The 58500-nt window shown below is 32.5% G+C and overlaps 3 protein-coding genes across 3 annotated transcripts; 1 reads left to right on the top strand and 2 right to left on the bottom strand.

Annotated features, from left to right (window-relative positions):
* Positions 1 to 11925: 11925 nt before the first annotated feature.
* LOC132730070 (mannose-P-dolichol utilization defect 1 protein-like) lies at positions 11926 to 16226 on the bottom strand. Its single transcript, XM_060715920.1, has 5 exons — positions 15539 to 16226; positions 14891 to 14956; positions 14420 to 14552; positions 13091 to 13296; positions 11926 to 12730 (listed from the first exon to the last, which is right to left on the bottom strand). Exons 1-5 carry the CDS (start codon positions 15561 to 15563, stop codon positions 12714 to 12716), a joined length of 447 nt encoding a protein of 148 aa, XP_060571903.1. The 5' UTR covers positions 15564 to 16226; the 3' UTR covers positions 11926 to 12713.
* A 12423-nt stretch (positions 16227 to 28649) lies between these two features.
* Positions 28650 to 32075, bottom strand: LOC132730067 (GATA zinc finger domain-containing protein 14-like). Its single transcript, XM_060715918.1, has 3 exons — positions 30434 to 32075; positions 29548 to 29660; positions 28650 to 28733 (listed from the first exon to the last, which is right to left on the bottom strand). Exons 1-3 carry the CDS (start codon positions 32073 to 32075, stop codon positions 28650 to 28652), a joined length of 1839 nt encoding a protein of 612 aa, XP_060571901.1.
* A 3230-nt stretch (positions 32076 to 35305) lies between these two features.
* On the top strand, positions 35306 to 41069 carry LOC132730068 (uncharacterized). The gene is made up of 5 exons (XM_060715919.1): positions 35306 to 35466; positions 37547 to 37699; positions 38622 to 38790; positions 39296 to 39447; positions 40932 to 41069. Exons 1-5 carry the CDS (start codon positions 35424 to 35426, stop codon positions 41060 to 41062), a joined length of 648 nt encoding a protein of 215 aa, XP_060571902.1. The 5' UTR covers positions 35306 to 35423; the 3' UTR covers positions 41063 to 41069.
* Positions 41070 to 58500: the final 17431 nt, after the last annotated feature.

The raw sequence follows: 58500 nt of genomic DNA, 5'->3' as shown, positions 1-58500 counted from the left end.
AAAGGCCAAAAAATTTTTAAAAATTATTGGAATACATGTTTCAATCAATGGTAAAATACTTTATAAAAATTTCTTGTTTGTGTGGAGGGCTTACGACGACGAAAGAAAACTTGGTTGGTATAAGCATATAATCATTTCTGTGAAATTACGATTCCTTACACAAATTGAAATATAGTTTTAAATTATTTTTACTGCGTAATCTAATGCGATATCTTTCATGGCACCACCAAATCTAGATAGGTCCCTAATCTGGATCCTATGCTAAAAGTGCACAACTTGGTCGCATAAGCAACTCCTTCACTGTGAGATCCCAAATCTGCTTCAATTGCAAAGCTTTTCAATGGCTATGCTAAGATCATGGACCTTACTAAGACAACCTGTTGTGACTCGAGGGTCCCAAGATAAGAAAAATGATGCTGGTCTAACCGAGTAAGCAATGGGAGGAACAAAATAAAACAGATGTTTTAAAAAGGGGATATGAGGTTATGATATATGAAAAAATAAACGATCAAAAAGGACATGCATCATGGATTTCAAGCATCCCCAACACAACCCAGCAACACAGTACAACAGACAAGAAGCAAAGCAGGACATGAAACAAGAACAGGAAGGACACAAGGGTAAAGCAAAGAGGGGATTTACCCCTGCATTTTTCAGAAAGAATAAAAAACAAATTTTTAAAAAAAAATTTTTTTAAGGGGTTAATAAATTTTAAATAAAATAATAGTTTTCGTAAATTACTTGAACCATCCAATGGATAAAAAAAAAAGGACAAAAAAAAAATACGACAAATACAAAAATAAAAAAATCGGGGTAAGAGTCCCCGTGATGAAAAAGGTCTCAAGGATCGAAAAAAATAGCACTATGCACAGTTGGGTTTTTTTCTGATAATCCATACAGAAGTGGGTACCCAAAAAAAGGTCATGGAAAAAATTAACAGTTTGCCAAAATAGCTTTAAAAAAATGTCTAATTACCGTAAAGGCTTTTTTTTAGTTTAAAAAAGTGCCTCATCCTGAAAATATCATAAATAAATTTTTAAAAAAAGATTCTTTCATCTATCATAAATATATCGTAAATTGTTCTAGACATTTTAATTGTCTATAATAAAACGTATGAACACACGTGCAACTGTAAAATTTTGTACAATGCTGCAATGCCATTGCATATCTGTGATAATTATTGTTTTCCATTGAACTGTTTTTGTTTTAGATAGTTTGTATGTTTCAGATTGATATCAGTGGATAAAAAAGTTTCTTGGACTCTGCGGCTTACATATTTTAATTTGCGTACATAATTTTCACGCCCGTTTAACACACAACGAGTGAAAAATGTCCATCGGTAAAAATGTTGTGAGCAATATGTAATTCAGATGGTGAAAAAATAATTTTCAATCTACCATAGCAATTAAAACGTTTTTGCACAGCAGCATTTCTTTGCAAGTCGTTGTGCATAACCCAAAGGGGGGCATATTTTTTTGAACTGTCGTCGTCAGCCGTCAATCTGTCCAAAAAACTTTAACATTGGCCATAACTTCATTATTAGTAAACGGATTTGATTCTATTTGAAACCAAAACCCCCCCTTAGCACAAGCCCCTTTCCTAGGACCTGTTTTTTTTTTCCCAAAAAAATTTTTAAACTTTGGGCAAAAACCTCTTTATAAGTAAAGGGGAATTAATTCATATTTGGCACAATGCCCTTTTTTGGACAAGACCCTTTCCCAATGACCCATATTTATTTTACATTGACCTTGAATACCTTCACATTGAAGATCAATTTTTCCAAAAAATAATTATCTGGGCCATAAATCAAAGACAAAGCACCACTTAGGGGCATTGTCAACTTACCGTGATAGTTCTTGTTTTTTCATAACTTGGGCATCTTCAGCTCGGATAAACCATGAATGTTGGGGATCACACAGATTGTGAAATTGTTGAAATTTCATAAACACCCCCTGAGTTTATTCGTCCACACTAAAACATGTATACAAAATAAAATACCTGATTTTCCTCCACTGATTATTCTTCTGTTAATCTGATGATAGTGATATGAAGAATAATTTTCAAAAAAAGAAAAAGAAGAACTATTTCAAAAAAAAACTATTGTACAAAAACTTTTTTGTTTGGGCTTTTTTGTAGATTAAAAAATTGTTATTCTTCCCAAAATTTTGAATTACATTTTAAAAACCCAAAGACAAGCTTTTGCGCGGGTTTTCCTTGCTCACAACGAGGTTTTTGGTCCCTCACAACGGGGAAATTAAAGAAAAAAAAAGTATATTTTTGGGTTTCTATGACATTTTAAAGAAAAAAATTTTTACTTTAAAAGACTTGTGGGCATCTGTTTTAGGTTAGAATGCACAAAAACTCAACCAGAATGGGAACGTTTTCAATTTTAAAAATTAGGTCCAAGGAAAAAGTTTTTCCCCAAAGGTTTTTTCCTTTCTACCCCAAAGTGACTGCGTCGACGGTTTTTCTATCAAATTTGGTCCCCAAACCCAGGCAATATTTTACAATCCCAACTCAGAAAACCCACATCGCAAACTAACTGCATTCCAATATTTTTAAAAATAAATTTCTTTTATTCTTCAAAAATTATGAAAATCACCTTTTTTATCGTGTCAAAACGCCCCAAAAAGATGGGTCCCAAAACGGGGAAGGGGGGAAGTTCTCCCCAAACTTTTTTTAAGATGGACTTTTTCCCCCTCGTTGTGATTTAAAAACGGGCGTGTTTTTTGCAAAAGAAAAATATCGAACCCATGCCCTTCTTTTCAGTTTTGCTTTTCCCCTTTTAAACATGATTAAATGCAAAATAGTTTCGTAAAGGAAAAAAAAGCTTAAACGATAAACGTAAAAATAAATTATTAGAAAAAAACCCCCCTACACAAAGTTCCAAAAACGGAAACCCCCCCGAAAACAACCAGTCAAAACAAGCAGGGATTTGGGGGAACCCGCCAAATTAGTTTTATTAGATTTTATTAGTTTCATGAAACGTTTTTAAAAGGAACGGAATATATTCATTACAAACCCAACCTCTCAAACAGCACTCCGGGGGTTCCCGATATGAAAAATTTAAATACGGAAATAGTGCATTAAATTGTAAAAATAAAAAAATAAAAAAGGCCGAAAATAAAAACGCTACTTCACCATCAAATATTTTCCAAAAATAAAAATCGCCCAAAACTTTTTCCCCAACACTTTTTGGGTTCGACTCAGGATATTTTTTTATGTTGGGAAGAAAAACCCAAACTTTTTGGGGTCTACTAAATTTGCCCCACTGTTGACTGTTGAAAGGGAAAGGGAGGGTTGGGGGGGGGTCGAGGTCTTAAAAACCACCGTAAAGCTTGCCTTATGTCTAAAGGGTAAATTTGGGCAACGGGGAACCCCAAACCAAGAAAAAAAAAAAGGGAATTTTTGGCTTTAAATTCCCTTGTACTTTAAAATTTGCAATTGTTTTTTTTTTTTAAATTAAATTTACGGTTACAGTATATATTTCATTTTAATATATTTTTATCGTAACTACGCCTTTTTTTTTGCAATTAACCCCTTTAAACAAATATCAAAGTTAAGGAAATTGATTTTAAAATAAAATTTTTATAAGCCGTGATGCGAGTCAAGGGCCCTTTAGTAAAAACAATTTTTTTTTTCCCTCAATTAAACATTGGGTTTTCCAGTTAAAATTTTTTTTGATCACAAACAAGGATTTTCTCCTTATTGAAAAAATTGTTTATTTTTAATTGGAACAGATGTCAATAAGAACAAAATGCAATAGATGACAAGGATAGCAAATTAAGGGGAAAAATTCCCGGGTTTTATTGCAAACCCGATGGGCTACTAAAACGGGCCCAAAAAATTGGTTGAGAAAAAAAATATTCAAAAACCTTTTCTTTTAAATTAACAGGGCATAAAAATACAAAAAGATAAAAGGATTGTCTTTTCCCACCTTTCCGTCGCCCAGCGTCCTTTCCCGTCCCCCCTTTTTTTGGGGGAACAACTTCTTCTAAACAAAAGGGTTTTAAATAATATCAAAAAATTTCCCTGGGGAATTTGGCCCCTTATTTTGTTTTTTAAATTTTGAATTTGGGAAAAAAAATTCACTTCCATGCAGAACTCGGGTTTTCTCAAAAATAGGGCCTAGCCCAAGGGGGGTTTTAATGTTTTTTTTCTTATATGTACGAGTGTTTTTTTAAAAATTTTTAAAAAAAAATTTCCCCCCCTTTAGCCATAAGAGTTTTAGAAATTTGTTTTGAAAAATCATTTTAGGGGCCCCTTTCTTTGCTTTTTCAAAAAAAATGGGCATTTGGGTTTAAAAAATACCGCTGTCTCTGTGGGTCATGGGTTTTTTTTAAATAAATTTAGTATTATGTAAAATGTAATGTTTTAGTAAAAAAAAGTTGGGAAGCTCAGATTTTAAAAGCAGAAAAAATCTAGTAGGCCCCCTGTAAAGATTTTGAATAATAGCCTTTGGGTTTTCAAAATTGACCCTGCCCTTTGGGGTTTTTCCTAACATGTAAAATAGTTAATAAAACCCATCTTCCCCTAAAAACCCATAAAATGAGACAAGCCGAAAAATTTAGAAAATTGGGCATGCATGTTTTTTTAAAAATTATAGGGCCTGGTCCCTTCAAATGTGTTTAAAATCTTTAAAACTTGGAAGGGTAGAAATGTCCTGGTAACTTAATCTTGTTAAACTAGACTTTCCCCATGGTGACGTTTTAAGGGGCCCTTTATGACCTTTTTTTCAAAACTTTCGGGAAAATTTTATGGGAACTACTCGACACCCAAAAATAAAAATTATGAAATGTTTTGTTATAACCAAAAATATAAATCTAAAATACTGACCCTTATTTTATAATATAATTTATTAATATTTCCCCAACGTCATCAAAACATTACAACATAAACACCCCAAAAATAAAAATTTTAAAAAAAAAAATTTAAATTTTAAAAAAGGGGTTTAAAAAGGTTTGATTATAAGCGCTTAAAATAAAAAATTTTTCCTGTACGTAAAAGCATAAAATTTTTGGGATTACCCAAAAATTAAATGAAAATTTTCTAAAGGGTTAACCTTTTAAAACCATCTTTTTTAAAGCAATTTATTTTTAAAAAAATGTGTTAAAAATAGTGAAAATAAAAACCAATTTGTACTTTGGGCACTGTCTTTAGAATACTGATTTTTCAATATAACCATTTGGGTTCCTTTTAAAACCTGGGGCACAAAGCCATTTTGAAAGAAAATCTGCCCTTTTTAAAGTTTTGTATTTTTTTTTTTTAAAAATGTTTTTGGATTAGGCTGTGCGGAAATATTTTTGGTTTTAAAAAATTTAAATACCCTTTTTTTATTTTGAACGAAAAGGTTACACGAAATCCCTTTTCATTTTGGTTCCCTTTTGGTAAACGGTGTAAATTCTTTAATGTCTTTATACATTACTAAGTTTTTCCCTGGCGCCTTTGATAAAAGCGTCCCCGGGGTAAATAGGGGAAACGGGGACTTTTCCCTGCTAGTAGAAACGCCCATGGAATTTCGTGTTTTAACGTTTTGCCCTTTTAATTTTCCAAACAACCGTACAAATAAAACGATTTCCTGGGTAGTTTTTAATTTCACGGGTCAAAAGAGAAAAAAGGGAAAAGCAGTGTAAAAAAAATTTCCCTTTGCACGCCATTTTCACGTGCGAAAACCTTTTTTGAAATTTAATTAAAATTTTTACATAACCAAAAAAATTGGGAAATTTGATAAAAGAATGGGGTGGAAAAAAGGCTATATTTTTTTTAATCAAAAAAACCGGTAAATTAAAAGGGGGAAAACCTAGGGGGAAAAAAAAAAAAAATTACCAAAAAAACCAAAAATCTTCTTGCTTGTTCAGAGTTTTTTAGGGGGAAAAATTTATTTGGGGAATATAATTCGGGCCCATTTTTTTTTGGGAAAAATGTTTTTAAAAGAAAATTCGTCTCAAAAAAATTATTGTTCAAAAATAAAAAATTTTCTTTAAATCAAAATAAATTATACCCAAAAAACCCAATAGTAAACAAATTTTTGTTCTATTCGGGATCAAATTTTCTTTTTTGAACATAGCCCTTTCCCCGAAGAGTCAGATGGGTTTTTTTTCGGGAATAGTTTTAAATAAAATCTTAAAAAATATGTATTTTAAAAAGTCAATTTTCTGGCTAAAAACTTTTAAAATTTGGGCTTTTGTTAATGGGGGAAATTCAATATCGTTAAAAATTGGAAAAAAACCGTTTAGAAGGATTTTTTTTCTCATTTTTCCCCAGGAACTTTAAACAACGAAAAATTTTCTTTAATAAATAAAATTTAAATTTTCTCAAAAAAAAAAACTTTAAAAAAAATGAAAAAAACACTGGAAGAAGGACAAAAGATAAAATAAAAATGTAAAAATCAATAAACTAAAAAATTTTCCTAAAGGCCACGTGCCCCCCGATCCCAAAAAATTTTCCCAGATGGTGCAAAAAATTATTTTTTTTATTTTAATTAAAACCCCTTAAAACCCTTTTCAATTTTAAACAAAATCATTTTTCATCAATGTTCAAGGCACGAAAAAAAGTTTTAAACCTTTTTAAAAATAGGCATATTGCAAAACTTGTAGCCAAAAAAAGGGCTAAAAAGTATAAAGTGTAAAAACTTTTATTTAAAATTTTTTTTTTCCAAACATTCAGGAAAGATAAAGTTTGTCTAAAAATATTAAACCCACGCCCCCAAAATCAAACATAAACTCTTTTTCCAAAGATGCCCCGTATCTATATTATTTTCAAAGTAAAGGGGGAAATAACTCGGGAAAAAAATCATAAAACCCCAGACCAAAATTCCAACTTGACCTGCCCATTCCTTTGCCCAATACCCCAAAATGTAAAAAATTTAAGTTGAAATGTAACCTTTTGGGGTTTAGATAATATCAAAATGTTTTTCATATTTTTTTCAAATAAAAGGACCCAACTCGGGAAAAAATCTTTTAAACCCCCATGACCAAATTCAAACCCCTTGGCCTGGGCATCCAAAAAACATATCCATATTCAAATTGATTTTTAAAATGTTTTTGAAACCTTTTGGGAGATAAAAAACCCCCGGGGGAACTAAAAATTTTCCCAATATTATTTTCCCCAAAGTAAAAAAGGGGCATAACTCTCCCAAAAAAATAAACGAACCTGCCCAAAAATTTCCCGGATATCTCACCCTGTTTTTTTCCCATCAAAATCCATATGTCAAATTTTTTAAATGTTGGTGCAACCCGTTCAAAAGGATAATAACCCCCGGAAACTGATGGAAAACGGCATGAAAGAATGATGGATGACGGAAGGAGGGGGAAAGGAGGGGAAGGGGGAAAAATGAGGGAAAATCATTAAAACCATGATTTAATTTTAAAATTTGGGCCTCCCGCTTTTCCCTTTGCCCGCATCCAAAATTCCCAAATTTTGAGTTAATTTTGTTGTCCCCCTTTGGGAATAATGGGGGGAAAAACTGAAAATTTTCAATTTTTTCAAAGAAAAGGGGCAAAACCCCCGGGCAAAAATCAATCGAACCATGCCCAAAACAAACTTAAAATTGTATTTTTTAAATGAAAATTTTCCAATTTTAAGTTTTTTTGGGAATTTTTTGAAAAAATTTTAGATAATTAACGGAAACTGAAAATTTAATATTATTTCAAAGAAAAAAGGGGCATAATTCTGCCAAAAATCATCAAACCATAAAAAAAATTTCCCCGAAACTTGCCCTTTGTAATTTTTCGACAATACCCCAATCCCCAATTTTGAGTTGAATGTTTGTTTTTGGGGGAGTTTAATAAAGGGAAAAACCTAAAAATTTTTCTTTATTTTTTTTAAAAAGAAAAAAGGGCATAACTCCCCCCAAAAAATCATCGAACCATAAACCAAATAAAACTTGACCAAATATTTTTTAAATGACATATCCTTTTAGTTAAATTTGAGTTAATGTGGGGAAAAACCGTTTTTAAAAATGAAGGGAAATGATGATGACGGAAGGGAAGAATGATGGAAAAACGGAAGGAGGGGAGGAGGGAAGAGGGAAATTTACCGGAAACGGAAACCACTATTTTTGCCCCGGTCCATTCAATGGCGGGGGCTTTAAAAATTTGAACAAACGTGAAAGGGAAGGTTACCCCTTTTAAAAAACAAAAATTCTCCTGACAAAAATTACATAAGTTTTCCCTTTTTTGTGAGGTTTTTTCTTGTTAGTTCTTGGTCCCTTTGTCTTCCCTTGTTTATTCGACTATTCGAAAAATAAGGATAGCTATTGCACTTACCCCGGCGTCGGCGTCCCCGTTAACATTTCTTAGGTTTTGCGTGTAAGCATTTTCAAAACTACTAAAGGGAATTGGTTGAAACTTCACACAAACTTATTTAAGAGTATAATAGGAGGTCATTGTCCAACACCCAAATCCGACAAGGATTTCCTTTGAATTATGGCGCCCTTTTTAAAGCTTCGAAAATACGGTGGCACAGAGGGTGACATGTGGGTGTCCTTTTTTTTTATTTCGGTTTCCCCACAACATAAATACTACCCCTCGTTCCCCACGATTAATTAAATTCTCGTTCCCACGACATAATTTCTTCGTTCCCACGATTTATTATCTCGTTCCCACTAGTTAAATTATCTCGTTCCCAAACGAGAATAATAATCTCGTTTCCCACGAACTTATTATCTCGTTCCCGAGGATAATTTAATCTTGTTCCCCCAGAGGAATAATTATTCTGGTGGGAACCCAAGATAAATTACCAATGAAAAAGTTCAATGTTGAAGGAAAAGGTTAAATTCCCCTTTTTTTTGCGCTTCAATCCGTCTTTGTTAAAAAACGCAACAAAAAGTTACTTCCCTTTTTCCTTTCTTTTTAAACCATTTGCTGATTTCAATATCGGGAGTTTTCTTTCAAATCATGTATTGTTAATTTATACTAGAATAATTCTAAATTGCAGTTTTATGATACAGATACATTTAGCAGCAGTTTGTATAGTCCCGTAACTCGGGTAGGGGCCTTTCTTGGTTTTTTTTTTTCAGGACGAAAAATATAGAAATTAAAATTAGTGCCAATTCCATTGATTAATTTCTGCCAAAAGGGCCCTATTGTTTAGTCAATGGTCATTGGAATAAATTATTGACACCAGTCCAAGCTGTAGGCCGGTCCGTCCGGCGCAATGGCACCAATAGATATCCCATTCATACGGTGGCACAGAGGTGACATGTGGGTGGTACATTCATCTAGATCTTAGTCACTGAGCACTAACCAAGAAGATAAAAAGCAGAATCAGTGAATCAGTCCCCCTTGTTTATTCTCTGGGAGGGTAACGAAGTAGAGTGATCCCAACAGAATAATGACAAAATAATGATCTCCGGTCATAAAATCATAATATTGAAAGGCTACAACTCACTCACGTGAAGCAAAGTGACCCCTTGCAAAGAATTGTGACCCCAAAGAATAACGACCCTACGACCCAATATTGTGGTGTAATTTAAAGAAATGCATTTAAAGTTTTTCTCTCCTGTATGTATTCTCCACCTCAAGTCACATTTAAAGTATCTTTCTCCTGTATGTATTCTCATGTCTCGTCTCAGTAAAAGAATTTCTCTTTTGTACGTATTCTCATGTCTTGTCGCAGTTAAAGAATTTCTCTCCTGTATGTATTCTCATGTCTCGTCTCAGTTAAAGAATTTCTCTCCTATATGAATTCTCACGTCTCACCGCATTTAAAAAAATCACTCCTGTATGTATTCTCATGTCACGTCGCAGTTAAAGAATGTCTGTCCTGTTTATATTCTTATGTTTCGTCGCAGTTAAAGATTTTTTCTCTCCTGTATGTATTCTCATGTCTCATCGCAGTTAAAGAATTTCTCTCCAGTATGTATTTTTCTCTCGTGTATGTATTCACATGTCTCGTCACAGTTAAAAATTTCTCTCCTGTATGTATTCTCACGTCTCGTCGCATTTAAATTATTGCTCTCCTGTATGTATTCTCATGTCTCTTCGCAGTTATAGTATTTCACTCTTATATGTATTCTCACGTCTCGTCGCAGTTAAAGAATATCTATCCTGAATGTATTCTCATGTCTCGTCGCAGTTAAAGAAGTTCTCTCCTGCATGTATTCTAATGTCTCGTCGAAGTTAAAGAATTTCTCTCCTGTATGTATTCCCATGTCTCGTTGCAGTTAAAGATTTTCTATCCTGTATGTATTCTCATGTCTTGTCGTATTTCAAGTATTTCTCTCCTGTATGTATTCTCATTTTTCGTCGCAGTTAAAGAATTTCTCTCCCTGTATGTAATCTCACGTCTCGTGGCATTTTAAGTATTTCTCTCTTGTTTGTATTCTCACGTCACGTCGCATTTAAAGTATTTCTCTCCTGTATGTATTCTCATGTTTATAGGCCAACATCGTTGCTATTGGGTTTACCCTTTAACAAAGTGAATGTTTGGTCGCATAGGGATCATGTGGCTTTGATACTGCTGGATGCTGTGTGATTTCTCCTTTAATTGGGTAGTGCGTTTATGAAGTTCATACAGAAGAGGCTTTTTGTTCATCAAATAACATAAAGGAATATATGATAATGGATACAGAAAAGAAAGTCTTATAAATATGACGTTTGTTGTCATGTCTGTGTCTCAAGTTTTTTACATGACATTTTGTTATTTGTGGCTATACATTTATAAAGACGGGTGTGCTATTTTCTTACCCTCGGGATCCATTATACGGAGAATGGTTGCTATGTCGCCTGATCGAACATATAAACCATTTGCCAGACATCTTTCACGCATAATCCTGTATCCGTGTTGCTGGCCTGAATGTTGGAGTTCATTCTGGACGAAGTCTATAACTGAAGATGGATCAGAGTACGACCTTCGTTGAAGTCCTTCAGACCTTAAAAGTCTATATAAATGTCTTATTGACAATAATTATCCCATGTTGTTCTCGCAACACAGTCACTATTTGCCGGTAATTCAATCTTTCATGAAAGTATCTTGATATAAGGTTTCTAATATTAGCCTGATTGTTAAAGTCCATTTTAGCATTTGTTAAAAAAAGGGAAATAACTTTTAATTTTTCCACTATACTGAGTTTTGATTGGCTGAAATTATCTCGTGGGAACGAGATATTATCTCGTGGGAACAAGATAATTAACTCGTGGGAACGAGATATTATGTCGTGGGAACGACTTATTATCTCGTGGGAACGAGATATTATGTCGTGGGAACGAGATAATTATCTCGTGGGAACGAAATATTATGTCGTGGGAACGACTTATTATCTCGTGGGAACGAGATAATTATCTCGTGGGAACGAGATATTATCTTGTGGGAACGACTTATTATCTCGTGGGAACGAGATAAATAAAGACACCCACATGTCACCTCTGTGCCACCGTACGAAAATGCTACGTTATCCGAGCTTTTGTATTACTACCAAAGAATAAGAATAGACGAGCAGATTGTCCTACTGACAGCTCTTGTTTTAGATTGAAAGTAGCTATACTACAACTTGATTACTTATTTTTTCAAATGTAGTTTATGAATTCTCATACATTGCATGAGAATTCATAAACTACACAAACAGACGTTTTTCAAAGAAGCCCACTAGGAATCTTTATGAATTTACGCACGTTTTGGGTGTAGATTTGTGTTATTTTTATGATAACCAGTTTCTTATATAACTGCAACAAAAATACGGGATTATTTAAAGATTCCTAGTGGGCTTCTTTGAAAAACGTCCGTTTGTTTAGTACTGGCTTACTATGGAAATTGAAATATGACGGTTTCTTTCTTATAAGATATATTTAAAAATAAAAAACATCAAGCATTTGCCTATTAAGTCGAATACTAAAACTTCAATGTATAAAGATGTACAACAACAACAACAATAACAGCAGCAGCAGCAGCAGCAGCAGCAGCAGCAATAACATGTAAGGCTTTCAACAGATTTTCAAGATTTATTAAGATTGAAATAAAGTTTCCATCAAGTACAAAATAACATAAAAATATGCATCATACAAATTGAAAATGCGACATACGAACACATAACAGCAAATACTTATAGGTCAATTGTTTTTTAATTAACATCAATAAATCAGCACTCTTTATTAAATAGCAATATCACTCCATTTCAAAGCGCATTATCACGAAGGTATCTCCCGAAAAAAAGTTTTTAATTACATATATAAATATGAAACATTGGCCCATTTTGAAAGTGACCACCGACATACATATAATGCAAAGGTAAATTTCTGTCAACTTTATGAACCTTTGACTGACTAAAATGTATACTAATTGCCACCCAGCTACCGGTGGAAGGTTGTCGGTTTGACCATCGCCCGCTGTTGGCGACCCGACAGAAGCGGTATCTTCTCATTCTTACATCTTCATTTGTTTTTCTGGAAACAGTTAGCGGTTCTTCAAAGACTAAACATTTTGCCCGAGTAGCTTTCCCAACGCTTGTTACCTATATTTTTGAAAGCAAGTCTACTTCCAATAGACTTCGAGTCATAAGTCATTTACTATCTCAAGAAACTTTCTTCAGTTTTCGTCTGTAATATATCACTTGTAAAAAGAGAAGAATGTTTAATAGCGTGACGACAGCAAAGGTATATATCATGACGTCATCACCGGTTGTAACTATTGACGTCGTAAGGCGTCCGAACCCTTGGAATATACATAAAAATGCCGTAGTTGCTGAAAGCTGACCTGGATCTTTTGTCTTCCGGTTTTTATACATTTGTATTAACTGCAAGTGAAAGTCAAGAATCATAATTAGGGGAACAGAAAAATTAACTAAACTCTTTATTTGATAAATGACGTAAAACAAAGCTGATGTAAACAGCAAATTGAATCGTATGCCATAACCATTATTGCGCACAACAGAAATCAATACGAACAAAAAAGTAAAGTATGTTGCAAAATTAAAATACATTTTAACACTTACATGAATAAGATAATTATATGGCACAATTACCGGACTCAACATGGAACAAGTATTTGGTTATACGTGTAATAAGTATTTACTTTGCTAAAAGACTCAGAGAGAAACATTCTGTTTTCGAAAGCCTGTGCCGAATGATTAATATTTGAACAAACGCTAACTTACCCTGCTTGCAGCAATTGCAGGCATGCTTAATAGATATAGGCCCCATACAAGCTGACTGGGAACAGTTGGCCACAGCAGTTAATAGCATAAACAATATATATATTGCTAGAAAAGTTATAGATGTTTTCAGTTTGTTGTTGTAGCGTAGTAGGAGGCAAATCAGCACCACATTCATGTGCATCAGTACTATATTCTCACCCCATGCACTGCAAGTAAACAGAGAAATCATGGTCAATAGTGAACGGGTTCAAACTTCTTAAAAAATTGATAGAATATAATGTCTCGGAAGAAAAGAATGAATGTCCACAAAAAGAATAAAAAAATGACAAACAAGTTTTGTTTTTACTGAAAAGTTGATAGCTTTAGAATAAATGGAATAGAGGAATTATCCTTATGAAAAAAGTCGATTATTGAGTGTTAAGTGGATGAAATTTGGGCGCACTGAAGCCAGTCTTGGAACAAAGGAATACCAGAACGAAGGAGGAAGGAAGGAAAAAACAAACGAACGGAGGAACGAACTAAGGAAGGAACAAACGAAGGAATGAAGGAATAAACGAACAAACAAAGGAGCGTATAAAGGTAGGATAGAATGTAGGAAGGAATAAAGGACAAGTAAAGAAAAGGAAATTAATATAGAAAAATAAAAAAAGGAACGAAAGAACGAATGATCGAACAAAAAAAGAATTTAGTATTTACTAAATAGCGTAGACCTACATTTAGATTTATTTTATTTCTTGGCTTAAGAAGCAACGCATAAAAATAAGAACAAATTAGTTAATTAATTATAATGAGACACATACATGACAGCACGTAGAGAAATTTGCAGAAATTAATATGTCCTAAACATTTTAATTAAACACGTTTCTGTCAGCAACCTTTTTATTCAATATTTAAAACCACCGCAAATGTTTTTTCCTCCCTTAATGATGTTTTTATTCAGACTGTAATTATTATAATTTTATATTTATATTGAGAAAGGCTAAAATATCAAAGTTCTTGTTATCATTAGATGTAATTTATACGTCTTAATCGTTAATATACAAACTATTTAAACAGTATCATAATCCAGCAATGTCATTATCGTTTGAATATTTACTACAGTACTACCATCAAGATCTGCACTCGTGGCGGCTCCACCCGCGATCACTCCTCACCACGAAGGCCCTCCTACTGCTTATTCAAATATGTATGAATGCATTTTTTCTTAAATTATCAGAAAAAAAAAGTTGAGTCAGTGCAGATCAAAATGTTGTAATATTTCACTATTCCTTTGTTCTATCCGTTTGAACAGGATAATTTGCTGTAATAATGTATAAAACAGTGGCTTACCTTACAGGAAATCTTTTTTGTATGGCGTAAGCGACAGTTGCCGAAGACGCTTCCAGCGTCAACAAAATACTAACGAAACTGACTCCAGAAGCACTCCGCTTTCTCAATATCTTTACAATTTGTGGTATCAGACCTAAAAAAGAAATCCGTAGAAGTAAAAAAAAATGTGTTTTTAGATTGAAATAACATTGTAGAAATGAACGATTGCCTACAATGGAGAAAGAAACGGACAGAAGCCGAATGAGTAGAGAAAATAAGAATCCCTAAAGAAAGCCAAAATTGTAAATGTTGCAGGTTCGGATTGATTAGCCTTTTCATGGACGGTACTGGAAAGTGCAAGTTACCGTCCACACCCCCTATCACCGGCTTAACATAATTCAACATTTAACATGAACTGGTAGAATGTTGATGCATCCGCAGATTGAGATTCATATGCTTAATAAAATAAGCTAAATTATGTTTATTACTTACTGACAGTCATGGTTCCTATCAAAACATATCCTAATGTCTTACTGAACACAGACAGCATACACGGACCTGAAGGAAGAAAAATAATGATTTAAGTCAAAATGCAACACTGTCCAATCGTCTATGTTCGGTGTAGAGTTGTTCTTCCTTATATGAATTTACATGTTAATTCATATGTAAAGTATGAAAATACTTATGTTGATAACATGTATAGTTGAATTAATGTTGCGTTCGTTTTCGAAGCATATTATGTCTCAGATACGAAAAAAAAAAACAACACATTTACAAAAGTCTCATAACGTTAAAATAATGGTTTCAGAAAAATTTAGATACTTATCTCCAGAAGAATGTGGAGCATGTGAAATCATTTGTCATACAAATAGCAAAATGTTAACTATGTAAAGTATTTTGACTTCCGTACAAAATACTAAATCACTATACGTTTTATTAATTGCAAAAAAGCAACAGTAGTACACGATGGTTCAAGTAATTGACTAATAAGTAACTTTTTTGGAAACTATTAAACAAGACATTAAAAATAAAAGCTTTTGACAAACGAAAAAAAAAAGCATTTCAGAGGCATTAAATATTAGGTAAATAGACGATACAATTTAGACATACATGTATTTAGGACAAAAGTAAAATCTATACCCTGTGTATGCGTTGTGTATTCCATTTTGAAACAAAAATGTATCTGAACTATTTCTAACTTTTTCCTATGATTAAAACAATAAACTTCCTGATCACATATTTTTGTCAACTTTCAAATCTAATAATCCGAAAATACGACTGATAAATTAGAATGTTAATATTGAGGACAATAACGTGACGTACTAGTATAGTAGTATATAATTGAGCCGTGTCATGACAAAACCAACATAGTGGATTTGCGGCCAGCATGCATCCGCGCAGTCTGATCAGGATCCATGCTGTTCGCTTACCAACTCTATTACAAGTACAGAAACTGAAAGCGAACAGCATGGATCCTGATCAGACTGTGCGGATGCGCAGGCTGGTCTGGATCCATGCTGGTCGCAAACCCACTATGTTGGTTTTGTCGTGACACGGCTCAAATCTAGTCTCAAGTGGCCACGTTTGAACAAGGACGACGAGCAACCTATTTTCATCTATGATAAAAATGAACTTTGTAACTACTTATATTAAACAAGTATCTACATTATATACATAACAATAGCGATAACGTCAGCCATACTGTGCGTAAGATTGCAAAATTATGTGTTGGATATGAAACTTAAAATATGCGATTTAAAGTGATGTACTTTAAATGTCGAATCGATTTGTAATTTGCAATGATATTTGGAGCCAAAGCAAAATTGAACGTTTCATGTTCTTGCAAAATAAACATGTTGGATCTGGGATGCGACTTCGAAAACTTTTTATAAAAATATATTTGATGCTTGTTTTTACCATAAATATAATGAAGTAACACTATTAGATAGACAAACCTAATGAAGATAAAACTACGTACATGTTAAATTCAATGATATACTGAAATATTTATTTTTAATTTTCACTCATACTTCATTTCACAGTTAGAAACAATTGAAATTTCATTTTTGAAAATTTCATCCAGGATTTATTTTAAATGTAATCAATAAAAACAAAGAATATGCTAACATATATGAACCAGTTACAAGTTATTTGAAGTCATTGCCAGCTGTACAATATTTAGTTCAAGTCGAGGTTATTTACAATGAAAAATGATAACTAATCTATGAATTTATCAGTATTTGACTTTATACTATCATTCTCATGAAACTGGGTGGTTTAAAGACCCACCAAGATTGAGTTGTTTTTCTTACGGTGTCACGTTAGGGACATCTCCGCATATTCTTACACTGTAACAACGATGATACTACGATGATGAAAAGTCAAAAACACGCAAAACACGCAAAAGTACGTATCGCATTATCGTTGTTTAGGTATATAAGTATGCGGGGATGGCCTTAACGTGACACCGTACTTTCTTGATTCATTAAATTTTGTTTTTAATTACCTAGAAATTTTATTTAAAGCAAAATAAATGTACATTTTCTTCAGAACCCTTTCAATTTGTTTTCTATAGAACTGCTTTAATAGAGAGATCACTTCTAGAAAGGAATGGGCTCCTAGCATTATTGACTTATTACAGCTCCCCTTAATTATTGCATGGGCCGTCATACCGAATAATTGCCTTGTATTTGGTTCATATGATGTAATTTAAAGCTAGTCACGTGACGTGAGGTATATAGAGAGTTGATTGTATATGTTAATTCTACATTCAGTTATGGATATTATCATAAGCTATATATATCTCAAAATATTCTTTTAACGAGTTTAGTAAATATGTGAAATTCTGACTGTACGATCGCAAGACATTTCTAGCGTGTGCAGAAAGTTTCACGCGTAAAAATCACCTGAAAGCCAAGTATATAATTCCCTGTAATTATGTTTAACCATTTTTGCTACGATTGTTGATCTACCTTATGTGGCATAACATGAGTATTTTGACATAATATTAACAAACATTTATTTTTTCACTTGCAGTGAAACATATTTTCGCTTATTTTCTTGGTGCCGAACTACTTTCTTTAATTCTGCCAGTGCACAATATTTAAGGGAAAGCGGTTTCAAAATTGTAATGTCAGACATAAGCAGAGGAAAAAAAATGTATAAATAAACAGATTTTTTTCATTTACAGGATTATTTGATGTTGGGTTGAAATTATGATGATTTCACTCGTGCTTCCGCCATATGAAGATATTTATTTTCAAACACTCGATGTAAGAAAATCCTGTGTTATTAGATAAAAAAAACTTGAATATCCTATATTATTGTTGAAACAGAAGAAATAAATATGTCTCTAATTTATGTACTTTTGCGATTTTAAATTTTTTGAAAACAATTTCGGTCAAAAACTAAATTAATGGTTCAAATTTTTTGAATGTAAGCATTTAGAACTTATTAGAACTTATTTTGTTTCATAGAAATGGAGGAGACAAATGACTAATAATTACATGAACTGAACGCCAGTTGTACTTAATGTCGCAATCTACAGTCTGAATAACTCACGTATGTTATTCCTTCCTCTTGAGAGTCACTGTAAATTCGTTGAAACATGGTGACGTCAATGAGTCTACGGTTGACGTTGCTAATTATCCGAGTTATCGAGAAATTGGACGTTCATGATTTTTGTAAACTGTGTCTTTGATTTTGGTTTAATTTGTAAGTTCTTTTTAAAAGAGTGAAATAACTTTATATTTATGAAGCTACAAAATCTTGGATCCCAAATCTTCAAGAAGAAACAAGTGTTCTTTCTTACAATTTAATGAGTAACGAATGTCGTAAACGAAAATATTAACGCGATATTGTTATTTTTCACTTGAAAATTTACAAAAATGACATGTAACGATTTTTTGCATTATATATGATAATTCTTTATATAACATGGACGATCATTTAAGGTCATTGGAACAAATATACGTATATTCAGTACAGACAAGACGAACGCGTGATTGCATAAGTTTGATTGCACTCGCCATGTTTTGTCACAAATAAAGGACTTCGGAGCGTCGGACTGTCTGTAGATTATGAGTATATATGTGAGTTTGTGCACTCGACTAGTTCACACTGGTGTACTTAAGAGACGTCTGCACAAAGCTATGATAACGCGGTTTTTTTGATTGGTTTTTTGTTTGTTTTTTGTGTTGTTTCATAAACAAAAAAGGATAGTACACTGTCATTCAACTAGACATCTTTTGAGAAAAAAACAGCTTTGTATTTTCAAACCGAACTCTGTTTAAACCCCCGACGTTAGACAATATTGATCGAAAATAAACTGATTATTTCTGTTCTATACTGCTGTATGAGGTAAAACTATAGTTGTTTAGCTACCAACGCTCCGACATTACAGATTTTGTCTATAATTAATGTAATATATTCAACCACAAACAGTTTTCCAAAATTAGCCCCTTAGGAAGTGTCTCTTAGACTCACTACTCTAACTTCATGGTTTATGCTCATGATCGTGTATCACTACTAGTTGTAACATATTGAATAAAGCATTAGAACTGTATTGGTGTATATTAATAGTTGATATCTCCTTACCTATATTGAGGCTTAATACCGTTCTACTCGCTAGATCGCACATTACATTGTTCTGGTTAAGTTTGGAGCAATGTCTGGAAAAATATTATTCTCGTCTTGGTCAGCTTAGTGTTGCGTATGCTCTGTCGTGTGAATTCGTGCAGCTGCTCTTCGGTTACCTGGGTTCTCGCTGTTTGCCACCGTTTACGTGTTAACTACATGGATGCACAGTCAGGTTCGTCTTGTGTCGGTCCAGCTGTTCTCATCACGCATGATTGATTATACGATATATACCTTTAGTATGCGTCACCCAATCATGTTATCTATAATTTTATGAGACTGAGATGTTTGAAGTAGCTATTTATGCATCTGTTGTTGATAACTTCACAGACTCCGCAGTGACAATTTCAGCGCTACATTCAGAGTATTCAAAGTCAGCAGGTTAAACTCTCAGAAACAGCGAGTATCTTTAATCGAGTACATAATGTCGTGACTATTGCTTACTGCAACGCATCTCGGACTGTTCATTCAAACGAGTGGCACATGCGTTTATGATATCAGGACTACTGTAGCGCACCCAACTTCTGCTTACGCACACGGTCGGACAGGCGTGGAAGAAAATCTGAATTGATTACGCCGGTTATCGTAATATACACTATTTTAATGTAACAGCTCAATTGAAGTATGTTTTGTATCATTAGAATGAATGGTAAAAAGAATGTAGGGAATGATGCAGGAAAAAGGAAAGGAAGATAGAAAGAAAGGATGAGGAAGAAGGAAGAAGTAAGTAAAAAAGTAACGGAAAGATAAAAGGAAGAAGAGGAAGGAACGGAAGGACAAAAAGACGAGGAAGGAAGGACAAATGAAGGAATAATGAACTATTCAAGAAGATAGGAAGAGTATGGGATAGACCTAAGAAAAAAAGGAGTTGGGGGGGGAAAAACGGAATGATTAAAGGAGGAGGTAGGCATGCGACAGGCTATAAAAATGAACAAGCGATAGCAGACTAACGAACGAACGACAGTGTTATACTCGTGAGAAAGCTTACACCATAATTACATTTAAAAGTTCGCGAGACCAAATTTAAACACAAAAAGTCATGTAATTAATTAAGGTACTGTCCGGGGAGAAGTGTATTTCGGTCTCAGGATATCGTGTCTTTCATACACTAAATTCAATCGATAAGTTTATATCTCCATATTAGTAATAGCAAAACTCAAATGATTGATAATAGATCATTATCTTATATGATATACATGAGCGTAAGATTTGATTATCGAAGACAAGAGTTGGCTTTTATGTTCTGTTTGTAATTTCACAGGTTTGGATATGCCTTCTGTCCATTCACCTGCCTGTGTGGATCTGTGTATATCGAAACTATCGCTCAGGACTCTGACATTACTCACCGTGGATTCTGATTCCACTTCGGAACAGGCTAGATTTGTTGCGGTGTATTTAGAGACAATGGTTATAATTGCTACTAACTGTCTTGTGTTCTCTTAAAGTGTCACCTTTAGCGTTTCTTGTTTGAGCAAAGTTAAATGCATATCTTGTACCGGTAGTGTCTGATGGCTTATCTCGATCTTGGTATATATCTTTTAAGCGCTCATCCCTATTTCAAATAATAAACTTTCTTTCAAGCCTCTCGCATATACATATTTAAATTGACAATACATGTGTACGAATGTACATTGTTGTATTACAATGTTGTATGGTGTAAAATTTTGTGCTATATCACTGCATGTTAAATAAAATTCTGCGTTTTCACTTCCAATTGTAGATTGTTATAGATTAATATGAACATACCGAAAGTTAGTTAAGGAAGTTTGGATATGTGCATCAGTAACCACTGGATGGGGCGACGTCTTATAAGGCGATGTGTTATTACCTCTATCTTCTAACCACACAATGAAGCCGGAGGCCATAAAGTCGGACCAAGTCTTGCAAAAACCATCCCGGATGTGCTCAGCCAACTATCCGATGGCATAATGTTTTTTTCTTGGTGTAACAGAAGAATAAATAACTCAGCTGCGTTAATAAATGAAAGTACATAAAATAATAAAAAATAAATCGTCAGCTACAGTTACAGCAGTGTCATGATAAGGCAGTTTGTTCAAGTTGCTCGACTGAGCGCAAAAGAAAAGATAACACATAAGACATCAAATTGTTAGGGCGGATTGTAAAGCTGTTCCAATGTTTTTTTATTTTTCAGTGGGAAATTAATTTTACTTCAGGCGGATGTCTTTTGATTTAAGCTGAGCGGGACACTACGGGATCTATCGGACGTTCCGCATCTACATGCATACTGTTCGCCCTGCCGAGCTCGACGTTCATTCAGCGGACTAACGACGGGGTAGCGTGCCTGTCACGCGCTTCTTTGTGGGGTTCTGGCAACGATCGTGTCCCGCTCGCTATGCCGTCGGTCAGGTCGCTGCACCCGTGCCGGTGGATTCGATATGTCTCCTCCTTGGGTGACTCGTGCTTGGGATGCGGGCTCTTTAACGCCAGTGACTGTTACTTGCTTGAGCATTAGTTGATCCCAAGTATAGTGAGCGGTCAGGGGTCGGAGGGGGCGGCCGGGGTGGGGCTGCTGCGAAAAAAAGGCGGGGGGGGTGAAAAGTCGAAAAAAAGAGACGGTTTTTTAGGGGCGGCACGGCTTTTTTTTTTATTTGCAGAGATTGCGGCGATTGCTCGGTTTTCGCGGTCTAGGCGTAGGGTGAGGCTCGGTCGTGTTTTTCGCATGGCCATGCGTAGCGTACAGAGGCTGTTCGCTGCCTATACGACTGGGCGGCCGCGAGTGGGGAGCCGGGGAGCCCAAGCCATGGCGGTTGAGTGGGGCGGTTTTTCCTCCCCCCGCGCCAGCGCGTGAATTTGGAAAAAGACAAAGATGGCCGATGCGAGCGGAAAAAAACCGTTTTGTTATTCTTGTTAGTCGAGCGGCAGAATGATGTGTTCTATTATGGTGTCGTGTACGTTTTGTTGTGTTTGTTATGGTACGTCCGCCCTTTATTCTGGCTATAGTCAAAGGCGGTCGTCAGGGTGCGTGTTGTGAAACCTGTTTGTTTTTGCGGGTTTTGGGCTTGTTTTGAGGTCGGAGCCCAGGTGTAGGGACACGTAGTACGGAGGCCAGACAAAAAAATGTTTTGTTCTGTGACAGAACCTTTTTCTCTTCTTTTTTATCGTGTGTTTTTCTTGTTTATCGTTATATCCGTGTCAGCCCCACCCGCAGACAGGATACAGCAGGCTGGGACTTCTCTCCAGTTCACGGGTAAGTCTGCCTCGCGTTGGAATGCCCATTAACGATGGTGACTTGTTCCACCGCTACGCGCAGGAGCATCGCGCGCCGGTTGCGCTGTTCGCGCGTTCAGTTTTTGGTCAGCTTGATCGGCTCCCTTCGTCCGCGGGGCTCGTGCGTGCCGTGGCGCGGTTGCTGCTGTGGTAGTTTACTGCACGGTGCGATCACAGTCGTGAAGCTGGTTCGAGTCTGGGGTTCATATGTCTCGCTGCCGGGTGTTCTCAGTTGTATACAGTCGTAATGGTGTGCTTTCTCAATATTTGTCTGATAGGATGGAACTTCTAACGCGACGTGCGTCGTCTTACTGTGAGTAATGCGATAGCGTCCTATGCTTGTCCGTTCCGCTTTGGTCGGTCTCCGTCGGTATATATATAAATACCCTGGGCGGAGGGCTCGGGCGCGGACGAGACTGAGCGCGGTTCGTTCAGTTGTGTGCTCTGTTCGAGGTGGGTATGTGGGGCGGAGGAGCGGGATTGGCGGCGGGCGGTGCTAGGGTAGTAAAGAAATCTAATTCGACCCCGCCCGGGGTTTTGTTTTTTTTTGTTCCCCCGCCCCCGAGCATGCCGTGGACTGGTGGGTCGTCTCGGTCACGTCTTTACTAACCCATTATACGCAGTACACTTTCAATGAACATTTTGAAGAATATATGATATATAGCCAGTACAGAGTTTTTTCATTGATTCATATAGGAAAAAACACTCAACTGCTATATAGCGGTTGAGTTTTTTTTTCGCCCGTATGCTTCTGTCAAATATGGAGGAAATAAAAGTAACTCTAGTGTTATCTACATGTGTTATCTTGTCTAGCAAAACTATAAACTTAATAATAATTAATAATAATAATAATAAGTAAGAATAAAATTAATGAAATGAATTTTTCTCATATATTATGCAACTGCTTGAAATCAAAAGGTACAGCCGCTGAATGAATTAATTCCACTGTAAAAAAGCCCTTAAATCTTGAATCCAGTAAGCTCCTATACCACCAAACTATCAGTTTAAATCCGTCCTCTAAACATTTGACGTTGTTTTAAGTTTTCAATAATATGCAGCTGTTTATCAGCTTTGTAAGGAGGCCTAAGGGGTCGGTTACATGACTGTCGGGTCCCCAATCGGTCATATTAATTTTTAAATTTTACTTGCTGTTTATGATCGGTTATCATGCGTGATTATCTACTTTCTGATTTTGTGTGTAAACGGCCAATCCGGTGACAGAAAGCAACACTCAAAACGGGGTCTGGACTCGGTTTTATAAAAATGCCTCCCGAAATAAATCGGTTTTTTATCGTTTGTTAATTACGGAGCTAAATCGGGCGTAAGGCTGATTTAAATCGGTGGTTTCATAGCTAGTTCATCAAGTGGTTTAAACCTTGTCCGTCAGACAGGCCGCGTGATTCATATTTGGTCATCTTTTGTCCCGATCGGCGATATCGGTGATTAAGAGCTTTGCATATTCTCTGATATCGATTGCTGTCAGTATTTATAAAAATATTTCTTCAGCCGATCTAGAATTTTAAAAAATGTTAAAAATGTCCAACGGTAAGTTTTTCACCGCACTGGAAACTTATCTTTCCCCAATAGGCAGTTTTGATAGTGGGAGAACCAGGGTGTGACCAATACGGTGATATGCGGTGTGCTAAGATACGTTGTTATTACATTGGCTTGTTCTCGGTGTACTGTTTATAGAAATTATCAGTGAGTATAAAAAGATGGTAATTTGCTCCACTGTTTGAAACAGGAAGAATGACGCACTTGATCAATTTCGACTGTGTGTTGAAGATTTAGAGCCCCTGTACGTGTAATTTCATGAAATACCAGTCGGGCATCGGAGTACTGGGAAGCCAACTTAAGTGACGTGACGTCGTATATGAGTACTGTGCTGGTATGATTATTACAGTTTGGCGCGCTTTTCATTCGGAGTGAGCAGGTTAACATGTTTTTTGTAAACGTTTTCTTGCATATTAATAAAAAGTAAAAATTGTGTTTAAGTGTTAGGTGAAGATTGAAGATAAATATTGTCGGACCTTGGTGAACACCAAAAGTTCATATTTCACTCGTGGCTGCGCCGATCCGTGGAAATATACCTTTTTGGTGCTCACTGCGGTTGAGGGATATTATTTCCGACTCTTACCACTGAACTAAACAAATGATCCGTTCGTGATGTCATCGGTTCACTCCATAATTTGGCTCAAAAACTAACGATCAGATCACCGATGGCTCTGGTTGTAACTGGGGGTGTGTAGAGTAGCTTACGACGATCATTGTTGTCGATTTTATCTGAAGAGTCACAAGGTGAAAAGCAAAGGCCACGAAGACGAGTGAAATTCAGCGCTTTTTTGTTGGTGTTTTTTCTTTGTATTTTTTCTGATTTCTATTACAAAAAATGAAAATGCGACGTAAAACAGTTATTAGCTATATGAAACTCGTTAGTTTACGGAGGGCCATAGGACACTGGCTGGGGCGAGCATCTCGATGCTTTCTGCCCAAAAAAACTGTCTCGCCAAACGGGCTCGCCATTTATTTTAGCAGAAACATTCCCTAGATGTCGTCTCAGTCATTGTTATATTCCTCGTAACTAACTCGTTTCATATACTAATAACTACTTATATCAGTTGATATGGAGAATGAGAAACATCGCTGTGCAATTATAGATAATGGGAATGAATCACTATCTTTTTAACTGTTACAAATTGCCATTGGTACAGTTGTGCTCTCAGCGCGTATAGCCAGATTCTGATATATCGCACACTCCCTTCTTTATCTTATTGTCAACATTAGGGGATTCTAATCAAGGGTTGTGACCGGAATATATTTTTCTGACATTTATATTCTATGATATAATTTTATATGAAAGTGTAGGTGTAATATTTTCAGACACTTCACTCACCACACTTTGCCGGAATAATAGTTTAGAGATGGTATTGAGTGGCGCTGGTTGAAGAGATTACCAGTTTGTTTATTGGCTAGATAAACCTCGGGCTATAACGTTACATTATGCATGGGTCCTGGGGAGTTCACCATAATCGGGTCTATCTGTCTATTGAACAGTGGTACTTTTGGGCGGTATTATCTAAGTCTGTATTTGTTTGTTTTCATGTCTTGGTCTGTCGTGTTCAACCTTGAACCATGTTCATCAGTACAGTTTCATACGATGTTCTAATATAGATTTTTTATAACAGTAGCGTTTCAGAAATGCGTGGGTGATGTGAAATGACTTCCATTTTGTTATATTCATATTAATACAAGGCAGAGAGATACACTGAATATATGTTTGCCTGAGTTAAATGTACAGGATTTAATTACGTCGTGGGAGGTCATTTACAAGTGCAAGAGAACAGTACAGCTCGCGTCAAAGCTTGTGAGTTAAAGGCCATTATAAATTTTAAAACTTAAATTAACATTTATTCTTTTTTTAAGGAATAACGTTACTCTGAACTATTTTCATTAGAAGATAAAACTTATAAACTGTTAATGAAACCCATTTATGAGAAAAAGTAGTTAATTACTTCATTTCAATTTTTTATTCTGGAGAAGCCGACATCTAGAGATTTTTTTTGCTCAGAAGTATTAAAAAAATTTCTCAAGTGACCATAGATTAATGATTTGGGATCAACTATAACCTTTGAAGCCGACTGTGTATAAGATTACTTCTAATTAAGTTTATCCATAGTGATAAACACAGGATTCTACCGACAGCGTCATTAAAAACAGATGGATAAAAAATTAATGTCTTACGTGCCAATTAGATGAACATAATTATAAAGGCCATGAAAACAAAACAAAAAAAATAACAATAAGAACAGAAAAAAATGCCTCGTCAATTTTATTTACTATCTACATTAAATGTACATGACTGTGGTCGGTTTGAAATAGACTTTGGTCAGGTTTGGTTGTAGAATTGCTGTTGCAACATTTGTCCATCATTGAGATGTTTTGTCGCATTGGTATGAAGGTTAAAAGTAATTTAGTACACATGTGATAAAGGACACTCCTACGGGCAGTTATAGTGATAACAATTTGCATGCTACTGTAATTAACAACAGATTAATCAAAAGCGTAAGGGCGAGAATGTTACTTAATAACAAAGAAAAATAAGCCATCAGTGTGCAAACTGTATTCCGGTATAAACTGGCGGGGCAAATGATCCGATGCTTATAGTTCTTTTCAATGTAAAAATAAATTGTATCATAGTTGGGGACCTTTCTGTTGAAAAATGTGTCAAAAGTTAACTCATATAACATTGCACAGTGCGTTAACTGGAGTGCAGGGTATTAGTTACCCGCACTTCAGAGCATGCCGCATTGAAAAGTCATTTTGTCTGGGTTTTTACATATTGTGACGGACAGAGAGATAGAATATCATATGCTCCGTTCATTGGTTCATTGTTAACCAATTTTTTTTCTTTTGGGGGGTTTTGTCAATTATGTTGTTTGTTTTTGGGGAACATCAGGGAACGGTTTTTTTAATTTGACTATGATCAAAGAGAGAAACAACACCAAAACACTCGGCAGATCTGATTAATATTCGGGGCTACGGCCCCCTGAGGCTTGTACAAATCAGATGACCTCGTGTTTCGATGCTCTTTCCATTACATGTTCTTTACTCATTAAAAGTGGTTGATAAATATGTGTGCACTATGTTTAGCCTAGAATAGAAAAAGTTATATTTGTGTGAAGTAGAGGGATAATGTTTATGCACATGGTTTGAATAATTAAATGCGCACATTGGAAGCAATAATTAAAATGAAACACAAAAGATACAAGTGAAGTAATTCTTTGGTCTTTTATTTCTACTTTATACAATGAAGTAAAGAAGAAAAACATGTAATGCCTTATGTTTCTTAGCCAAGGACGATGTCCACGTTTAATGAGGCGGTAGCATACTCAGGAAAACTCGTGTCTTCATCGCTTTGTGGAATCTAGGTGTCTATTTATTCCAATTGTAATGTTCATTCGGAGACATCGCCCGCCACTGCCGGATCAAAATGTCCGGTTCAATGAAACAATCGTTCATGCAAAAATTTTCATCCCAGACGATTGTTTCTCATTGGTCATGCGCATAAATTGGTTTCCGAGTTGAAACAGGTCGATCTTATTAGTACGCGAGTTTTTCACGCCCATAATCATCACGTGACTTGATGAGTTTCCGGCAGAGTTTATGAGGATAAATTTTGAACATGTGGAATACACATGCGACGATTGCGCCATCTGAAACATGTAAATAATTTTGTTTGAGGTTTATAATTTTGACACAAGACAACGAATGTCATACAATAACTTTGTCTTATTCAACGACGACCTTCGCACTCAGAAATGTTGGAGGCAAGGTTGTTTATTTCCTTGACACGTAGAATCGAAATAATATATCCCAACAGTGATTAACGCTTATAATATCACTGTTCGGATGTTCGGATGCGAGGAATTATATGCACGATGCGCCATCTGAAACATCGTAAATAATTTTGTTTGAGGTTCATAATTTTGACACAAAGCCATTACGAATGTCATACAATAACTTTTGTCTTATTCTAACACGACCTGCACTCAGAAATGCTGGAGCAATGTTCCATTGACACGTTAGAATCGCAATAATATATCCCCAACAGTGATTTAACGCTAACTATAATCACTGTTCGGAGTTCGGATGCGAGGAATTGTATCATGAGGGCGTGATAAATTATTAATTAAACACAAACTTTAAGATTATTAGACAAATTTTCTTTTGTGCGCACTGATATAATTTTCTGGCTAAAACTGTTGCAGAAACTCGTGTATATATGATTATATTTAGGCCTGCAATTTTCAATTAATTAAATCATTAACGAAATGTGAAATATGTCTTTCGATGACCTAAAATCACTAAATGAATGTGAAATATTTATAAACACAATGAAATATTGCCATAAAATGGAAAATGGGAATTTGAGGTTCAATGGTCGCGTATGATTATAGTTCATTACAAATTAATGTGTATAGATATTGTGCACAATATATTTGTTATAATTTAGTTGATTTTTTATGTCGAAATGATAACGACGATATGCGATAAGAAACTAAAACTGTTCTCGTGAGTTCTTTAATTACACAAGGCGCCTCAATACTGTGAGCAAGCTGTCAATTGTTTAGTACGAGAAATTATCCTTATTAGATGCACCCGTACGTAAAGCTGAGAAAAGTTAGGTCCGTATCCGGTTTGGATGGATAAATTCATAATCTGATGTTACGAAGATATTTCGAAATCTGTATGTATCTAAACCAAAGGATTGTGTATGTAATTCTGTTTAAATATATGTTAAAATTAATACATGACCATCTTTAGTGAATGGCGGTCGTGATGTACAACGAGTGTATCACGAGCGGCCTGTTATCTAGACGGTCAAGAATCAAGTCTGTAGCAGACGACGGCCACAGAAAGGTCCTTTAGTACACCCAAAACAACCTTCGTTCCCCATTGGATCAAATGTTACCTGAATTTGTCAATTAAACCAAGCTTTGAATACAATCTTCTTTATTTGAAAAAGTTTGCAATTTTAATTGATATGAGTAAAACCGTATGACGTCATGAGAGCTTTTATTTTGCAAGAGTACACCACAGACAATTTAGTCTTAGTGTAAAAATAGAGAAACATTACATTTATGTATTTTCCATGCCAGTCTTAATGCATGTAAATGAAGGTATACGCAATTAAAAAGTCATTGTGTCGATTAAAGCGTGAATAGTGAATGGTAAGCCAAACAAAAAGGCCACAATGCTATCAGTTTTATATTGATGTTCACATCTACGACATGACACCCGAAAAATTCTAAAGATACCCTTCAGAATGTAGCAATAACGTCCATGTGATGATAAAAAAGTGGGCAGTTTATTTATAATTTCGGCAGTTCTTAACTTTTTCAATTAGCAATTATAGATCAGTGACCATTCAAATAGTAAATCTTTAGATTATGTAGGTAAAGCACCTGAACTTGACGGCGGTAATTTTTTTTAGCATACTGTCACTTAAATAGTGAACCAGGAGAAAATGTATTCATATTACATTACCACTAGACGACTAGAGTGAAATAAAATAAACAAAGTTTTATAAACGTTTTCAAAACTCGTTATTCATTTTACGACAGGGGCAGAGCCATATTTAACACAGTACGTGTGACGTCACACGCACTCGTCACTGCATTTGAATCTGCAATTATTGTACTTATCGTATGTCCCAGTTTGAATTAAAGCGATTACTTCATACTATGAATTTACAATATTACAAAAAAGACAAAGTTATTTGTAACCTTAATAACAGCGCCATTGCTACATCGTTTGTATGCTCTCTGTGGCTTTGTAGATACTGTTGCACTAACACCATCCAAGTCGCCCTTTACCCGTGCTTTATAATTAATTGTACCTAAATACACACACACAAAATCACTTGACAAAATTGTTCAAAACATTGCACGAATGCAGCCTTGATGAAATACTATAGAGATAATGATGTAGATAATAATCAGAGGAAGAGGACACTATGCTAAGATAGTATACCAAATCAGAAAATAGACGTCTAATAAAATTTAATATGTACATCAAAATCTGTCAATAAAGCCGTAAATTGTTTAGAAATAAGAGCCTTGAGGATGTGTTTTTGTCTATTTTATTTGTCTCTATCCTTGTTTGTTTTGCAATCCAGTTGAATAATTGAATGGCCATTTGAGTTTAAAAATCGGCTGCATTTATGGTCGCGTTCGCGTAGAGCACTTAAATTTCAAAAGAAAATCTTTATTCTTCTTACATAATATTCGTTTAGAAACAAAAAATTGTACAATACGCAAAATGACACAAAACAATAGATATGTTGAGGTATTTACACATAGGCATAACTGACATGAGGGTTAACAAAATTAAGTAAGGATATTCCTAGGTCATCAGTTAAAATGGCGGTGGAAATTACAGATCGCGTTACGAAAAAGAAAACGACTTTTCTAAATCATGTTTTTTTTTCATCAAAGAACATCTTAAAACACATTTTTATTGTATCTATGGATATCTATTTGAAACTGAAAATCATGCATATACTTGACTACAGACCTTCAAATATTCATTTATGATTATTTACGTTTGTGTGAACTACTTAACAGAAAATAAAGATGCATTGCAGTTAATAAAAGCCAACATGACACTCACCAAGATTTATATCAACCTGACCGGGAACACAACAAGGAGGCGTTCTTTCAATGCACTTTTTACGACCAGTAAATGGCTGTTTTATTACTATTCCCGGTGCAGTATTTAATGTGTCAACCATTTCTTCTTCTTTATCTTGTCTTGCATTTATAATTCCTGTCGATGATTTGCTTGGTTTGTTTGTTGTTGTTGTTGATAACATGTTTGATATAGAGGTCTGGTATTTTGTAGAACTTACAGTTGTGCTTAAAACGCTGTTTTCTGAGTACAGAACATTATTGTCATAAGGCGTAAACAAAATGGGTTTTGATATTTCAATATATTTGGTTTGGCTTCGGTCGTCTTTTGAATGCTTTCTCCCGGAACCAGCATTTCCCGATGCTCCACTGCTGTCATTTGTCAATGTATGTTTCTGTTCCGAACTCCTGCCACCTTGATAGTTAAGATCCCCATAGGAATGTTTTGACATAATAATACTGCTCTTTTCATTGTAAACGTTTTCACTCCCGGTCTTTTCTCTTCTATTATCATTGTATTCGTTTTCTGTCCCAGTTTTATCTCTGCTCTTTTCAATGTATTCGTTTTCACTCCCGGTCTTATCTCTACTATTTTCATTGTATACGTTTTCACTCCCGGTCTTATCTTTACTATTTTCATTGTATTCGTTTTCACTCCCGGTCTTATCTCTGCTCTTTTCATTGTATTCGTTTTCACTCCCGGTCTTATCTCTACTATTTTCATTGTGTACGTTTTCACTCCCGGTCTTATCTTTACTATTTTCATTGTATTCGTTTTCACTCCCGGTCTTATCTCTACTATTTTCATTGTATACGTTTTCACTCCCGGTCTTATCTTTACTATTTTCATTGTATTCGTTTTCACTCCCGGTCTTATCTCTGCTCTTTTCATTGAATTCGTTTTCAATCCCGGTCTTATCTCTGCTATTTTCATTGTATTCGTTTTCTCTACTGGTCTTTCCTCTACTCCTTTCAGTTTTGTCTACATCGTTTTCATGATAGATTGATTTTGAATCAGACGGCTCCGTTCTATCTTTACCCTTTTTATCACGCTTCTTGCTTACTTTCAATTCATTAATCTCTCGTTCTTTGTTTCTTGAAGTTTCTTCACTTTCTTGGCTGATGGAATTTTCCTCAGTAAGTGTTCTTCTGCTTGCAGTGCCAATATCATTTCTATTTTCTGGATTTGACGAATAAGATTTTCTTTCAAATGTTTCGTAAACTTCTTCGTCATCCAAATACTTTGGTTTGATTTGCTTTCTTCTGACGCTCGAATCTTCTCTTAAAGTCTTTTCAGCGCTTTTGTCATTATCAGTATCTATATCTTGTAGATAATTACTATTAGTATTTTCAGAACTTGAATCTGTTTCTTTAATGATCCTTTGGTCTGATATTGTCGAATATATGCTTTTTGAACTTTCTTTTCTTGACCGCGGATGCTTTTCGTTCGCTCGTTCTTGGCTACTTTCATCTGACCCAAGTTGATCGCCATTTTCGTTGTTAGAAAATGAACTGCTATCTTCCTCTGAGAACTTCTTCTCAGCTTTAGAATGACGTTTACATTCAAGATCAGCTATGAGGATGCAGCATATAAAACTGATCAGTAACACCCAAGAAAAAATCATGCGGTTCGAAATCATTTTCTGAAAAAATGTTTAATTTATCTATTGAAGTGAAGTTATATGACAGTTGATTGATTGAGATCATTAATGTTAATCGCACTTATTATTTAAAGAAATGGTTGTGACTTGTAATATATAACGCAAGTGATCCAAAAGGAATCATTTCATCATTATTTGCTGTTTCGGATCAGTTCTACAGTACTTATATCATATACCAATATGGAAGTACATAACGGGTGTTCATTTCTTGGACTTTACGTAAATAACTGGCAACCTATCTTAAAGATTCATTAAAAAAATCTCTAAATCGTCTCAGCGAAAACACCTGCCGAGATAAAAATAAGATGATGAATATTTTACAGTTTGTGTCCGTAAAAGTAAGTGTATATAGTGTATATATAATTATATATAATAAATCGACTTACCTTTGATACCATGTTAAAAAGGATTATGACAAATAAATCTCTTTTTTTCTTCTTCTTTAGGAAATCGTCAATGATAAGGCTATAGTTTTATATAGTATAGTTTCTTGTCCGTTGATTTGTCAACAAATTTATCTTTTCTAAAGTGTTTACTAAGAATTTGAAAAAAAAAAAGATGCATTATGATTAAGAAACCAACAGAAAAAAATCCGCATGGATAGTTTTAAAGATGAAATCATCCGTATCAATGCAACACGTAGCGTTGGCTTAAAATGTTGGGACCACAAAGTGAGAAGGTCGCAAATTCGCCGAGTTGCATATAAATACATAACAATAATATTTTTAGTAGGCTTTTTGTTGGTGATATGAATTTAAAGGATCGTTTAGTGGGTGGTCAGCATATGTTTAACCTTTGATAATATGTTGACGTATGCTATCAGCCATTCTCACTATCCCGTTTTTTCCGTCATCATTGTCTGTTAAGCACCTAACATGACAGCAATGAGTTTCGATTCAGAGCATTACGAAGCCAGTTCAACAATAATTTAGAGAATTTGACAGGTTATTCCTGTGCAATTCCATATTACGATCATTAATAATATTTCAGCATGAGTAGGAAACGCTAACCTCTCCCAAGAGCAATTAAACCAGGAACTCTTGATGAAGATACTTCTTGATTGCCCTTATTAAATTCTCACTTATTCATTTTTTACCTTTTCCTTATTTTGAAAAGGGACTGATAAACCAAGTGATGTTTATGTATGTCTCAGTTTCATGAATTTTCAACAACTAGGGTACGTTATGCCACGTATCCGGAGCACGTGTATGTATTACATGCTCTGAGTATATTATTTATTTCATAAACAATTAGCATGAATTCATCTTACTATTGAATACAAAAATTAAAAAAGATAAAAGAAATAATCTTAAAATGTGATTTTTTTTCTTTTTTATCTATTTTATGACCAAGATGTTTCAGCAGTTAATATTGTCAGTCAAAGGCTATATTGTTCTGTGCTTTATTTCATGGGGTCGTGGATATGATTCATAAGTCAATACTGTTATTCTCTTTTGATATTCTGATTGAATCGTCCCTGTGTGGGTCACACATCTATGCTTTTTCGATATTCATGTATCGTTTAGTAATTTTTTATTAACTGCATTTATTTATATCTGTAAATAATGGTATAGCTAAAGCTTTATTTCTGTAGACATTTCTGATTCATAATTATGTGATAAATAACTACTCAAAACTTATAGTGTACCCTTTATTTTTTTGTCATTTTTGCTATGCAATTCTTTAGGTATATCATTCGCACATATGCCATTGGATGTTAACTAAAATTTCATTCAATCCTAGTTTAAACTTATCTTAGAGTAAATGAATGGTAAATTACTTACATAAATTTGTAACAGAAGTTAGTACATTTGTAAATAAAAACATCTGCATGACAAGCACTAATTCACTGAATAGACTTACATAGCTGCAGAAAAATATTTACGTGCAAATACCAATAAATACGCAGTATTGATATTTTTTATTCAAACTGTTATTGCATTAAATACAAGTTTTCTCATTAGAAGTGTTACAATTCTTATTCGCGTTATTTATTCAATTTTAAGCTAAATTCAAACTTACCGTGGCCGTGTAAATTTACTATATCTAATTTAACATCATTTGCATATCAGGAAAAACTAACAAAATAAGAACAAAAGACACGTGTTCCTGGGCTAAATTAAATATATCTAAGCATTTATTTATTATTTCAAAAAGTTATTAATGGTTTGTAAGGTTGTTATTGAATAAGATTTTCTTAACTTTAAGATTTCAATATCACTAAAAAAGAACATCTATTTAAGCATCAATAATTTCTTGATTTGAACAATCCAGTTTCATGCAATAATCTGCCATATATATCTTCTTCAGCTAACTTTATACTCATGTTGTGTTAAAACTATCATTTTATATATTAAAAGCCTATATCATTCTCTTCTTTAGATATAGCGACCAAAGAAGTTAAGATTGCAAGTTTAAATTCCATATTATAGTATATAAAGTGTTTGACAATTTTTTTTGTTAAATAGAACTGCAGTATTTCAAATGAATCGTAACACATTTACTTAAGTAAATCGGCTATATTTAATCAATCTTCTATATCGACAGTTTTATCAAAAATAATTTCAAATACTAAATTGGTCAGTGTTTTTAGTATGTATTTACTACATTAAATTGGTCAAACGTGTGCTTCGTACTTGACAAATTTAATTTTTGTAAATTACGAGATGATATATACTCTCAATTGTTTTACATGTATTGTCATCGAGAAATAAAAATAAATTGAGATAATGCAAACTTACACAGTCAGTTTAGTGATATTATATGTTGTTTTATTATTATTATTTATTTCATTTTATTTTATTATGATTTTTAATAGATCAAGATTGAGATGACAGAGCGCTTGCAAGTAATCAGCTGATTATGTATAGGTTTATAAAAAATGATGCACATGTTTAAGGAAAGTATGCACATGATACTGTATAGACGCGTGACCATTTCCTGGTCCGCAAATAATTTGTTTTTATATAAAGATTTATGGTTATGTTTTTGTGTAGGTATGCACAACAAGTAGATATATGAGATAAAATCACACATGTTTTATTTTTCATTTTAGTTAACAAACTATATATTAAGTAAATTATGTTTACAGTACATTGTATAAGTGCATCAATAACTATTTGCAGCCATCATTTGACGCATTAATTAAAGCACCTGTCAGAGTTAACATATCATTTAGGCATGTCACGGGACCGAGACGTTCGTTTATGGTAAAGTAAGTAAAATAAATCAGTCTGGATTGGTGTTTATACAAGGAGATATACTGTGTCCTGTACTGTTTATGTAATTTGACTGTGTTTAAAACAAAAAATCATGGATACCAGAAACATTATTGCAGCTTTAATATGGGCAATAGGTAAGAATTTATTTTTTCTAATTTTCGTAGGATTTACATCTAGTGATATATTGTAAGTTGTATAATGGGGAAAAATGTGATATTACGTTCGTACCGACCAATTCAGGCGATAAAATAGCTGAGGGGTTGTAAGCGAACGTTATAGGAAAAAAATACTGTCTAAGGAGATGTAGGATTTTGGAAGTAGGGTGACGAGAAAAGTAAAAAATAATCAAATCAAGAGTTCTAAGGAACGATGACATTTGTATTGATATATGATTGTAGATTTCAACAGATAATATAAATAGGAAACATGTTATGTTTTTGGTATATTGTTCGTAAAAAATATGCAATTCATATTTACCTGGCATTGACAACTTGAAGCGTGTAACAGCGCTGTAACACTGGTTGACTAAGTTTTGGACAATTTGTAAAATAACCATGATAAAGTAGCTAGAGTATAAATGTGGTTGCCGTTTATGACAGGTTTCAATGAACGTAGTGTAATGAGATTAGTGATATATGATGTACGTATTTTTATCATTACACCAATATTATAAATACAAAATGTATGCGAAAAAGAATGTGTCTGAGCCGAATTTCAACTTTTCGTAACATAATTCAAAGCACGTGATGAGACAAAGTAAAGTAAGAATAAATATGAATATGAATAAGAATAATAATGCTAAAATATATAGCGCGTAGTTGTAAATGTAAAATTAATTCAAAATAAGGTTAAATGCAGCTATATATTCGTGTAAATACTCTTAACAAGTCACGATGTATTACTGATACATCTGTTATCGCACGACAGACATTCTAAGGCACGTGCTATGTATAAAAGAAATGCTATTTTGCATTACGCAAAGTAAATATCAATTACAATATACTTGATCGAACTTAAAACATACCTATGGTTAATATTTATAATCTGTGATATTTATTCATTAAGTGAATATTATTTATTCATAATGCTTTAAGTTACAATCAAATACCCTTAAAGCTGCATGCCTCCAGATGAGTCAAAATAATTTAATAAAATCAAACTTGAGAAATATGTACTAAGATTTTAGGAAAAGTAAAATGATTCAAGATTCAAGTATTATTTTACATGTTTTGTGCGGTTTATGACTGAGTTTTTGGTATTTACAAGTATATTGCTACTGCGTTACAAACGCAGTAAGGGCTATTTATGCATATTTTGCCCACTTTTTGGTAATTAACGTGGGTTGTATAGGTGCCATTGATAATGTGTAAATTGCTTCCTTTTGGTTATTTCACAATATTATTCATTCAAATACATTTTCAAAATTTTCATGAAAATAAGCATGAATCTGGAGGCGTGCTGCTTTAATGCGAAAAAGGTTTTTTTTTCTTATGATAATAAATCTATCCATTCTCACGCTGTGCATATGTTTAGGGGCAAAATGATTTTTTTATTACCGTTGACATTCATTTTAAGAGGCCACACTTAGTGAAACATTGTCACATACGACACATAAATTAAGTCTTCCAATGGTTACACGACTGTAACTGTTCAGCCAAATCCATATCCCTTTATAAGTGTTAACATAATACAAGTACATTTGATATTTCTACAAAGATTTACGTCTAAATCTCCTTAATTAAATACGGAATAAGAAATAGGCATAACATAATGATTAGTACAGTCACGTTTCTCGTTCGTCGAAATTCCAAAGAAACACATGCTAATGTATTTAAGCATATTGTTCACATTACAATTACTGAAAATAAACCCCTATTTATGCCGAATAGATCTTTTTACAGATATAACTTTAAGTTCAAACGTGCGCATCTTGACACTCAGCCGGTGTTTCTGTAAATAAACATTCATGTCACATATGTAATTTTTGTAATGTATCAGTTATTACTTCATACATAACCCACATTCCTCGGACTCTATAACCGCCCGAAATAAAAAAAATTCCAGTCTTAATTAAATGAAATTCTATTTAAAGAGAAGACCTCCTTTATTCGAACAATTGATATTTTCATTCGTGGCTCTAAGTAAAAAATCACACCATTTCAGGGATAAAAAGGAAAGCTGTGTTAATCAATTCAATAAATAACTATCTTACAGTATGTGCTGGATCTAGCTACGGTCACATTACCGATTTCGAGCACTCTCACTCGCAGTTTGAAGTTGGTCAGGCAGATGCCAACATGTCCACGTCAACAACAACTGAGCCAAAGACAGCGAAACCAGTGTCCACAGATAATGTTCCTGATCCAGGTATGTCCAATAACACAGAAAGGAAAATTTTGCTGTAGTTAGCTTGATACTGCTTGAATGCAATTATGATTGATTTGTTAATATTTTTTTAGAGTTGAAAGCACCACAGAGCTAATTGCACTAGTTTGCTTTGCACTGATGAATTGACTTCACAGCATCATTTCAATGGGACAAAAACAAATCAAAGCCAGTTAAACCGCCTTGTGCAACCGTAGAATTATCGAAAAGCACCTTTTTAAGACAGTATGCATTCAAATTTAATGTATAATGTTAAAATATTACAACGCCATGGCTGTATTGATGTATATACATAATAATTATGATGTACGTAAAACTGAGTTCAGTTAAGCTATACATGTAAAGTTTTTTTCGATACAAATATAAACAGATACATTAAAAGCACAAGTAGTATTTAGCATTTGAAGTCTTTAGTCCCAATACTATCTTACTTGTGTGTGTATAATGCGAATATTAATTAAAAGCTTTAGGTCTTTTGGATCAAATCCCTTTCATTCATGTAAAAAACAGTCGTAACTTCATCCATACTGTTTACCAGTACATTTGAAATGTGAATTTAGTACATAATACTAAATAAAAGTCGTGCCTATGTTCTTTCCAAATAACATAATTGAGCCAAAAGTAGTAACACGTGACAGTATTATGTGATTTTATTTTTCATTTTCATTCCTAGAAATGTAGTGTATGTACAATTAAATAAATGTTTAAAAGATGTTAATCTAAACGTGGACATTTTAGATATAAAATTATCATAAACTTTATATCACTTAGTTTGAAATATATGCAAATATTCGTGTTAATTATGCAGATTATCCGATATGAATCATAGTTTGAATATTTTCAAATATAAATCTTCAAACACAACAATTCAAATAAGGGATATTTGATGATTTTCTTCACACAGAAACAACTTCAAACAAAACTGTCACTGTTGCGGCTACGACGAAAAAGCCAACAAATTGTATGGTCCCACGAAAAGACAATTTTGTAGCCTGTTTTGAGGCACTGGGCAAGAATGCAATGGATTATGTCCTTGATCAAAATCTAACCGGCTTTATTGATGATATTTGTGAGTAAGTGTTTGAAATTAGGCCACTTTTGAAAATAAGTTTAGTGTTCCAAATTAGGTCACTACTGAAAATAAGTAAGTGTTCGAATTTAGGTCACTATTGAATATTAGTGAGTAGGCGTCCGTATTTAGGTCACTATATGATATTTGTGAGTACTAGTTCGAATTAAGATCTCTACTGAACATTAAAACTTGTGGTGATGGAATGATTTATTTTTGTTTTCATGAAATGAGTATATTTAATCCGACATAAAGCTTTCCTTGATTTTTGTTGTGGTATTAGATTGCCATAAAAACATATTAAGTAAAATGAGAAGGATTAGGGTATGATAGGTTTCAAATTGTTATCATCATTTCTGGCATAATATATTATCATTTTTTACTGCGCAATGTCGTGATGTCACAAGCCTTGTACTGGTATATGTGAACATGTTACATTCATCAGTGTCTATTGTTCTAAATGGTTCCCTTAGCTTTTTTCGTAGCTTTCTTTGTTCGTGTACTTGCAGTGTTAACCGATCAAAACCTTTGATTGAATGTATTCATCGGCATTTTATGGAATGTCCAGCGTTTCTGAACAGAGTAGAAGTTGAGGTGTTGGAATTTGGACCGTATCATATCAAAGACATTCAATACTTTAGCAGTATCGATCAAATGTGTTGTAAGTTGAATAAATTAATTATAATTTATTATCTTCTAACTGCATTTATAACTTAGTTATATTGTAACGAAATGGGAAATTCGCAAAATCTTGTAAGACCCGCATGTGGTGTCTTGTAGGCTAAGCAGAAGATATAATTGACATTAAAAATATATCCACTTCGAAAACATGGCGGTGATAACTCTCTCAATAACTACGATATGTTTTATAGATATATAAATAAGCCATTTATTGTAAACATATGATAACAATCAACAAGGGAAGCGATGTTTGTGGTGTGCAACCCAAAACATTCATTCACACAGGACCAGCGAAAAGGCACCATACAGGCTGCTGAACAGGCACTGTGAAAAGAAAGAAGAAAGGAGGAGAAAATGGAACGCCCAATGTGTTCAGAATAGTGGGGGAAAATAAACAAATAATACAAAGAGTTGTAATTCACAAATCCTTACTTGAAACAGAAAAGTGATTAGAACATTTTATGTTTAACAGATAATTTACAATTGTTATATTGGGAGGTGACGATGTCGGAATTAATGATACAATGTATATTAAGGGAACATGAGTTGCAACGATGATCAACGGCCACTATTCAATTTAAGTGCTGCTCATATAGAAATGACTAGATATTAACAGTAAATGGCAAAAACTTAGTAACTTTAAATATCATATTTCACCATGTACGAATTCAACATCAATACTGTCAACTCCAGGAATTAATGTCGACGTCTTATGATATATTTGATGCCATACCGTTATGTTTTCAGACCATATTTAGTAAAATACTTCCTATTTATTAATCTTGAGGTTTTTTCTTATTATGCTCACACATTTTAAATTATTGAATAACAGAATATTGCCTTAAGTATTCGTATGTGCACAAGTGAGGTTATCACTGAATGAATTTGCAAAAAGAACAGAGCTAATAGCCTATTGTCTGTCCTTACATGACATTAAAATAACAGCGCGATCACATGATCTGACAAGTCACTTTTACGAAGTCACGTGTCATAAGTTTTATCCCTCGGGCAAATATGTTTTTTGACCGTTGACAGAATGAAGTGCATAAAAAGAGTATTGTTTTATTTTACAACCTTTGTTTTAAGCAAGGTACAAAATAAAACCAGCAGCTTTATACAGCCTTTAAGTTAAAACATCAACATAAATTCAATATATTAGCCGCGCCATGACAAAACCAACATAATGGGTTTGCGACCAGCATAGATCCAGACCAACCTGCGCATTCGCGCAGTCTGATCAGGATCCATGCTGTTCGTTATCAGTTTCTCTACCTTAAAGGGTTTGTAAGCGAACAGCATGGATCTGATCAGACTGCGCGGATGCGCAGGTTGGTCTGGATCCATGCTGGTCGCAAACGCACTATGTTGGTTTTGTCGTGACGCGGCTCATATCAACAAAAGCGTCATTTATAAATGTTACATTTTTCAATTCGAGTTTCAAATTATCTAAACTTTATTTTTCAGCGTGTGCAACCGGTTTAATTTGTATTCAAGAACTTTTGAAGGTGAAAAGAACTCAAAGACTTACAATCCAAGATTCGAATTCACCATGGTCAAAACTACCAAATTACAAAGTCATCTGTGATAAAGAGTAAGTCTGGTTCGACTTTTATTTTATTTTAAAGACTTTTATCATTTTTTATTCATACGAACAAGGTTCAAGGTATATAAACATTATATATAATGTATGTATAAACTTCCTGATTTTAAACAATGGGCCCTAAAAAATTGGACTATTAATAATTTTTGCCATAATCCCTAGTTTCATGGCGATTTTAAAATAAATAAATTTTTAACCCTAGCCCCTTAAAAACTCGTTTTTAAAAGATAAAAATTTTCCCTTTTTTGACAATTTTTGTTTTTTTTAAATTTCCCCTTCCGGACAGTTTCACAAGATCTCTGGGGGCCTATCATAAAAACCCACATCCTTCTGTAAAAATTTCCCGTGCCCGTGAAAAAAAAGCTTAAAAATTTTTGTTTTTTTTTTTAAAACCTTCTGTTTACAGATTGTTTTATAAATTCATTTATATAAAAATTTTTTTTATTAATTTTCTTTTTAAATTTCCCAAAACCCATGAAAATATAAAATTTAATCCAAGGCTTTTTGCCCCACTATCCCCCCAAATTGGGGATAAAATAAAATGCACATCCTTTTTAAGAAAAAAAGGGCCCGCGTCACAAAAAAACCAACAAAAGGGCTTTTTTGGAAAACCGCAGGAACCAAAGCCCCAACCTGCCACCCCCATCTGACAAATCCACTGTTGCTATCATTTCTCATTTTAAATGGGATTTATTAAGCAACACAGGGGCCCAAATAGGCGGGCGGGGAACGCAGTTCAAATTTTACGGATTTCATTTTTAAATTTGCTTTCTTTTTACGTTTGCAATAGACAAATAAAACCCAAAATAAATTTTCGGGAACCGTGGAAAATATTACTATCGGGCCCCGTAAATTTTAACTTTTTTTTAAGGTTTATATATTTCCCCGTAACTTTTTTTTTATAGAAAATTCCGGTAATTTTTGGAATGCGTGCCCCCAAAATTTTACGTAAAATTCCCAAATTTCCCTTTTGACAAAACGCTACGGTAAAAAACCTTTCAAATAAAGGGTGCCGAAGATACCCAAAGGTTGAAAATATTTTTCAAAAAAAACATTGCAATAAAATTTAAACAACAAAGGTAGTGTCCTTTTAAAAAGATAAATATAAAAAAAATTTTCGGCCCCAAATTTAAACCCGGGGTAGACCCTTAAATTTAAAAAAATAAAAAAATTTTTAAAAACAGCTTTAAAAATTAACCTAAAATTTGGTAAAAATAAACTTTTTCAAAAAAGAATAGCCCTCGGTTTTTTGGGGAACCCAAACTATACCCTGCCCGGGTTTGACTTTGGGTACTGTTTTCTACTCATAATTTTTTAAAAACGCGGGCGTCAATTTTGTAAAAAAGGAAAATTTTTTTTTTAATTTGTTTGAAAAAAAGGGAAAAAATTCGCGGGCCCAAAACAGCAATGAAAAGTAATTTTTTTCTGGGAAATTGAATCGTTTAAACGTGGGTGTTTTTCTTTTGTCCCCTATAACACAATTTTTTTTGGGATTTTTAAACGATTGAAGGGGTTTTGTTCTTGATGTTTTTTGGTGGGAAATGGAACACGAATCAAGCAAATTTTTTAAAAGGACAAAATTCTTTTTCCCAACCCAATTTAATTTTTAAAAAGTTTTTAAAATTTAAATTATTATTTTTCATTTTTTTTTGGTAAATTTGGTACTTTGTCATTTTATCAAAACGGGGGGGCCGGGGTAAAATTGAAAATTTTTAAATTTTTTTATGACGACCATGGATCATCTCACATGTATGAAATTTCGCTATTTCATTTTAATTAGTTATGATAGCCCACGAATGTAAATTGAAAAACCCTTTTAAAAAAAAAAATTAAAATAGTTTCTACATAAAAAATTTTACGAAAATCTAGCTGGGTCAGTGGGTCCCAATTTTGCTATTTTCAAGGGCTAAAGTTAAAGGTTTTTTAAACTTTGGTTTAAATTGCCCGCTTTTAAAAAAAAAATGTTTTTTTTTAATCTAACGGGTTCATAAAAAACAGTTTTTTAAATTACTAATCAGTTTTAAAAAAAATATTTTTTTTTGCTTTTTAAATCTTCAAAATAGATTAAAAATTTTTTTTGGTGACAAAATTTTGGAAAAATTTGGGGTTTAAAAAACCCACACGGGGCCCTTTAGGGAAATGGGGGAAATAAATGCGAGGGTATCACAGTTTTGGTGAGACTCCACTTTTGTTTAATTTTTTTTAATGAAAAAAAATTTGGACGGGAATGTTAAGAGTTTATTTTTTAAGTTTTTTTACATTTTAGGGGGTACCCTTTTAAAAATTTTTTTTTAAAATCATTTTCAAGTAAAAACCTTTTTTTAAATTACAAGTTAAAAAAATTTAAAATTTTTCTTTTTTTCCATTTTTGTATCATAGATTTAAAAACTTTGGCCCCTTTTTTTTGGGCCATGTTCATGGTAAAATTAAGTACAAAATAAGGCAAAATTATTTTTGGGTAAGAAGGGGGTTTAAAATACTTTAAATTAAAATTTAAATAAATTAAAAAATTCACAAAATAATAAAAGACAGACTTCAAGCAACTCGTAAAAAGGAATTAAATATTAGATAAAATTTAATTATGGGTAAATTAATAAATTTTTACATTATAAAAAATAAAATAATCTAAACAAAAAATAAATAATAATAAAAGAATTGTTTAATAATAAAAAATTAAAAAAATAATTTAAATTTTAATTTAATAAAAATAAAAATTAAAAATAAAATAAATTTGGAAAAGGAATAAAATAATGATGATGTGATCTAAAAAAAATAAGACAATAAAGGAATTTTCATAAAAAAAAATTTAAAAAATTTTTAAATAAAAAAATTGATAAAAAAAATTTTAAAAGACATTTTTTAAAATTTAAAGGTTTGAGGCTACTTTTACAGTGCAGTTTTTAATAACAAATTATATTTGTCAACAATTTTAAATTGAAATTTTTATTGACAATTTTTTGTTCACTTTTCTTTGGGTAAAATTTATTTTCCTTTGGGCCCTTTTTTTACTTTAAACAACATAAAAAAATTTGAAAAAATTTTAAAAAATATAAAAAATTTGGGATAGCTAATTTAATTAAATGATTAGGAACCTCTTTTGGATTTGGGTAAATGGGTAAAACCCCAAAATCCAAAAAAAATTTTTTAAAATTTTAAAAAGAAATAAAAATTTTTAAAATTTTTTAAATTTTTTCTTATATTTTTGAATAGATTTTAAAACAAAATTAAATTTTAAAACCCTTAATTAGAGGGAATTTAAAATTTAGGGGTTAAAATTTTCCCCCATTTAAAAAGGATTTCAACCCATCAATTGAAGGCACCATTCCCCAATAGTTTTAAAAAAGGAAAACACGCTTCAAATTTTTAAGTTTTAAACATTTTTACACTTTTTGAAAATAACACAAAAACCCGGCCTTTCAACTTTTAATCTTTTTTTTGGGAATTTAATTCAAAAAAAAAATAAATTAAAAAATTTTTCCCTCTTGGCTTTAAAAATTAAACCCAAATTTTGGGTTTGAATTGAAAAGCCCCCAATTTTTTTTTAAAACTAAAGAAAAAGTGAGGTTTAAATTTAAAAATTTTAATAAAAAATCGTCTATTTTAAAATTTCGTTTTGGGAAACAAAAATTTTATTGTAAAAAAGTACCCCCTTTAATTAAAATTTCCCCAAATTTAAACAGGTTTTAAAAATTTTAAAAATAAACAGGGGTGCCTTTTTTTGGTAAAGGTCAAGTTACTGCCTTTTTTTAAATTTTTTCAATAAATTACTAAAAAGGGTTTTAGACCTCCCACTAAATTTTTTTTTAAAATTTTAAAGGGAAAAATTAAGAGCCTAAAATTAAAAAAATTTCCCCAAACTTTTTATTAAATTTAAAACTTTTTGGGGAAAAAAGGCATTGAAATCTTTCATAAAAATGGAAAGTTTAAAAAAAAACCCATTAAAAAATTTAAAAAAAAGGGGCAAAATTTTAAATTTAAATTTTTTTCACCTTTTCTTAATACACTCTTTAAAATTAAAAACCCGGGAGGGGCTTTACTTTAGTAAAAATTCAAATTACATAACTGTTTAAACTTTTTTACTTTCCTATTAGTGTAAATTTTAAATTTTTACAAATTTTTATAATTTTGAAAAATAAATTTAATGCACTTCCAAGCCCTCAAAAGCTCTTGAATTTTTTAATTTTTTTTTTTAAAATTTTGCCTTTTAACTTAAATGGAAATTTATTAATAACTTTTTTGATTCTGTCTGTTTATTTTTTAACAAAAAACCCAATAATAAGGCACAGGGAAAAACCCCAAAAACCTTAACAATGTTTAAATAAAATGAGAAAATACTTTGGAAAATTTTTCTAAAGGTTTTCAACTTGTTCAAATTAGCTTAAAATTACATATTTTTTACCAAATTTTTTTTTGGGCAGCTATTTAAATTTTAAAACCAAAAATGTTTTGGGAAAAAAATCAAAAAATGCTTGGCGAAAATCAAAAAATCCTTCCGTTCCCATAAATTTTTTGAGGGGGTTTTCAATTAAAAAAAAAATTGAAAAATACATTTATTTTAAAATAACAGTTTTTTTTAAGTCTTTTAATTTGGGTTTAATTAAATAAAAAATAAGAATCAAAAATTTTTAATTTACAGTATAGTTTGGATGCGAAAACTCCCAAATGAAAAATATTTTTGAAATTTGCTGAATAAAACGGGCAGTAAAAATTTATGCCCAACAAAAAAGTTTAAAACCACCCACTTGGATTTTGGGGAAATTTAGTATGTTTTTGGCCAATAAAAATTTTTTATTAGAAAATTTTTCCTTTAAATCTTTTATTAATTTTTTCCCCAAATTTTTTTAACGTTTCCATTTAAGTATTTTACCTAAAAGTACCTATTTTTAAAAAAGCGCTTCCCCACAGTTGAAAAGGAAACATTTAAAGGATTGCCCAAAGGAGGGGTTGGGAAAAAAATTTCTCCCAAATTTGAAAAAAAATTACTGGGAACCTAGTTTCAATTTGGGGAAACCTAAAAAATTTGGGGAAAAAAAATAGGAAAAATTTTCAAAAACTTAACCAAAATCTTTTTAATAAACAATGTAACATACAAAAATTTTAAACCCATGTTCCCCTTGGGAAATAGATAAAAAATTGGGTTGCATTTTTTTTTTACGCAGGGGAGGGAAGGTTAAAAATCAGCTTTTAACCCTGTTTAATTTAACATTTTTAAAACATGTTTTTAAATTTGGGGAAAGGACAAAACCCTGGAGTGAAATTTAAAATTTTCTCCCTTTTCAGTCTTTCCCCGGTCCACAATTTTGAGGGCCCACTTTTTGTTTGTCCCTATTTTTCGGCGGTTTTTGGTTTGGCGGGGCCCCCCCCGGGGGGACCCCCCGCCCATTTTCCCGGCCCCCCAAAACCTTTTAAAGCAAAGGGAAAAATTTTAAAAATTTGGGGGAAAAAAACTTTGGGGGTTTGGAGTTTTTTAAATTGGAGATGATGCAAAAAATTGCACGATTTGCATCCCTTTCCCAAATTTTAAATTTAATCAATTTTTTTTTTTGTAAATAAAGGGAAATTGATAAAAATTTTAACCAAATTTTAAACAGTTTCAAAAAAAAATCCGGGCATTTTACAGGGTTTGGGGGGGTGGGGGGTTTTTTGGGGGGGTTTTGGGACACCCGCCCCGGGACCCCACCTAGGGCAAAAAGAGGGGGTTTTCGGGAAAGGGAAATATTAAAAATTTGTTTTAAAAAGCATAATTTAAGTTCATTGTTTTTGAATCATTATTGTATACATGTATCTAGCACATTTTTTGAAAAAATTTGAACTTTTAAATTGTAAATTAATCTTTTCGAAAAAATGCCTTAAAATTTTTTAAAAATCCCATTTCTACAATATTTGGGCCCCAGTTTAATCCCTTTTGCAAAATTTCCCTTTAAAAGAGAAAGGGAAACCGAACTCGAGATCTTGAGGGTTTAACCCCCAAATTTTTGGTTTTTTCAAAGATAGTGTCATATTTGATTAATGAGCGTTTAGATCTAATTTTGTTGGAACCCGTTTTATTTGCTAATTGACTTTAAATTTCCCATGGCAGTGGTTTATAAAATCATTAGAAGGGGGGGCCCACAAATTTTTTTTTTTTTTTTAAAGTATTTTTTTGGGGGCCCGGACCCCAATAAAATATTTTTTTGGGGGAACCCCAAAAAATTAAGTTTTTTGGGGGGACCTTCGACTGGAAAACGGAAATCCCCCTTTTCACCCTTTAAAAGTCAGTGGGGGCCCGGGGCGATTAGCATTTTTGGGAACGGGCATCCCTGGTTTTTTGTTTCCCCAGAAAAATTTTCGCGAAAACATTGTAAATCCCTGTTTTGTTGTTTCATATACATTTTGTAAAAAATTGCCCTATTTTGTTGAAGGGAAAAAATTTGAAAGACATTTTGGGTTTTTGAAAAATTTTTTTTCTAAAACATCCCTTTTTCCAAAAAAGCTAAAAAACATTTTTTTCCCATTTGTTTTGTTTTGTTTTTGTGCCTTTGTTTTTTTTCCCTTGGATGCCCTAACGGGGTTTTTTGTAGCCCGGAAACCCAAAACCCTTTTTTGGCTTTTTTTTAATGAGTCTGCCCAAAAAAGGGCCAAAAAAAACTAAAAAAATTACCAGTGAGAAAAACATATCCCAAAAAATTAGATATAAAATAAAATTATTAAAATAATATTTTTTTTGGTTGTTTTTCCCAAAAAAAATTGATAAAATTCTATAGAAAAAATTTCTTTTTTTTGGGGAAACAACTTATACCCCGGGGCCCTTTAGACGTGGGTTAACGGATTTTCCCGTCATACCCCTTTTTAAGCGGCGCCCCAAAATATTTAAAAAAGGGAAATAAAAAAAAATTTTGGTTAAAAAAAACCCAAACCCGCCCTCCTGGGTAAATTTTAGAGGTGAATGTAAAAGTTTTGATTTAAAAAAATTTTAATACAAAGTGTAAAGTTTGGGGTTTTGTTGTTTCTGTCCTTTTGAAAAAGTTTTTTAAAAATTAAAGCCAAAAAAAAAGCGACGTTTTTAAAGACAGCTACCCCTCCCAAAAATACCAGGGAAGGGGTTTTTTTGGGAAACGGTTGGGCCAAAAACCCCCCGCAAGAAAAATTTCAAAAAACGGGGCGATTTCCAAAAGAATGTTTTTAAATGAATTTTCAAAAAATTTTTCCACAATGTTTTCGGCAAAATTTGAAATTGCGGGGGCGAAAAACCCATTTTGTATACGGGCGATACTTTTTGGGGGGCCCCCAGAAACCAAATTTTTGGGGAAAACAGTGTAAAATGCTGTTGTTGCCCAAAATTTGTAAAAAATTGATTTTTTTGGGAAAGAAAAATTTGAAAGACAAGTTTTGGGTTTTTGATCAATTTTTTTTTGAACATACGGGGTTCCAAAAACCCTATACAGTTTTTTTTCCCCATTTGCTTGTTTTTTTGTGTCATTTTTTTTTGGTTTTTGCTAGGGACCCCCTAAGGGGGTTTGAAATCCCCGGGTAAAAAAACCCTTTTGGTTTTTATTAAGGGGAAAGTCTCCCCCTTAAAATGCCAAAAAGAAAACCCCTAAGCCCCTTTACTCAGGGGAAGATAAAATTACATTCCCCACTAGTTGACATAAAAATAAAATTTAGTTTAATGATGTTTATTTTTTTGGTTGTTGTCCAAAAAATGTGAAAAAAAATAAAGTATATTTCAGAACTGATTTTTTTTTTTACATTAAACTGCAATTCAAAAATTTTTACTCCAAAAAATTTAATTAAAAATTAAAAAAATTTCACTCTTTTAATCACCTTTTTTATTTTTCCAATTTTAATTTCAAAATAGATAGGAAAAAAAAATAAATGAAAGTTTTTACTGTGGGGAAGCTTGACATTAAAAAACCCAATTTTTAAAAATTAAAAATCAGAAAACCCGCCCAAATTAAATAAATAAAGGGCCTCAATAAAAAACCAAACCCAAATTTCAGTTTTTTAAATTGGTTTTAAAATAAAAAAAACCCCCTTGCCGAAAAATTAGATCAAAAAATTTTAACCCCGACCCAGTAAGTCAATTTTCGTAAACCCCATATAAATACTGAAAAAAATATTATACCAAAAAAATAAAATTAAAACACAAAAGTTTTAAAAACAAAATATTATTTTTTTAAATTTTGAAAATTAAAAAAAGATTTTTTTAACATAAATTTTTTTTTGTCTTTTGAGAAAAGGGTCTTTAAATTAAGGGTGAGTTTTAAAATTAAAAGGGTCATTTATTGTTAGAAATCCGCCCCGTGTGAAAAATTGCCAACGTAAACCTTTATTTAATTTTTTTGGGGTTTTTGGAAAATTTTTCCTTTGGGTTTTAAAAAATTGGGCCCTCCCCAAGTTTTTTAAATCCACTCGAGGGGAAAAATTGGGGTAAAAAATGTTATAAAAAATTTTTGACAGTTTTTTGGCCAAATAAATAAAGGGCTTTTTTGCAATCACCAAATCGGTTTGGGGAAATAAAAACAAAAAAATTTTAAAAGAAGCAAATAAAACCTGCCCAAAATCTTTAAAAATTAAAACTTAAAATTTTTAGATTTCACTGAAAACTATGGGTGATAGAGAAAAACCCATCAAATCAGTTTAGAAAATTGTCAGAGAGCGATAATTTTCCTGTTCCAAAACAGATTTGTGGGGTAAGTTGCAAAACTCCAAGTGGGGTATGGGGACGACATTTTTTTCCCAATGCAGCCAGTTTGATATCAATTTTTTAAAAAAGCCCATTAATCAAATTTTTTTAAGTTCTTTTATGTATAAAAAAAAAAAATGGAAATGACAATTAACTATATTTTTTGCATTTTTTTTCATTAAAATTTTAAATTTATTGTCTGTTTTTTAAAAGTTTAGTAAATTATATTTTAATAGAAAGATACAGGATTCCATACAGAAAATTGAAACATTTTATTTGAAACTTATTAAAAAGTTATTTCTATTTATAACTTGAAGCAAATGCCTCATCCGTTTCAAGCATTTCCAGATAAAAACGGAAATAATGCACAAATGCAAAAAAGGGAAAATTATTTTTACACTTTATTAAGTATTTACATTACTTGTTTTGGCCCATTTAAATGAAATGATGCTTAATTCTATTAAGTTTTTTTAACGACTTAAAAAATGTATGTATGAAAAAAAGACATTTTGACAGTTTTTTAAATTAAAAAAAAATAGGTATGTATAATAAATTATCATGTTATGTTCTGTATAATTATATAGGAGAATGTAAGGATATATATTTATTGACACTCATTTCTATATAAATCTTATATTTTTCTGGGGATGGGGGTGGGGTGGTCGGTAGTAGGGCTTCCGTGTTCGAGTCGATAAGGTCGTTGACTTAAAATCACTTGTTCCTTATCGCTTTAGGTTCGAATCCTGTTTCTTTAGAAATTTTGGATTCGTTCACGTGAGGAAGCTTTCCAGATGTGAAGGTGGTGGTTTTTCATTCCCTTTTTTTTGCCCTAAAACAATGCACAGGGGGGAAAATGTTCTTCCTCTACCATTTAATTTGGGAAAATATCATTGACTTTACTGTATTGGTGAAACGTAAAACCCAAAACAAAAAAAAAAGTTTAAAGGGTGGTAATTAATTTCGTTTACTTCGAAATTTCCCCTTTTATTCCTTGTTGTGAATTCATAGATGTAAAAAGGGGTTTAATTACTAGTGTAGGACATCCGGGCCCTGTATTATTTTAAAGGGCAAAGCTTTTTTCCTCTCATGGCTTCACATCCCAATGGCTAAACCCGAATTTAAGGTATTTTTTAAAAATGTAAAAGCCAGTCTAAAAAAAGCGAGTCATTTAAATAAAAATACCCCTTAAGATATGTTTAAGGGAAATTTTGAAAAAAACAAAAAAAGGAAAGAAAAAAAAAAGAGAAAAAAAAACAAAAAATTAAAAGTAAATATTGATTGAAAATATCTTTATTTTTGTTTAAAATTTTTATAAACTAACTGCACTCCCATTTTTTAGTATGTGAGTAATGAATCTTTTATATAACACATTATTTTTTGATTATTTAGGATACGAGATGGTTTAGCCGAAAATAAGGGGAAAAAATGTAACCCGACAGCCTCTTCATCGTGTACATAGATGCTGTCAACTTTTTACCGCCGGGACTGGGGTCCGGTACTGAACAAACAATTTTTCAAGTTCGCTGCTACGAATTGGGTTGTCAAAGCTTGCTATCAAAATTTTCTATTTTTAGTGGTTGTAGTATGAATTTCAGGGGGACAGATTTTGGGGAGTGTTTCACCCACATAAAAATTTCCCTGTTAAAATTGAGATAATAATTCCAAAAATTTTTCAAAATTTTTTTTCATTTTAAACCGCCTACTTTTTTTCATTACGTGTCCAAACTGACATTTTTGGGGGGGGATTTTTTCTGAAACAATTTTAATAGTATTTTATTGGGGAACATGAGTTCACGCTTTTCTCCATATAACAATATTTTTTAAAATTTTTTTAAGTTTTCCCCTTGAAACCCACTTGTTTTTAAAACAGATAGGCACTACTAAACATGAAAAACCCCCATTTTACACATCGAACGGGGGAAAGACGCAACATGAAAAATAATTTTGTATTTTCATATAAGTTAACAGTAGAGTGGGCTGATTGTTTTTAGCTTAAAATATAAACCCCGTATAAATAAGGAGCTAAGTTTTTTTTTTGTAACCAAATTTTTGAGAATTAATTCATTTGTTTTGTTTTAAGACGAAGAATATTTTTTTTATAAAATTTTTTATATAGTTTTTTATCATGTATTTGTTAAATGAATGTTTTTTGTTTTTTTAAAAAAAGGAATATGAAACCAAACCAACTTGTGTTTTGTTTGTTTTTATTTCGAACCCGAAAATACTGTATATATGTTTTTTTGCACTCTTTAAATCGAAATACTTTGAAATATATTAAAATTGCACTTTTTTCAAAATTGGGTTTAGGTTTTGGGGTTAACTAGTTCTATAGTCAGATATAAGGATACAAAAGTTTTGCTACGTCATAGAATAAAACTTAAATGATAATAAGGGGTTAGAGGTCGTGTCGGCCGATATATCTTTTAGAAAGTTTAATCCCCATCAGGGAAAACCAAACCCAACTTTGCCCATGATTAGGCCATATTTTTTTTGTTTTAAAGTGGCTTTAAACTCTTTGTTTTCGCTGTGATTTGCTAGAAATATTTTGAAAGATTACTAAAAGATGAGTTAATAATACTTGATAATGAAAAAATAAGGTAAGTTTAAAAATTTTATTTAAAAAAAAGGTCCGGTGATTTTATTTTAAAAAAAATTGCATAAGCGATACATTCGAATGAGTTTTAAAAAAATTTGTGGGTAAGGGGATTAAATAATATTTTGCCTAAAAAAATTTAAATTTTAACACAATGCAAAGTATTTTTTTTGACATTTACTCGTGACTATTTGAATCGCCATAATTCATTTTAAAAAATAAAATTTGTTATTTGTGCTTAATCACCAAATTTTCCGTTAAGCCCTATGTGGGTTATTATATTTTTATGATAACTGATGATGTTTTAAACAATTTGCAAATTTTGCCGTTTCCCAAGGTAGCCCAACGCAAAAATTTTCCTTTTTCTTGTTATCAATTTTTTCATTCATTTTCTGAAATGTCCCAAAAGAACAAAGGAACCAACTTTTCCCTTAAAAAAAATGAAATGGTGTTTCCTAATGGGTAAGTTAAACAATATTTGTACATTTAAACTCTGAAAAATTAAAACGTGTAAAAATAAATGACTAGGAACTTTTTCAATATACAATACCCAAAAATATTTTTTGTAATTCCGGGGTTTGTTTAAGAAAAAATTTGTTTTAAAACTATCCGTGAATGCCCGCTTCAAAATTTTTTAAATATACATAAATTTATTCATATATTATATCATATTTTTTCCTAACCCAAAAATTCAGCATTTATAATAATTATGCTGGAATTTTTAAAAATTCTTTTTTTACGTTTTTTTGAGTAATAAGAATTTAAATTTTTTTCTTTTTTTTTGCCGGGTATCCTTTAACATTTTTTTTTAAGATTTAATTTCTTTAAAAGTTTTCACCCGGCTTATAAATTTAAAGTTCCCCCGTTAGACGGAGGTTTTGATCTTTGCTACTCAAAAAAAATACTTATAGTGGACTAGGGAAAATCGAATCTTGGAAATTGTTGAGTTTTCGTGGTGCCGAAAAATAAAAACCCGTTAAAACCAATTTCCAAGAGTTTATTATAAAATTAAAATTACGGAATAAGACATAAAATTGGGTTTTTTGGAGGCGACTAAAAATAAACGTTCTTTCCCATGCCCCCGATACACGCATCACGCACAGAATTTAAAATCATTCAAGTTGACACTTTAAGCAGAAAAAAGGGGAAAAAATGTTAAAATATGCGTTTATTTTTTTTATTTTTTTATTTAACAATCGTTTTTAGTTCCCCTGAAATTCCCCAAAATATAAATTTTTTGACACGACTTCCGTTTTTTATTTTTACAGTAAAAACATGGTAATATTTTAACTGTTGATGTTTTTTTAAGGGAAATAAATAAAAGGACATTAAATTTCCATATTTTTTAAATTTTTCTTATTTTTTAAGGAGGGGTTTAAACTTAAAAAATGCAAAACGTTCAATCATAGGGGGAAATAATCGTCATGTGTGTTTTTATGTTTTAAAGTGCTTCCAGGAATGGAACATACCCATTTTTTAACCCCGCCCTACGGAAGAATGATTTTGAAAATGACTACCAATAATTCCCACAACTCGTTTCCCCCGAAATAAAGTCGTCTAGCAAATTGTTAAAAGTTTTGCGAGAATTTTAAAATTGCAAAAGCGAATATTTTATTACATATATTTTCTTATAACAGATAATGATTTCTCGACAAAAAGTATAAAAAGAAAAAGGAAAAAGAAAAAAAAAACAACAAAAAAACAAAAAAAACAACAACTAAAAAACAAAATATTTATGTCATATTCTTTTTTTAATGACATTCTTAAAAGATTTTGTATAAATAGGATAAAAGGACTTTTTTTGAATTGAAACACCAAGTATATAGAAAAAGGGGTGGTTTGATTGAGTTGCTCCCGGCAGTATAAAAAAAGCTTCCATTCAGCAGGGGGTAAATTTTAACAAATTTTTTTAAAATTTTTAATTAAAAAAATCCCCGTTTTGTTTAATGCATTATATAGAACTTTCAATGTGAATTTCTGTGTCTTCCCTTAAAGCGTCATATGCACTCTGCGTCAGGTATTTTTTTGGAGGCTTATTTTGGTTTAAAAAGAATGAATGCCAAAAGGTGAACACAAACCACAATTTTTAGAAGGGGTGAAAACAAATATTTAACAGTTTTATAAAACTCTTTGAGTCCCATTTCGGGAAAAAATGCAAATTTCTCAACTTATCAAAGGTTGGTTTGAGTTTTTTTCCAAATTTTTTTAAATCAGAAAATCTTCACCCACTGTTTTAAATTTTTTTGACAAGTTAAAGAAGTTCTGACACTTTTGGGGGAAAAAATCTTACTATTTATTTTTATGAAGAATATATGTAGCCCTACCAAAAATTTAAGTTGTATTAAGTGAACTTAAACTCAAAGTTGGGATGGCCCGGGCATCTAAAATTGTAAAAATAATTCAAAGCGTTCAAACTACTGGTCCGTTTAAAATGAAATTTAATCTGTTAAAAAAATTATTTCAAATTGATCCTACTATGTATAAATTTACTCACTTTTGACGTCAAAACTGTAAATGCATTTATTTATTTATTTTAAAATTTTACACAAACCCGGAAAATCTTTTTTTTGATATTCGTGAAGATTTTCAAAAAAATTTACGAAGGAGCTCTGTCAAAAAGTACCCTTTTAAATGGATGAAGCGGTTTTTTAAAGACGGGAGTCAGGCAAATGAAGGACGTCGTGAGGGAAGGGCAGTGACTGTAACAGAGAAAAACATTCAGGAGTAATACTCTGGATACACGAAAAGTGTGGACACGTAGCAGATAAGTTGCTATTTAATTGGGCCCGCCAGGGCATTTGATAGATTAGGAATGCGCGGTTTCGCAAGATGGGGGCCTCGTTTGATCGGACAATTGGGGTAAAAGGGGAAATGTGCACAGTCGATAGGAGATTGTGAAAAAAAGATTACTTTTAAATCGAGAGATAAATTTGGAAAAGTGGGGGTATTTTTTTAACCCAAAAAAAAAAACATCATTTTCTTTGGAAGTATCCTTCCCCCCTATCCCCCAAAAAGCATAATTTCCAAGAAGCCGGGGCGTTTTGGCCCTTTATTCTGTTATACAACGTGTAGTGTTAAAAACCTTTTTTCCCCCGAAAAGACAGTCATAAAATTTTATCAAAATTCTTAGAACGGAACTCATTGCGGCCCCATTTCTTACTCTGGATTATATTTCATAAGAAACCGCCCAGTATTTAAAACACGGGCATGGATACACTAAAAAAAAACGACGTTGATCTGTCACCGATCGCCTAAAGCCCGTTGCAATTTTTCTTCTGTCTATTTCCAATTTAAAAAAAAGTTTCGTGGTAGAAAATTTTAGTAAAGAGAAAGATGTACGTTGCGACAGCTGCGGGGAGTATGTGAGGGCAAACAGTGTTGAGTCATGGTTGAAAGATTTGCAAAGGCAAATGTGCCCTGGGGCGTTAATTTTAAGGAGTTTTCATTTTGGCCTGAAATTAAATCTGTCGTCGTATTGTTTTTTTATAAAACTCTTTCTTTATTTATAAAAAAAATTAATTTTAAAAATCTTAAAAAAGTTAAATATAACAAAAGTGAAATAAAAAGCTTTTATAAAAAAACGGTTGTGAATAAAATTTTTATTGCCATTGTCTGTTCCCCAAATTTTTCAAATTTGAAGATCGTGCAAACTATTTTTTTCTCATTAAAGATTTAATGGGGGGTCTCACTAAGTTCAAGGGAAATTTTAAAATGCGTTTTTTTTGAATAAAAAATTTTTTTTTAGACACAATATGTAATATTTTTGTTAAAGGTTTTTAGATAAAACAATTAATTAAAAAGTTTTTTGCAAAAATAGGCTCTTATTTTCGATTTTTGAAGATAAATGGTTGGAATGTTTATAAAAAAATGATTTAAAAAATTATTTTTAATAAAAATTCAAAATACTAATAGAACACCCACAAAATTTTTTGTCGCTATTTCATGATGGGTATCTCATTTAGTAATAATTTCCCTAGGGGGCCCCTTTAAATTTTGTTTTTTTTTACAAATTCAATTTCCCAAAAATAAATATTTTGAATGAAATAATTTGTAATATTAAATTGTGGAAAAGTTAGATAGATTTGAAAATACGGCTATGTTTTTCAAACTTTAATGGAGGCCCTTATTTTTTGTTAACGACACCAAAGTACCCCTTTAAAAATTAAAAATTTATTTCAATTAGTTATCATGTAGGAAGAGTGGTTTTTTTAAATTTTGCGTAGAAAAATTTTTTTTAAAATTATTTTATACGCAATTTTTAACGTTTTTAAACTAGTCAACTTTCTGCAAGGCTCCAACCGAAAGTCAGTGTTGTTTGAGAATGGTAAATGAATTTCCAGCAATGTTTCAATTGATTGTTTTACATTTCTGTTATCCCTTAAAAAAAGATGGGCCCTCCAAAAAGAGTTAAGGGGAAATTGTTAAATTTATTATGAAGTAAATCACCCAACCCGTATAAGAGAATAAAAAAAAAAAATACCGGTACCCTGATCTAAGGATCTTAAAAAGAAAAAAATGCAGAAACAAAGAAGAGCTTCAGTTTATTGAAGACAGAAGGTCCCAACCCCGGGGCTTTAGAACGTAACAATTTCCGAAAAATTTTGGGGGTGCTCGTGATAAAAAAAACAACAAAGGTATGTAAGACAATACTGGGCGATTTACCTCTGCCCTCATTTAGTGTATTTAGAAAGCTTTGGGGTTTATTTTAAACTATCCTTATACAAAATCCCTCTGCGATTTGAAAAAACGACATTGAGCGCAGAGTGACCTTTTAAGTTGGGGTGATCGCAAAGTGGTATTTTCTTTACAAGATTGGTTTCAGATGAGGACATTTCTTCATAATTCGCAGGTGAAAAAAGAAAACTGCAGGTTCGGGTTTGAAAAGCCAGAATTTTTTTAAAAAAAAAAAAAAAAAAAAAAAAAACCGCATTCAGAAAGTTATTTTGGGTGGGCCCCGTTTTTGCAAATAAAAATTTTTGGTTCATTTTTCTACGAGGACGGAAAAAATAAATGAAGATCGTATTGAATATTATTAAAAGATTTTGAAGCATTTGGGAAAAAAAGTTTTTAAATGTAGGCGATATATGGTTTTAGCAGGATGGAGCTACCCCCATAAGCCCGGGGGTATGGTATGGTTTTGGGAAAAGACTTCGGCCCAAAATTCATTTTTTGAAAAAATGCCCCTGAAAGGCCTCCCCCCTCCTGATTTGAGTCCTCTGGACTTTTTTCTTGGGTATTTAAAAATGTGTACATTAAAAAATTGGTAAAAAACTAGACCTAAAAGCAGCCATAACAAAAGAATCAGAAAAAATTAAATAGTGGTTGTGCTCAGTGATTCCATTTTTTTACAAGAGTAGAGCCCTTTTGAGCAAAAAAATACGTATTTTGAGTATACCCCGTCAAGTTCAAAAATGAAAATTTACATCAAAGGTAAAAAAAAACCCCTTTGAATTATCATTAAAAACTTTTTCCTGTGTAAAAAATTTTAAAAAATGAAGTATCAAAAAAATTTTAAAGAATTTGAAAAAGGGGAACATATTATGAAAACCCGGGAGCCCCGCAAGGATAATGCACAATGAATTGTTAGACTTGCAAGACTTGTACACATACAATTGTAAAGGCTCGCAAACATTGTACGCAGATATTTATAGTTTTACAAAACTGTACCTATGTTATGATACAAAATATGGTTACTATTTTTTTTTCCGCTGTTTTGATTATAGTGTAGTCTTAAAGCGAGATATATTGTCTGATTTTTTGATTAGGTTTATAGTTAACTCTTTTTTAATTTTTAAATGCCCAAATTACAATTTATTTTTTTTAAAGTAATTTGCAAAACAAATTTAATTCTTTATTCATTAAAAACATGAAAATTTAAAAAACTAAAAAAAAATAATTAAACCAACCTAGGGTTTTAAAAATTACAAGTACAAAAAAAGATTGCACAATTACAAAAATTTAAAAATGAAAATGCATATGCTTTTTTGTTTTCCAAAATTTAAAAAAAGAAAAAAAAAAAAAATAATTTTAAAACAATTACAAAAAAAAAAAAAAAAAAAAAAAAATTTCAAAAAAAAAATTCAAAAAAAAAAAAAAAAAATAAAAAAAAAAAAAGATAAAAAAAAAAAAATTCTTTTTCAACTAATAGGATTTTTTTACAAAGTAAAAAAAACTA

The sequence above is a fragment of the Ruditapes philippinarum genome, unplaced genomic scaffold, assembly GCF_026571515.1.
Source record: "Ruditapes philippinarum isolate M1 unplaced genomic scaffold, ASM2657151v2 ctg13224_1_1_1_1, whole genome shotgun sequence".
NCBI lineage: Eukaryota > Metazoa > Mollusca > Bivalvia > Venerida > Veneridae > Ruditapes > Ruditapes philippinarum.
Note: the sequence above shows the minus strand (reverse complement) of the source record. Positions and strands in the feature narration are given on the sequence as shown.

Bases quoted from the DNA above. Each gene is read 5' to 3' on its own strand.
- LOC132730070 (XM_060715920.1), bottom strand. From the start codon at position 15,563: ATGGAATACACAACGCATACACAGG. The intron at 14,553-14,890 runs GTAAGTAATAAA...TTTCTTTTTTAG, and splicing joins GATAGGAACCATGACTGTCA to GTCTGATACCACAAATTGTA. The intron at 13,297-14,419 runs GTAAGCCACTGT...GTTTACTTGCAG, and splicing joins CAAAAAAGATTTCCTGTAAG to TGCATGGGGTGAGAATATAG.
- LOC132730067 (XM_060715918.1), bottom strand. From the start codon at position 32,075: ATGATTTTTTCTTGGGTGTTACTGATCAGTTTTATATGCTGCATCCTC. The intron at 29,661-30,433 runs GTGAGTGTCATG...GTGTGTATTTAG, and splicing joins TCAGGTTGATATAAATCTTG to GTACAATTAATTATAAAGCA. The intron at 28,734-29,547 runs GTTACAAATAAC...TGACAAATTCAG, and splicing joins GCAATGGCGCTGTTATTAAG to GTAACATTTGATCCAATGGG.
- LOC132730068 (XM_060715919.1), top strand. From the start codon at position 35,424: ATGGATACCAGAAACATTATTGCAGCTTTAATATGGGCAATAG. The intron at 35,467-37,546 runs GTAAGAATTTAT...ACTATCTTACAG, and splicing joins AGCTTTAATATGGGCAATAG to TATGTGCTGGATCTAGCTAC. The intron at 37,700-38,621 runs GTATGTCCAATA...TTCTTCACACAG, and splicing joins AGATAATGTTCCTGATCCAG to AAACAACTTCAAACAAAACT.